Genomic DNA, 71,246 nt, shown 5'->3' with positions numbered 1-71,246 from the left:
GGCCGGAGTGTGAAATCACATTTTCCCCACCAGGCCAATGCTCGGTCGCAGCGTGCCCTGGCCTCACACCGCCTTGCTCTCGTCGGCTTTGTCTGGGAACAGACGCTGTCAGCCGGCAAGGGAACACCCCAAGGCTCGGCCACGCTTGTCGGGAGGCATTAGTGTGAGGCTTTGAAGTGGGGACCTCCGGGCCTTGCTCAGATGGTCTTTGCTGGGGTTTGCCCAGGACCCCTTTCTTCTGGCCCATGGGGGTGGAGGCTGGTCCAGGGCCTCTGTGGGCACTTGCGGGCAATGCTGGCTTCCTCAGATGCTCTTGGACGCCCCACCTCCCTTCAGTCCCCAGCAGGGTCTTTGAGGACTTGGTGTTGCATCAGCCAGGACAGGCTGCCAGGCAGTCTTCACTGGCTCCTTAGTCTCCGATGAAACCAAAAGTAATAGAGGCTGACTGTCAAGACTTGGACTCAACTGAGAAGAACAAAAAAGAAGAATATCTACCTGTCATCTCTTCACCTTGGGGTGACCACTGTTGAGAGGAACTTCCCTTCAGTCTTTTTTCTTTTTGTTCCTTTTCTTTTCTTCTCTCTGTCCCTTCCTTCCTTCCTATTTTCCTTTTTTGTTTCAATTAAAATAAAATCATTGTTACTCATGCACATAGTTTAGAATCAACGAGTTTTACAAGACTTGTTTGAAAAACAGCAATCCCACACTGTCCTTCCATTTCTTCTCTCCAAAAGATGTTTACTTCAACTATTTAAACTGATTGCTTTGCTACCTACCTCCCTATCTCTAAATGGCATATGTGTATTTCTTATGGTAATTAATTTTTCAGTTCATCCATCATCTATTAACTTCCACCATGCAAGAAGAAAGTTTAACTCTCTTTTCCTTGCCTGAGCACACACACACATGCACATTCATACAAACACATTCCAACTCATCCTCAAAGTATAGTTATTTCATTATTTTGCTTGTATTATTATTATTGTTAAATTACTATAACTGTGAACACTAGTTAGGCCTGAACTATGTAGAACATTACAGATACTTTTCCTTTATTGAAGAACTTTCTGTTTTCCCTGACGTTAATAACTCCCTTTCTCACTTCATCTCTGTCTTTTTTTTTGTCCCTGGCTCTCTCTGTTTCTGTCCCCAGCATGCTCTCTCTCTCTGTCTCTCTGTTTCTCTGTTTCTTTCTCTTTTGCTCTTAATGTTTGCTTAGTTTACTTTGAAATGCTTAGTTTACTTTGAAATGCTTAGTTTACTTTGAATTGTATCGGAACTCTGCTAACAGCACATCTAAATCTTGTATCAAGATGTTCATTTACATCAGGTATTCTGCCAATTTTTTCAAGGTGGAGAAGTCTCTTTCAGAGCCTTCTGACTTGCTCTAGGCTGGACTGGCTGCCTCCTCTGCTGGGTACATAGCCGCCATCTTGCTATCTCCCTTCTCTATCATCCTGGGGAATCGCTGGTCCCTGTCCTGGCTTGGATCTTTTGCTTCCTGAATCCCATCTCTTCCTTTTTCTTGACTGACTTCCTCTTTTTAGTGGAACACATCTTCCAGTCCTTTCTGAAGAAAGCATGCATGGTAGGTAAACCTGCCGAGACTCCATGTCGCTGAAAATGCACTAGCTCTTGACTGGCGCTTCGGTTGGGTATCAGATTCTAGGCTGGAAATCATTTCCCTTCAGAATTTTGAAGACATTTCTCCTTTGTTTTGTGGCTTCCAAACAGTTGAGAAGACTGAAGCCATTCATATTCCTAATCTTTTGTATGATTTTTTTTTTTTTCTCTTTAGAGGAGAAGATCTTTTATTTGTCTCAGCGTTTGGAACTTCCAACTAAATGCACCTTGGGGTGGGTATCTTTTCAGCTATTGGGCTGGGCATGTGGTGGGCCTTTGTTTTGTTGTTGTTATTGGTCTAGACACTCCTGTTCTTCAGTTCCAGGAAATTTTCTTGAATTATTATAATTAAGTGATAATTTCTTCCTCTCTGTTTCCCACGTTCTCTGTTCCAGGAATAGCTATTTTCTCACAGTCTTGTGGGATAGGCATCAACTTTCCAGATTTTTCTTTTCTACCTGCTCTCTTGTTGCTTTCTGCTCTGCTTCCTGAGGGAAGGTCATCAACCTGATTTTCTAAGTTCTGCCCTCAAGTTTTTAATTTCTAAGAGTTTGTTTTTGCTCTCGGAATGTTCCTGTTCATGACATCCTTTTCTTGCTCCCAGGATGTCATGGGATCTCTTCTTTCTCCGAGGACATTAATGAAAGTTCCTTGGTGTTTTGTGTTCCCTGTCAAGTTGCCCTTCTCCCCGTGTTTGGTTTGGTGACTTTTCCATGAGAGGTGAGTCTCAGGTTTCTGGAATCCACAGTTTCCTGCCCAAATTTAAGATGGAGGATTAACAAGCTGAGCAGAGTCATAGAGCTCATGGTGTGGTTGAATGATGCTGGGCCTTTTTTTTTTTTTTTTTTTTTTGACAGGGTCTCACTGTTGCACAGGCTGGAGTGCAGTGATGTGATCTCAGCTGACTGCAGCCTCGATCTCCCAAGTTCAAGGGATCGTCCTACCTCAGCCTCCTGAGTAGCTGGGACTACAGGTCCATCCTACCACACCTGGCTAATTTTTTAAAGTTCCTTGTAGAGACAGGGTCTCACCATGTTGCCCAGGCTGGTCTTAAACTCCTGGGCTCAAGTGGGCTCCCATCTTGGCCTCCCAAAGTCCTGGGATTACAGGCATGAGCCACTGTGTCCTGCTCTCTGTGTCTTTCTTCTTCAGATTCCACAGAGAAGATTCTTCTGATTTCCTTCCTAGAGGATAAAGGACTGGCTACCAGTGTTCGAGAAGAAAACTACGACACCAATGCATTGAGTAACTTGTGCAAGGTCACACAGCTGAGTAAATCACCCAGATAGACTGCTCGTGACCACCCTGGATGACCTCAGGGTTGCACGTGGGAAGGATCAATACTGTACTAAAGGAGATGATTTTTTGTTTTGTTTTGTTTTGCTTTGTTTTTGAGACAGAGTCTCACCCTGTCGCCCAGCCCGGAGTGCAATGGGGCGATCTCAGCTCACTGCAGGCTCTGCCTCCCGGGTTCAAGCAATTCTTGTGCTTCAGCCTCCCGAGTAGCTGGGACTACAGGTGCATGCTACCATGCCTGGCTAATTTTTTTTTTTTTTTTTCTGTATCTTTAGTAGAGACAGGGTTTCACCATGTTGGCCAGGCTGGTCTTCAACTCCTGACCTTGTGATCCGCCTGCCTCAGCCTCCCAAAGTGCTGGGATTACAGGCGTGAGCCACCACGCCCGGCCAGGAGATGGATGTTTTTAAGGCTCTTCAAACCGACCTTCAAGTTAATGTTGATAGGAGTTATGAAGTTTATACTCACATCTCTCTCTCCTTTTCTTCACTCTTGCCGCCATTGAGTATTAGTAGTAAAACAAACCAAACTTTGATAGCATACCTAAAACTATTAGAAAGACGGAGAACTTGCAAAGAAAAAAAATGCAGATGTTATATTGGATTTGTATTGCATCTGTGTATCATACTGAACCTCTTCAGAGAGGTTAATTCAGCTGCCCAGGGCCACAGAGTGTGTAATCGGTATGTGTAGCAGGACTGGGGTCTGGATCTCGTGCTCCCAGCCACTGCCTTATCCATTCGGAAAGTACTTTTTTCATATGGTTCTCATTTGCCTCAAACACTCTGTCTTTTTTCCTCCTGGGGTGCATCTCACTTATCTTTAAACTCACAGAACTCCACGTAGCAGCTGACACATAGTATGTGTTTAGGCCCTCAGTATATGTTTCTTGCCATAAACAGAGCCCATGTAGAGATGGAAAGAAGAGGCCCAGGGAGGCCAGTGGCCTATTGCAGGCAGTTATATCACAAGGACAGGGTCCCATCGCTCCAGGACGTGCCCAGGCACCATCCTGGAGGCCAGATCAACACACTGAAACCTGCGTAAAACCCAGCAAGGGTCAATGGTTTAGCCAGCGAAGGCCTTGAGTGCTCAGAGAACACCTGATTGGGCAGGGGCTCTGGTAAGGAGAGAGCCCAGAGAAGTTGCGCCAGCTCCCGGGAAGCCGTGGCTTAGCATAGGGCCCAGAAGGAAGGGCGGAAGAGAGGGAGCTGTTCTTTCTGTTTTCCTAAGTTGTCAGCTTGGCTCTGGTGCTAGGGTTGCCAAATAAAATACAGGACAGCCAGTGAAATATGAATTTCAAATAAACAACAAATTATTTTTAGTACGAGTATGTCCCAAATATTGCCTGGGATATACTTATACTAAAAAAAAAACAAAAACAAAAACAAACCTTGTTTAAATACAATTCAAATTTAGCAGGTGTTCTGTGTTTTATTTGCTAAACGTGGCAACCCTACCTGGTGCCAGCTGCCCTCAGGGTGGTGAATGGGGCACCCCTGGGGAGAGCAGGGGTCTAGGTTTGTGGTGTGATGCTGCTGTGACTTGGCTGCAGAGGCTTAGGCAGATTCATGGTCTGAGTCCTCACTGCACCTGAGGAGTTTGACAGGTGTTCTGTGGACTCTCTTCCAGGCCCAGGAGGTGAAGTGGACCCTGATCAGGACCCAGGTGTGAGCTTTGCTCCTTTCAGTAACCTCAGGCCTGGGAGGGGCCTTTCTTCTGTTTGAGAGACCTACCTTCCAATTGGGCCCCCACGCCAGTTGTTTCTCACTCCTCCAACACGGCCATCACTGTCCTCTGAGCCTCTCCCTCCTGCAGCCCTCCCTGGCCACCACCCACCCCCTACAGCCGACCCTAAGTGGCAGAAAAGACCTTCTAACCAGGGAAGTCAGACCTTGCCACTCCTCCAAGCAAACCCTGGAAGGGCTTCCACCTCACTCAGCAAAGAGCCCAGAAATCCTTCCAGGGGCCTCTGCCTTGTCTTGCCTCCCTCTGGGCCAGCAGTCTCTGCTCAGACCACCCAGGGCTCCTTGCTGTTCTTCAGTCAGCACGCCCCTGCACTCACTGTTCAAGGCCCCACTCGCGTGAGCCTCCCCGGAGCCTCCTCTGTCTGCCTCACTGCCTCCTGCCTCATCGCACTCTCTGTGATCACCTTGCTTGCCTGTTTTTCATGGCAAGCATCACCCCTTGCAGTATATTTGCATTTGTTTGCTGTGGTTTTCAGTCTCCCCCAAGAGGGAAAGCACCAGGAAGGCAGGGTTTTGTTTTATTTATCTGGGCATCTATCATTGATCTGTGCCCAGCTGTGCCCCCAGAACCTAGTACGCACAGCAGGACATAGAGCAGGGCTGATCATATATTGTCAAAGAAAGGAATCAGGAAGTTTTAGCTCCAAGAGGCATGCTTGTCTGTCCAAGGCCATGCAGTCAGTAAATGCCAGTTGGGTGCCCTTGGTCTGTCTGACTCCAGAATGAGCGCACATTGATGCATTTGAGCTGCCCTTGAGGACTTCCAAATCTGACACTGGAGGAGAGACTGTGCCCTTGTGGCCTTCAGTCTGCCTGTCTGTGGCAGGGGAGCTGGCACGATGCTCTCCAACCTCTCCCAGTTGCCTCCTCTGGGATTCCTCATAGCAGATTGGCCGATGGCTGACCCCAACCTCCCAGACAGCAAGAAGGCAGAGGGCAGCTGCAGGGCTTTGCAGGAGGCTGGCCTGGGCTGTCTAGACACCAGCCACTCCTGTGGACAGTGCAGCCGCAGCAATGGCAGAGCCGGGTGACTCTGATCAGAAGGGGTGACCGCCTCAGGGGCAGCACCCAGGACTAACAGAGGAAGACAGAGGATGCCCTGGGGCATCCCCTGAGGCCCAGCAACATGGGTCACAAACCCTGTCATGCAAAAGTTCCCACTCCTAGGGTGTTGGAGGAGAGGGCACCTGGCATGAGCTGTGGCCACGCTCACTTGCGATGGTGAAACACTTTCACGCAGGTGGGCACAGAGGCTGTTGAATATCCATCCCAGAGTCAGTGAATGGCATTGCCAGCGGCTGCTGCAGGGGAGGTAACGGACTGTAGCCACTGAAGGGTCCGAGGCTGGCTGTGAGGGGTGGGTAGCTGCTTTCACGGAGCAGGTGGGGGCCGGGCAGCGCCTGTGGTGGGATGTCAGTGGGGTCCAGACCAGGCTCTGGATCAAAGCCATGCGGGGAGCTCTGGCATCAGAGTGTGGCTTGAGGGCAGCACCCAGCCTACCCTTGGTAAAGCCTCGGCGCCACAGGGACGGTGGTGGGAGTGTTGGATGAGGATCCCTGTGTCAGACCACCACTCACACATTTGCACCATCTATCTGATAACACGAAAGGCCTCACCAACCACGGCTGGGAGCAAGTGAAGGGAAATGTAGACGGATTTGGCAAGCAATCTGTTATAACTTGCATCACTGGGTAAGCAGTTTGGTGATCGGTATAGTGTATTTGGCAAATAAAAGGGAAAATATTTTAAAACTTTACGTGGATATTTTAATCTACGCAGCAGTCCCAGGTGTTAAGCATTTTGAGTATTACACCTGCTGTGACTTAGCCTGTCTCTGTGGAGGCTGCATGGGCGGTGCCCAGGTCGCAGTGGTGCCCACAGAGTGCAGGTCAGCTGGGGCTGCAGGAACTGTCAGGGGCCCCTGCGCTATTGTAACCCAGGGGCTTGGCAGTAGCTCAGGAGGCCTCTGGGAGCCTGTGGGTGGAATTATAAACCCTAATTCCCAGCACTGGGGTCTGGCCCAGAAAAATCGGTGAGCTCAGGCATCCTTGGTCACAATCCCTTGGAGTACAAATGGTCAAACCAAGGCCCGGGCTCCTTGTCCCATCTCTGTGTGCAAGGTGTGGGTAGGGGCAGGGGACAGTCTAAACTTCTGAGGCAGAAAGCTCCCTCCCCGGACTGCTTCACATCGGGGGCAGCCCAGCCTGAAATCCCCACCCCGAACTTCCAGCCTGCGGAGACACAGCTTTGCGGTCCCAAAGTCTTGGGGGGAATCGCAAGATTTGTGAGCTTAGGAATGTGCCATCACCTTGTGGAGCCTCGGCTTCCTCATCCGTAAATGCGGTGACTCCCTGAATCATGGCGCCAACCGCTCAGAAGGGTTCTGAGAACCAGAGCCGAAAACTCAGCACAGGGCAGGAACCCCATCACGGCACGATTTTGTGTTTCAAACATCTGTTCACAGGTCTGCTGCCCTATCCTCACCCATGAGTGAGTGAGGTCCCTTCCAGTGGCTTCTTCCCTGTGTGTGATACAGTCTCAAGCTCTGACCTGGCCCCCAGGCCTCACCTCCTCTGCCCTGCACCCCTCTGAGCTCCCCTCCGCCCTGGCCCCTGTCTGTGCTCCACTCCTCCCCGGGACACCCCTGCCCCCACCAGCTTGCTCTGCTGCAGCCACATAGCCCACCTCCTCATGGCGTTCAAGCCCGCCAGGCCATGCCGCCCTACACCACCCCAGAGCCTTCACACCTGCTGTTCCCTCTGCCTGGAACGCCTGCTTTCTGGCTTTCCCTGAGGGCCATCAGCCCTCCTCGGGCCTCTGCTGTGTGCCCCTCCCAGCCAGAGGACCTCACCAATAGCAAGGGTGTCGGCGGCTTGCTTGTGCCCCCATGCCCAAATGTGTGCTCCGGCACAGGAGTGACCCTGCCTCACTCACTACCTTCCAGGGCCCAGAGGAGCAGAGCCAGCCCTCAGCAGGTGTCAAGGGAGTGAGAGGCTGACCCTCTGATTGAGGAAGGAGTGTCTGGCTGCATCCAAGGGGGCAGTCCCAGGCACCCTGGCATGGCTGGGCAGGCCTGCAGCCCAGTGCTAGGCCGGGCGAGGAAGCTGGCACTTTGGCTGCAGGATCTGGAAGGAATGGAGAGAGGCTGGGTCTGCATGTGGGGTGGTGGCGGCTGTGAAGCTAGAAGCCTCACGGTTGCCGCCAAATGCGGCAGACCCCAAATGAGCACACTGGGCTCATAAAGCTGGCGGCTGGCAGGGTCCCCTTCACAGCCACAACTCTTTAAGAGCACGCAGGGCTCTGGCCTGCCTGGCATGGCCACACAGCGCTTGCACCACAGCTCCAGGGCAGTGTCTGCCCTACCCACTGATGCAGCCAGCCTGGAAGGAGGGCGGCGTGTGGGACCTGCAGTCAGGGGGTGGGGAATGGTTGGGCCTGCAGTGGGGAGGGTGAGGCTTGGAGGACGTGGGGCTGGGACTTCCTATTGCTCTGCAGGTAGCCTTGCCCCTACCCCAGGAGATGCGCTGCCTTTCCAGGGGCATGCAGCCTGTGGCACCACCACATTCTGCACAGCTGTCCCTAGGACCAAAGGCCCTGGCACTTACAGCCGAGGGTACCACCTTCTGTGGTCACTGTGAACCGGACTCTGCAGCCTGACTTTGCCACAAGGCCGAGGGTCTAGGCACCTCTGGCTTTTGGCCTAACCACCTCTCCCTTTTCCACTCTCCTCTCCTGCCCCTGTTGCCAAGGACAATAAAATGGGCAGGTTGTAGATTTCAAGATTTCGTGGAGCCCTAAAGGACCCTCCAGAAACACGAGCAGAGGAGTAGGCCACGTGCTCACTGTCGTCCAGGACACGCAGGCCCTGAGAACAAAGGGGTCCGAGGTGGCACCCTGTCCCTGGGCCCCCAGTGAAGGCCAGGCATGTACCCCCAGGAGATGGGCCCACGCTCTGGGCCTGAGGCTGGGGAGAGGCTGCGTGGGTCTCCTTGTGGGACACCTAGTGGGTGGCACAGTGTCTCTTGGCCCCCCTGCCCCACAGTTCCCCTGCTTTGGGAGGGGGTTGGAAGAGGCTCCGGGGTCTAGACCCTGCCCCTGGACAGTGTCCTCTGGATACTGCCCCTGGATTCTGTGTTGGACACTTACCTTCTACGGTGACCGCCGGCACAATCAGCTGCCCCCAGTGGGCAGACAGAGGCTTGGACAAAGGAAAGCTCCTGGTCACAAGTGGTAGGGCTGAGATGGGGCTAGGTCTGCCCAAAGCCAGGACTCTCTGAGCCTCCTTCAAGGTGGCTGAGCCCATGCCCCTCATTCTATGAAGCTCAAAAAAGAGACCCAGAGGCTGGAATCACCTGCTCCAGGCCCTCTGCAAGAGAGAACTGAGCCAGTCTGGCCACTGAAGCCTCCCAACCCGTGGTGATATCGCTGGGAGAGAAACCTAGACACCACACTCTGCTTCTTCATCTTCCCCCACTCCTGCTGTTTCCTGGACCCACTACATCCCTTCAAGGCAGCCAGTGCAGGCTTGGTTCTCACCCCCATTTTGCAGGTGAGGAAACTGGGGGCCCGAAAGGTAAAGTGACTTGTTCAGGATCACACAGCAAGTCAACTACCTCTGTTCCCAGGACACTTTCTGTTTTGTGGCCATGGTTAAGAACAGGGCCTTTGGATAGAAACCTGAATCAGTAACCTTGACTCTGCAACCAACTAGCTGTGTAGACTTCGGCAAGTTGTTTGAAGTCAGTTTCTCCCTCTTTAAAATGGAAAAGGATGTTATAGGGTGATACTGGGGTCCTTAGCCTGGTACGTCTGCCTGGTACTTTGAAGCACCCCCAAGCGATGACCATTCCCATTCCCCAGGAGCCAGCCAGGGCCAGGATGGGCGCGGGGTCTGCCTGACCCAATTCCTTCTCGGAATCCAGGCCCCCACTGGACAGAGGCTGCCCTGGGTCTGGAGCTCCTGGCGGAGGTGCACTGCCTGTCTCTCCCGGGAATGGGAGTGCACTGAGCCTCTCCGGGGGCCATGCCATTGTTTTCTTCTGCCCCAATCTGTTTTGAATAAACCACGTTTTCATCATCTTGAGCAGTAATCCCCAGCATGAGAGGAATATTGTGAAATGTCAGCCCTTTCTGGAGGAATCTCAGCAACATGTTTTTTAATGTTCAGCATCACATATGGGGACAATAAATACTGAAAATATGTGGAACAGAACAGAATGGAAGCGTGCTTGGCACTCGGCTCTGCTTCCCGCCGCCCCGAGTCTGATTTTTGCATCACAATAAATTAACCGAGGGTAGGAGAGCCCCAGAGGCTCCCTCATGAGCCCCCTGACCCCAGGAACCAGGCTTTGAATTCCCGGGCTCTGGTCTCCAGGCCCATCCCCAGGTGTTCCCAGGAGAACTGCATGCTGGTCCCTCACAGGGCCACGCCCCACGGGTGTCACCTGCATCAGCGCTCCGCACACCTGCTAAACCCAAGCCATCTCCCCGTCCTGCAGATGCGGTGCTGGGACCCAGGAAAGGGGCGCTGGCTGCTGGTCACAGAGCTGGGGCCGAGCCTGGCTGTGAGGACACAGTGCTTAGTGCTCTTTTCCTGTGAGGGCCTAGGCTTCCAAACTGCCAGAGCTGGGAAGACCTCAATGATAAATTCACCTTGTCCACCCTCCTCATCCCAGAGGTGAGGAGGTGGAGGCCGGGGGAGGGAGGGACTCATGCAAGGTCACATGCATGCTAGAGAGCCCATGTTTTAATTGAGTCCAGACCCCACTGAGATGCTTGACCTTGGACAAGGCATCCAAGCTCTCTGAGCCTCAGTCTCCTTCTCTGTAAAATGGGGATGATACTCACCCTTCAGAGCTCCTGAGAGGACTAGGGGAACCATCCACAGGAGGCTCCCAGAACTAAGCCTGGTGGCAGGAGTGTCAGCTTCTCTTCCTTCCCCACCTGCATTCTTGTCTGCAGCACAGGAGGTGAATATTTGCCCTACCTGCCGTGTGGAAAAGCAGATGAGGGAAGGGGATGAGCCTCATCGGTGATAAAGCAGCAGCCACCTGCACGTTTGCATCGGCATCATGGCCGGCTCTCCGAGGTGTCTGGGCCCTGGGCAGCCCGTTCAGCCAGCTGAACGGGCTGACCAGAAAGACAAATGACCTGAGGGAGGGCCAGCAAGGAGGGCAGGCAAGCTTCCGCTGCTGACTGCATCCAGCCCAGTGGACAGAAGGTCATTCTGGGAGTGTGTGTTCTGCCTTTTAAAGATGCAGAAGCTCAGGTTCAGAGAGGGAAGCCGCTCACCTGTGACTGTCCAGAGAGGGCACCAACCCCACAAGCAAAACCCAGGCATCCCCAGAGGCCAGGCCTCCCGCATCGGGGTGTCTTGGTCACCCATTGGTTCTTCCCTGCTGGCTCACGCTCCGCAGGCATCGGGGAGGCTGCCCTGCTGCCCACCTCCCTCCACCATCTGTTCCGTGTTGGTCGCCATCTCCTTGGGTCTCTCCGAGAATGCATGTGCTCGCTGATGGAGGGGCAGATCCCAGCCAAAAGAGGACTCGGGTCAGTCTCGATTCTGGCCCTCGCCGCTGGGTGGCCGTGGATCAGTCACTTCACCACTCAGCTTCTCTTTTTTCTTTTCTGCAAAGTAAGGCTAACTCTCCTGCCCAGCACTGTTGGGGCTTGGAATTGATTTATGGGCCATCCCTGGCAGCTAGTAGGTGCTCAATAAATGAGTCACCGCTGCCTTCTGGGATGAGTCTCCAGGCTTTTCTTCCTAATCTGCACTGGCTTCCATCTGTGCAGAGCCTGTTTTGACCTTGTCTCAAGCTCCCCAGGGTGCCCCCACAGCACAATTTCGGTTCCAGCACCCCCCTCTGCCCTGCCCCTCCCCTGCAACAGCTGACTGTTCAAGGCCTTGCATATAAGTGAGTCATCTGTTTTGGTCTGGGTCCTGTTGGGGACACTGCCTCTGTCAACCCCAGGCCAAGTGACCTGGCTCTTCCCCAGCAAATCATGAGAAGCACTCACCTACCCACCCCTCCAGCCAGCCACCCACTCCTCTGCTGGTCCCCTCCTCTGCTCCTTTTCTCTAGCCATTCCTGGTTTTGGGCCTTCACATCCCCCTTTACTTCTCTTCTTCACTGATTCATTCACATCCTGGGCCAGCACAGGGTCTGGCACATAATAGGTGCCCAGTAAAAACATGTCCACCGATTAGCCCCTCAGCCATGTGTTTGCCCCTTTCCCAATCTTTCATTCAGCAAGCCTTCATTGACCTGCCTCCTGACTGCTCAGGGAATTTTTGGGACTGGATCTTGGCACGAGGAGTCCCATGAAAATGGACAGAAGAGGGGAGGAGGAGTCCCAGGACTGGGGTAAGGCAGCAGGGGAGCTGGTTTGAGGTGCTGGCCGGGAGTGGAGGAAATGCTGAGCCTCTCAGGGAAGCTCAGCTAGGCAGGGCTGGGATGAACCTGGGAGGGGCAGAGAGGCGCTTGTTTAGGATTAGGAACCCCTGACCCTAGGATGAGTGGGGTAGATAGGGCAACAAAGAGAGAGAGAGAGATGAAGGGCAGGAGAAGGGGCTGGGGGATATCCAGGGAGAGGAGGGGCCTGGAGAGAAGCCCAACATCCTCTCTTCTGGGACAGAATCCAAGGTTTGCTCAGTAGTTAAGGAGAGAGGGCCTTAAAGGGGAGCCACCTGGTGGCAGCATACCCAAATTACCGACTAAGCCCTCACATGAAATGGTATCTGGAGTGGGAGGCGTCATCCCTGCCACAGCTGGGCAGTGCTGAGCAGCTGGACTTCCTCTGAAAGCCTGAAGGGTCTGTGTCCACACAGCCCTCCCTGCTCTTACCTGTGTTACCCGGGAGGCCTGAGGCAGTGAGGGGTGATGGCTATGTTCACGGGGCTCCTGTAAAGCCCTGAAGTGTCTGTCTGGCCCTGCAATCTTCCCCATACTACAAAATGACTACCCTTCAATCCCCCCTACACAGAGCTCCTGGACACCAGGCCAAGGAGCCCCGGGGCGTGGGTGGGACACAGTGATGGGGAAATCACGCCAGGGAGGGTGTGCGGGGTTGTAAACGCTTCCACCCTAGACCCCCATTGGGTGGATCCCTTGGAAAGGGCTGTCCCCCAGCACATACTGAAGGAAAGCAGGAAGGCAGGTGGCCCCAGTGTGGGGCAGGGTCCCCTTGGCCAGGGTAGGAACCCTGGTGAGTCAGAACCCAAACCTCATCAAGCCTGCTGCTGTTCACACCCCACTAGAAACTGTGCCTGTGATTTCCTTCCCATTAGCATGGCTCCTGGGCTGGGTCTCTGGACAGGCCCTGAGGACATGGGATCCCATCCAGCCAGGCCACAGAGGAGGGCAAAACCCTGCAAAGCTGCACAGTCAGTCCAGGCCACAAAAACCCTCTTGGATCTCCCCTTTTTGGCTCAGGTGCCCTGAAGTCATCTTGGCTCTGTCTGCTCTCTAAGCCTCAGCAGTAATATTAATAAGGATAATGACGACGACGGCTCCCTGGGTTCTGGCCTCTATTCGAAACTCTTCCCCCATTCAGATTCATGTCATCTTCACAACCACCCCAGCAGGCAGGAGCTACTGTAAATCCCGTTTTACAGGTTGAGAAGTGGAGGTAATTTGTCTGGGTTATACACCGCTGCTGTGTGTCAGCGCTCCGCACCCAGCCCTCTTAAACATGGTGTGGCTGGCAGTGGGGAGTGGGAGCCAGCTGGGGCCCCCAGTAGCATTTTCAAATAGTGGCTTTATTTCACAGGGTCAAAGGCAGGGCACTGGGTAGTAAGACAGCCTGGAGGATGACGAAATGTCATTGGGAGGCTTGGGCCTCGGGGTCTCGTCCAGACTTTGGACTACTTTGGTCCAGTGGTCCAGGAGCAGTGTGGAGTGGGTCCTGCAGGCCGAGGATGGAGCCACTGAGGGTCTTTAAAGCAGGTGGCTCTATGCCCTGATGACCACCCAGTCCCTCTGCTCTACTCAGAGCCTTCCTCTCCTGGGAAATTTAACAGACAGCTGGGCTTCTCCCCCTCCACAATCCCTCCAGCCCGACAGTCTTCACCCCAGCTCGCCCACACCTCTCAGGAGGTCCCTTCTGACGTGATCTCACCAGTGCCCAGACCCAACCTGGAGACCTGCATCCCCTCTGCCTTGGTCCCCTTCCTGGGGGCCCCTCCAGTCTCCCTCATCTCCCAGCCCTAGGGCCCCTCTTCACCATCCTTCAGGCCTGTAGAATTATGTCCTGATTCCTTGCCATTCAAAGCCTGCTGTGATCAGGCCCCAGCCAACTGCATCTCTCCCTGTTTCCACCAAGCAGGTGGGAAGCCAACCCTGAGCCCCCTGCCCTATGGCCACGCCAGAGCGAATGCTCTTCCCACTACCCAGAAATTCTCCCCGCTCCATCCCACACCTTAACTCACTGACACCCTGCCCATCCCTTGAGATCCATTCCAAATGCCCCTCCTCCAGGAAGCCTTCCTTCACTGAAGATTCTCAACCTCTGCTACATCTTTTTAGCTTTCCCAAAGCCTCCCTCATCCTTCAGTAGCTTCTTGAGAAAGAGTCTATGGGAGGTACATTTTTGAAAAGTTTTATGACCCACATTTTTATTCTACCCTTATGCTTGATTAATTTACCTGCATACAAAATTTCAAAATTTTGCTCCACAGTCTTTAAGCAACCATTGTCCAGTGCTACTCTTTCGCCTGATCCTTCATATGCAAAGTATTTTTTTTTTAATCTCTGTACATGTCTCCAATTTAGGAGCTTTTTTGGGGTTCTGGTCGGCTTTTTGGACTTCCTGTTCTTCTATAAAGCTCGCTTTCAGCTTTCTCCACAGAGCTAAAGAAATGATCCTTCTTCTATCTGCATTCAAGCTTCTGAAATTTTGCTGATGCCTCCTCTATCATACTCTTTGTCTTAGCAGATTTTCACCTTTAAACATCTCTTCACTATCATGCCAGGGTGTCTCAAGAGCGGGCAGGGATAAATTCGCATGCCCCATTAGCCATATTTGAGACGTCCCTTGGGAGACAGCTTTGAAGTGCATCCTGGCTACAAAGGCTTGGTGCTCTGCTCCCAGGCACCCAAGCTGCCCTCTTGAGTCACTTACGTAGGGCCCTGGTCTACATGGTGAATGTCGCTAACCAGGACCAACTACCACAAATGAAGGAGGGCCTGTGTGTGGGTCTGCTGTGAAGTAAGCGACGTGCTTGTTTAACTGAGGCCCTGGAAGACCTGCATCATAGCCGTCCTTATGGTGAAATGTTGACTGAGGCTGGATCCAGTAGTCAGGGAAAGACAAAAGTCTCAGGCCTGGATGGGTAGGGAATCACTTTGCAATCGGGGAGGAAGGCCTTGTCCACACAAAAGGATGATTCCAATGGACCGTGGATGCAGAAACGTGGCCCTATCCTGTTGTTTCTCAGTAGTAGCCCACGGTCATAGGGGTGGCCAAGGCCTTACTTCTCTTCCTATGCCCTTCCCTGCTCTAAACCCAGCGTGCAGAGGGCAGTCCGCTTCACCCAGAGTCCCTGAGGCAGCTCTATTCCTGGGCAGCCGTCAAGTCACCGAGTGTCTGTTGCGCATTAACTACTACTACTGTTGTACATGGTGTGATGGACGTCAGGGAACTCCAGGAGTTCCAGGAGTTTCATTCCAGGAGTGCACAGAGGGATGGAGCAGTGGAGCAATGTGTCAATCAGACAATCAGAGAGGAAGGCAAGGAGGAAGGGGAGAGAAGACGAGTTATTGCGGCCCCACTTATATTTGGGGTAGACATATAATTTGTAATCCAAAGCGGGGCACTGTGAATAATAATGCAGGACCCCAGCCATAACCTGGGCGGTCCCAGGCAAGCTGGGCTGTAGTATGGACTCCCTCCCACTTCAGTACAGGGTCTCACTGAAGCCCTAAAATAGTCGTATAATTGGATGGCATTGTCTCCTTGTGAGGGGACAGTCTCTCTGAGCACAGGCTCCCTGGGTTCTGGGCTGTGTGTGTGTGTCAGGTTATGTGTGTGAGCTCATGAAGCTGGAGCTGGCGCTGGATCTCAGACTAGTATGATTCTGTCTTTTCAGCCTAAAACCTGCCTGTTCAGAGAAGAGGCTGTTTGGCAGGGGTTAGGCTAGAGGGTTGGGGGCCTAATGGAAATAGGGGACTGGAAAGATCGGGAAGATTTTTCAGGCAGCTCAGGTACCCAGCGAGCCTGGGGGCTAGTTCCAGGTCCAGGCTCCTTAGGGCCACAGGGAGCCTCGAGGCCATGGCCTGCCTGTGCTGGTGGGATCGAGTTAGCAAATCCACATCGTCCTGACCCAGCCATGCTCCCGGGGCTCCATCAGAGGGGCCCCATGGGATTTTCACACCTACATACATCTGCACACATGGTCACAGCACAGAGAGTTAGGCCAACACAAGCTATCACAGGTGCGACCCACTTGAAATGTGGATGTCCGCAACTTCACAGATATGACAAGAATACGCACGTGCAGACGTCCACATGCTCCATGCACACACCCGGTCACCCTTACTTCTGCTTCATGTACAATGTGTGCACAGGGGCTTCGGGCGAGACTTTCAACAGTTACCATGTGCCTCACCCCCATGACACTCCCAACCTCTCTCCTGGGAACCCCTGCCCCCCTCTCGAAGGGTGGCAGCCTTGGGCCCCAGCCTTTATGCAAATGCCAAGCCACAGCTCACTCCATCTTTTCTCTCCTCTCTAATTGACTGTTTTCCCTCCTTGCTGGGACTGCGGGAGCCCCGGGTCGGCATTCAGAAGGGCTCTCCCCCCACTGCCCGGCCCCTCCAACCCGAGCTCCCGGCGCTTTTAATCTAGTTACTTTTCCATCAACACACTGGGAGAAAGACACAAAGGGGCATAATCGTATCTGTGGCTGTTGATGTTCAATTAACCACATAACCTTTAGGCGCTCGCTCTCTCTCTTTCTTCCCCCCTCTCACCTCACCCCGCTTCTTCAGGCCAGCTGCCCCTCTGGGCCTGACAGTGGCTCAGAAGCCCACACCCCACACAAACGACCTGGCCTCCTGGCCCCTGGGAGATGCCCCGCCTTTTAGGGAAGGTAAGCCATCAACCCCAATTCCAGCTGCACTCCCCATCTGACCCCTGCCTGCCCTTGCCCTGCCGGCCCCTTCTGCCACCCCTCCGTTCTTCTCCAGGCCTGGAGTGAGGGGTGCCTCTGGGAGCGGGCACCCCGCAAAACTCCGCTTTCTGGACCTTGTCTGGGGCCAGCAGCTGTCATTTGCCGGGCGTTCCGCTTTCTCCACTGTACCATGCTAATTTTTCGAGGGACAATTTTTTGACAATGAGTCCTCCAGCCCGAACAGAAACCCTTTATGGGGCCGGCCCCAGGGAGGCCGCGGCGCTGCCAAGGCAAACAAAGGCTCATTGCTGCCGCGGAACATGCCTGCGCCTTTCAGGGCCGGGTTCGCAGAGCGCGCCGCCTCCAGCCCGCGCCGAGGTAACACCTGGTCCGCCAACTCCTGGCGCCTAATCAAGATATCAATCACGGCGCGGGGGCAGGGGGGCGCACGGGCGCCGAAGGCTCCAGAACCCGGCATGTGCAGGTAGCCGGCAGCCTGGCCGGCCAGGGCTGCTTGGCAGGGAGCGCCGAGATCTGGGGGGAAAGAAATCAAGCCCCGAAGCTGAAGGCTTAATTAGGCTGATATCATCCCGCACAAATGTTCTTCCGAGAGGAAGGCTTCTGGGCACCAAAATTATTTTGTGATTAAAAGCGAAAAGGAAGGAGAAATGATTCGGCCTTCGGAGGAGTTCGGAGGGCTGGGGGAGCCAGCAGGAGGCTGGGGCGCAGCGCAGGGCGCGGGACCCAGCCAAGCTCCCCACTTCCGCCCGCCCCCACCGGGACAGAGAGGCGCAAGGGTCCACCGACCCCTGCCATCGTGGCCTTTCCTGACTGCCCAGAGCTTCCAACGATGTAGAAGAGTGACAGTAAATGTCCGGGTCCCTGCATATAGGTGTTTCTTTAATCTGCACACCAGGCCAGAAAGGCCATGCATGTCGTCGTCATCCCATTTCGTAGATGGGGAAAATTAGCTCCGAGCGGTGACATCTTGCCCGAAGTCCCACGGCTGGTCAGTGGCAAGTGGAGAGTCTTAAGTCTTTCCAAAGGCTCCTGCGCCTGGAAAACGCCGTCCGTGGCGCGGTCGCGGCGCCAGGGGAATGCCTGACAGCCACAGTCTCTCCCGTGACCGCCGGGCTGAGCATCCGGGAAAGTCACTCGGCTTCAGAGAGCAGGAAACTGGGGAGGGCCGAGCCTCCGGCCACGCCTTGTCAGCCCCGGAACCTCCACCAATCCCGGGCCCGGAACGACCAGGCCCGTTGCCGGCCCCGCCCAGCACCTGGGCAGGTAGCGCGCGCAGGCGAACCGCGGGCCCGGGTTTCTGGGGCCTCACGCTGCGCGGAGAGGTTGCCCAGCAGTAGCTAGGCAGGCCTGGGCCAGGTCGTGGTTCTGCCACTTACTCGCTGTGCGACCTCTTGTGCCTCACTGTAACTTGGGACAACGGTAGTCCCAGCCTCATGGTGCTTTTTGAGGATGGAATGAGCTCCTGCAAGTCAAGCTCAGCCCAGCGCTGGCTGTGGCTGTGCTCAGAAAACTCCACATGCAGGTCGGCATCCGCCAGCAGGCCCCGGTGCGCCACACTGATATGCTTACGCAAGGTTGATAAGGGGCTGTGCGCGAGCTTTTCAAGTGCCGCCTGTGCCCTTGGCCATGTTAGTTTTCTCCTGGGACACGCCCCCAGCCTCCCAGGATCTGGCACTGAAGGGGCCCAAAGGGAGACCCTCCGCCTGACCCAGCATATGGGGGCGTCCATCCTGAGCGGTTGGTGCCCATGGAGTACCGTTTGTTAAATATTTTGAATATTATTCCTGATCATCTACGTAATAAAGTATTTTGCTGTTGGCAAAGACACATATACAGTCTCAGGACCCTAAATCTAGGCAATGTCCTATTCAATCAACCCATCATTCATTCATGACATAAGCTACATATTGAGAGAGCTTTTCGTTATTGATTGATTGGATCACTGATTTCTGAGCATATTCACTTATAGACTCAGTTATTAATTATGCCACAGTCACTCCACCCACATACATAAATCCCTTCTCAGCGGTCTGGGTGCACCAGGTGGGCCTTGGGTGGTCTCTCCTTTGAGAACCCCACTGTCTCCTGTGGGGGATGGAGTGTGTGCACCACCATCTCTAAACCAAGAGCAAATGGGTCATTACCAGGAGAGAAAATGGTGTTCAACGAGAGGTGTCAGGCACAACGAGCAGCAACTGACCTGAGCTTGAAGGATGGACAGGACAGGGGCACTGGGGTGGGGGACTCTTGTTGGCTTTTGAGCAGGGCAGGACAAATGGTTGGATCTGCATTTTAGCCAGAGCTGAGCTGCCTTGCCTCAGTGCCCACTGGTGAAATCACATGGGCTTTGGGGCAAAACGGGGTTCTAGTTTGATTCCCTGATTAACTTGCTGGGGAGGGGTTGGGCACTCAGGCAAGTTACTGAGCATCTCAGAGTCTCAGGTGTCTCAGCTCTAGAAAGGAACAACAAACCTATTTCTTCCAGTTGTGACTTTCTGTGAGCAAACTCAGCACCAAAAACAGGGCATGAAGCAGGTGCTTTGTCACACGATGAGTGCCCAGTAAAAGGCTGTTATTGCTCCAAGAGTTACGGGACCAGAGAACAGAGGTTGACATCAAGAGACCCCTTGGGGTCCAATCAGCAGATTGGATGCAGCAAAGAAATGAGACTGCAGTGTGTGAGCTTTCAGGGTGAGGAGGAAGGGAATGGCATTCCCTGGAACAAGGGCGTGTTAGGACAGACAGGTTTACATAGTGTGTTAGTTTGCTGTGGCAAATTACTTCAACATGTAGTGGCTGAAAGCAACAATCAACATTTTATATGACTCCCAGTTTCTGTGGGTTAGAAATTTTGAAGCAGCTTAGCTGTGTAGTCCTGGCTTAGGGTCTCTCGTGGGGTTAAATCAAGATGTTGGCCAGGGCTGCGGTCACCTGAAAGCCTGACCGAGGCTGGGAGATCTGCTTCTGAGGTGGTGCACTCATACAGCTCCCAAGGCAGTGCTGGGTGTTGGCAGGAGGCCTCAGGTTCTCCCCACTGGGCCTCTCCACGGGGCTGCTTGAGTGTCCTCATGAGATGGCGGCTGGTTCCCCTTTCGAGATCCAGGAGACTCCCTCACACTCACTTGGTCCAGTAGACCAGCTCTGATTCACCGTGAGAGGAGAGTACTCAGCACTGGAGTACAGGAGGCCGGCCACCTTGGAGGCTGGCTACCAGAGATGGCGAGGTAATGGGGTCACTTTCTGACATACAGGCTTGGAAGTGTTGCTCAGGGACCCAGACAGGGAAGATAAACAGGCTGTTGGCTATGCCAAAAAGTAATAACATTATTATGACGAGTGCAACTACTATTATTGCTGCTGCTGCCACAGAAATAATAATGATGGTAGCCACAGAAAGAGGAGCTGCATGTTTCATCAAACGCTACTCCCAGTTTTAGCACCTAACAGGTGCCAGTGGCCATGTTGGGCACTTTATGTACATCCTCCCATTTCATCCTCACAGTGACCCCTTGAGCTCAGTTTAGTCTCCTCTTGTGCTAGATAAGAAAACTGAGGCTCACTCTGGCCTCAGGCTCAAGTTCATGTAGTAAGAAGGGCGGAGCTGGGGTTAGAACATCAGGAAGGGTTGGAATCAGGGCAGCTCTGGAGACCTGGGAAAGAGGAGCTGTGATCTTTCCCATCCAGCAAGGCCATCAAGTACCTGATGCTTGGTTTCACATTTCTGTGACAAAGAATCTGATTGGTCCAGTCTGAGTCAAGTGCATTCTCCAAGACCAATGAACGACGGCCAGAATACTAAATGCAGCACGGGAGTGACGCTGTGTGCTGGGCATGTGCGTGCCTGTGTGTGGTCTGTGTGTGTGTGTGTGTGTTTGTGTGGTGTGAACTCCCAAAGGAATCATCATGAGCTAGGCTTCCATCCCCAAAGGAGTCAACTAGAGCAGGGGTCAGCACACTTTGTAAAGGGCCAGTTTGTGGCTGTTTTTGTCTCTGTGGGCCATGTGGTCTCTCTCAAAACAGCTCACCTCTACCTTTGCAGCACCAGAGCAGCCAAAGCCCACAGACATCCACTAGAGAAAAAGAGCGTGACTGTGTCCCAATAAAACTTTATTTTTAAAAACAGGCAGGGGGCTGGATTTGGCTTGGGAGCCATAGTTTGGCAATCCCTGAACTGAGTGCTAAAATTGTTCTCTGGTTGTTTTAATTTTAATTTTTATTTTTGAGATGGAGTCTTGCCTCTTCCCCAGGCTAGAGTGCAGTGGTGCGATCTCAGCTCACAGCAACCTCCTCCTCCCGGGTTCCACCTCAGCCTACAGAGTGGCTGGGATTGTAGGTGTGCGCCACAACACCCGGCTAATTTTGTACTTTTAGTAGAGATACGGTTTCACCATGTTGGCCAGGCTGGTCTTGAACTCCTGATCTTAAGTGATCTGCTCTCCTCGGTCTCCCAAAATGCTGGGATTACAGGCATGAGCCACTGCACCCGGTCCCTGGTTGTTTTAAAATCTTCCTTTCCTGTCTGTGGTGGACATGACATGTGCCACCAAGAGCCTTGCCTCTGCCATAGAAGGCCTTGCTGCCCAGCTACAGGGAGTAAGGCCAGCATACAGCTCCAGCTGTCAATTTCCCAGGAGGCCTCCACTGTGGAGGGCCACCTCATCCAAGGCCACAGCCTTACTGGGCTTGCCAGCAACAGGTTGCAGTACTGTGTCTGGAGGCTCAGCTATTTTGGTCTGGAGCTCCCCACTGGTCATCCTGGTACATCGTCCACCTCTGTCCAACCCCGTTTTTACCATCAAACATGCATTTCTTAGACAAAATGGGGAAAATAACCCTAATCTTGTAATATGGTACATTAATTGATAAATATCACACAAGCGTCGTGTAAAGACTAGCTGCTCTCAGGGGCTGGGGGAGGAAGAGGTCTCTAAGGGCCAAAGTAGTCAGGATGGCTTCCTAGAAGAAGGGCACGGGAGCTGCCTGTCAAGGATTCCTTCCTGAGTTAATTTGCTGTGCCAGGTGGGCTGGCACTGGGTGGGCAGAGTGGCTGGGGCAGTCAGTCTTAACGAGAGGGGGTGGCCATGTGGGCAGATACTGCTGCAGAGATGAGAAGGCCAAGCTGGCCTGAAAGAAGGGCCTGTTTCAAGAGGGAAACAGGGAGAGTGTGCAGAGGGAAAGTGAGGGGCTTGTCTCAGCTCAGGGCATAGTGCTGGGAGGGGCCTGGCAATGGCTTTGCCCACATCTCAAAATTCTGCACATTTCCACCACGAGTGAGGTCTTGGTGGCTGAGAACCTTCTACCCTTGAGTCTTCAGTTCTGTGTGCGTTTCTGGGCTTCTGGCTTTGTGGTGTCAGTGGGACCGTTTTGGGAAAACAACAGACAAAAACAAACCCCGGCACACTGCCCTCCCCCATCATTCTTGGTCATTCAGTCCCTGCCAGGGAACACAGCCATGGCTACTGCTTTCAAAGAGAGGTGACACACCTGCACACTCACCAGGGATACTGTCACAGGGGCCATGGCATAAAATGCAAACCACGTACCCTGAAAGGGGTGCCTTCAGAAAGGCTCCGCCGAGCAAGGGGTGATGTGGAAGGATGGGCAGGATTTCCACAGGCAGGCAGGTGGGGGCACCTTGGACAGAAGAGTGGCCATCCTCGGACCTGCCAGGCAATGGGGGCAGCTGTGTGACCAGCCTGCTTTTGACCTTCGGGAAGGGCGCTACAGAAGATGAGGCTTGAAGATCAGGTTAGCACCAGGTCACACCGGCCTGGCCACCATGTGGAGGGCCCCAGATGTGTTTCCTGCTGGAGCCTGAGCCCCTGAACTGTCAAAGAGGCAGCTGGGGTCACACCCAGGGGCAGTAGTAGCCACAGAAAGAGGAGCTGCATGTTTCATTGTGCACATTTTATAAATGTGGAAAATGAGTCCGGAGGGGAGAGGAAGCTGCTTCAGGCCATGCAGCCAGGAGGTGGCCAGGCCACTTCTGCCTCAGGTTGTGTGGGCCCCAATTCCTTGGCTCTGCAGTGTTGGGACTCCCAGGTCTGCAGCTTGGGACTTTCAGAGCGGCACCCTCCAATCACACAGGAACAGGGACAGTCTGCCCTTGCCCCAAATTCTCTGGGTTCAGGCACACCTGAGGGCCTAAGACATCTGTCCCCAAGATCGTCATACCCCTGATTCATGTATTGTCCAATTGCATACCATTTCAATTGTACAGTCAAGTGGGGGCGGGGGGAGGGACATTTGGCAATACTCCATTATTCAACAGAGGGTTACTAAGTGCAGGTGTGTGACAGGTGATGGATTCTGTGGTGAGCGGGACAGATGCAGTGGACCACAAAGCCCTACACTTGTGGAGAACCCTTGACCCTGATATTTCTTCTCCTTAAAATTACCCAGAGGTAATAGTCATAGCTATGAAGTGACATCAGAAAGAACCAGCCTACACTGGAAGTTGCCAGCAGAGCAGGGCTATCCCCCAAAAGCAAGAAATACGTTTGAAAATTAATGTAATACCTCAAGCAAAGCAGAAAAACCCTTGTATTTAATAGTGCACCTTGTTGCGAGACTGCACCAAATAATTGCAGTGCTTGGAGGCCCCTTGGTTCTTAATCTGGCTCTGAGGAGGACCACAAGGATGCAGCTACAACCGTGGCTGGGGAGTATTGTGTAAAATAATGAAAATTAGAAACGACTCCAATGCCCAGCAAGGGGGGAACTGATTAGCTACCTCAGGGGATGCCGTATGATTTCACTCTGGGTAATTGCTAGAAAACATGAGGAATACTTAAAGGCTTAGGGGAATAGTATCACACAGAGCTGCCTCGGCTTAGCAGGTATCAAAACAGTGCTTAATATAATCCGCTTTGGTGTTCGTTTATTTGTTTGTTTTTAAAGTATAGAGGCATAGAAAAGCTTGAAAGAAAAGATCCCGGAATGTAAGAAGCAGACATCTAGAGCTGGTGGAATTACAGGTGATGCTTATTATACGATATTATATTATATTTTTGCTCTTACGCATTTTCCAAATTTTCTTTAATGAGACTATATTACTTTGGAAATGAATTATAAACTTCAAATGTGTCACGTAGAGCACCAGCCCAGCATTTGCTGAGCTCTCTGGAGCGGATCAGGTGGGGTCCTGACCTGCAGGAACTCCCAGCCTGGTGCCATGGGCCAGGTAGGGCCCAGCCATAAAAATAGAACTGCTCAGAGCCCTTCCTTGCGTGAGAGCCCCTGGCGAAGGGGTTGGCATTCCCAGTATGAGGTGCCCCTCAAGGGAAAATGAAGGAAAACATGAAACCAAAAACTGCCTGAGTTGGTTATGAACACAAACGCATGAGGCTGCAGCCCCAGCCGGCAGGTTTGCACACCTGATTGCTGCCCACTCACCTGCCCAGGGGAGCTCTGGGCACCACGCCAGGCCCCCTGCAGCCAGACTGCAGTCATGGTTGGTAGTTCCACCCCCGCATCCCTGATGGAGCAGGCCCAAGGGAGGTTCCTAGGAAAGCCGTGGCACACCCAGGCTGGGATCTGGGCGATGTGGAATCCAGCGGGAGGAAGCGAAGGCAGGGAGGCGAGGGGCCAGTCCAAGGCCTCATCGCTGGGCTAGCACAGCTCAGAGCACCAGCTACCCATTCTCCACTGCTCACCAACCTTCATTTATCCTTGGAGTCTCAGATAGTGCCTTTGAGACGTGAGGTTTATGTCGTCATCATAGTTAGTGTTCACTGAGGGCCTCCCCGACTTCAGATCCCTGGCATGCAGCCTTCCCTCCTGGGGCCTCCTGGCCAGGAGCAAAGAGCCCTGGCCGGTCTCTTCATGTGGAGCTGTCAGGTAAAGGCACTTAGACTGCAGCCCCAGATTGGCTCCTCTTCATGCCTGCCTTGGTTTCAGGCTGAAGTCCTTGATGCAAGAAGGTGGCAGAAGAAAGGGGCTGAATTTTAGATCAAGTCCAGATAATTGTGACGGACTACGTGCTGTATGCCCACTGTTATTACAGATACCTGGTAGAATTCAGGGGAGTGATTTAATAAGAGAAACTTTTGGAAAATAATGCAGGATGTGTATAATCTGGGGGTGGACGGTGTGTGTGTGTGTGTGTGTGTGTGTGTGTGTGTGTATGTAGGAGTATCAATATCTAATACCTGTTATGATCAGCTGGAAGGGCTTCCTGAAGGAATTGGGCTTAAAGTGTGAGATGAGTGGAAAAGGCAGGGGAGGCCTGGTCAAGCAGGCAGATTGGTGAATGCCATGTGGAAGGCCAAGGAGGTTGACGCAGGCCGGGAAAGGCAGGGCCCGTGTGAGGCCATGGATGCTCTGGGAAGGGCGTGGGTTTTTGGGGTCAGGCAGATCCTGTTCCTATCCCTGCTCTGCCCATTGTCAGCTCTGTGATCTTGGCCAAGTTTCTGGGCATCTCTGAGCCATATTTCACTCATCTGCCAAATGAAGCTGGTGACCTGGAGAAAGCCCCTGTCCCTGTGTGGTTCAGAGCAGGACCCTTCTCCCAGAGAATGCCAGGTCCAGGAGTCTAGAATTGGTGCCCAAGACCTGCAAGGAAGTAGCAAGTGGAGCCGGGAAACGAGTGCTCAGAGTGAGATGAATGAGTCCACGGGAGTGAGTCTGCATGACCTGGATCACTTTCCAGTTGTGAATTCAGGGAGGCAGACGGCAGGGTGTCCCCTGCCCAGCTGATGCTGTCATGTAGGCAAGTGTTCAGCACTCCAAGTTCATGCTCACGGGCCCCAGGGCCTCCCTCGCCTTCGTTCCTGTCTTCCTTCCCTCCCACCTGGTTCACAGCAAGCCTGTGCAGGGGTGGGTTTGGATCCCCCCAGACCCTCTGGGGCTTGCTGTCTGGTCAGGATGCTGCTCTCAGCCAGCAGAGGCCTCCGAGGTGCCTCGTTCCTGTGGAAGTTGCTCCATCCAGCCCACCAATGGGGTCAGGATAATCTCTTCTCTTGCCATTCCTCTTGCGTAGTGTATATTCCACAGCTGGCGCCCTGTTATTTGAGTTCCAGGTTTTAAAATATTGCTTCCAGCCGGGCACAGTGGTTCATACCTGTGATCCCAGCACTTTGGGAAGCTGAGGTGGGAGGATTACTTGAGCCCAGGAGTTTGAGACCAGCAAGGTGAGACCCCATCTCTACAAAAAATTAAAGCAATTAGCTGGGCATGGTGGTGCGCGCCTGTGGTCTCAACTACATGGGAGGCTGAGGCAGAAGGATTGCTTGAGCCCAGGAGTTTGAGGCTGAGTGAGACCCTGTCTCAAAAAAAATTGTTTCAGTTTCTTTATCTGTAAAATAATATTCAACTCAGTTATCAGGGAGCCCAACGGGGATTTGTAGAAGTTCACCACCTGGTGAGTCCCCTGGGACATTTGGGGCCTGAAGGGATGTGGGGAGGATTCCGGTTTAGAGGCCAGGTGGATACAGAGGTAGAGTCAGGGTGTGGGGGGGCTTGGCGGGACATAGGGTACTACGGGAGCATGTGGGGACAGCACTGTGGTGTGGACATTGCAACACTCACGGCATGAGGGGTGGACACAGACCCTTGATGAGGAGTCTGAGTGGAGGAACAGGGCACTGTGCTGCTGAGGGCTGGGGACTCCCTGAGTTACTGGGACAGCGGCAGCAGGCTGAGGTCTTTGGGCACACAGAGGCAGCTCAGAACCATTCTGTCTTGGCCCTCAGTGCCAGCAGGGTGTCACCAACGAGGCTGGAGGCTGTTCAGCTGGCGTGGGTCGGAGAGCCGTGAGATGATGCACCAGCCAATGGCAGCTCCCATTTCGGAAAATCTGCCTGGTGCTGGAATGTGTGACGTCTCTGTGGCCTGTGTGGAAATTACTCCAGGCTACGAGAGCGTCTTCCGACTGTGTTGGGCCCAAACCTGGGATCCTCAGGGGAGTGACCCATCTGACTCTTGGCAGCAAGGACCTGAATAGTATGAGGCTCAGGCCTCCAGAAGGAGGGGCCTGGAAGAAAATAGGGAGAAAACGGCAAAGAATAGAATGTGGGGAGACTTGGAGTTTCTGGGAAAGCAGGCCTGCTCAGCAGGGCTAGCGTGGTCCTGGAAGATGCGGAAGAAGGGAAGGTTCTATTGTATTGTTACTGTTTGGAACTAACTTGAACGTTCATATCATTAGTCCAATCCTGCAAAAAACACATTGTCCAAGGCCATAGAAGGGGATTTGGGCAATGGGGTTCAGGGCACCATGGCTGGAATTCCAGCAGAGAATGGTCCTCTGTCCCCCAGTGGCCTCCTGGCAGGGCAGCACCGAAGGCCTGTGGACCTCAGTGTGGGTCAGAAATGAGACTCTGGGTAGAAAGGGGCCTGGGAGCCCCGCACCAGGACAAGAAGAGCTTCTGCCCACTTTCCCTCCATCCCCACTGCCCAGGCAGACGCAAGGGCCCTCTCTGAAGCAGGGAGTGCTCTTCAGCGCACAGAGCCAAGCCCAGCTCCACAGGTGCCAGGTCAGGGCGCGTTCTCCACCAGCAGCTGAGCTGTAGCACACAGGGGTGCCCTCCAGGACTGGCGGTCGGCTGGCAGTGCCACAAAGCTGAGCTCCCCCCGCCACCTCCTGCATAGGAAGGAGGCAGTACCTCCCAAACACTGCAGGCACAGATGTCAGGGCCACAGCCAGCATGAGAGGGACAGTGCTGCAATCGCACCCTGCCTCGAAGAGTGAGGGTAGCACTTCACTTGGATGAGATCTGCTTTTGACCGCAGATGTGTGTAGCTGGGCTCTTGCCCCTGTATGTAAATTTTGTAATTTTCTCATTAACTTCTTGCCCCTTCCGATGTGGGGCTGCCTCTTCAGGCCCTGCAGGTCTAAAGAAAAGAGGAAGAGAGGATATGTTCACTGCTGTATTTCTAATACAAAACAGTGCTTGGTGGGTGATTTGAATGAATGAAGTCACAGCCCAAGCTGGCCGTGGAGGATTCGGTTTACAGGTTGGCTCCCAGCTCCCCTGGGTTAAGCATTGTTCTTGCATTCATTAGAGGGAGGGAAAAGGAGTCTCTGAAAAGACAGCCTCTCTTCCCCCGCCTTACCAGATCATTACACTTTACTGTGACTTTGTTTAGCATGGAGCTCTAAACTCAGGAATATTCAATCCCGCCCTCCTTTTTCTAGAAGGTCCAGAGACAAAGGTGACACAATCACGATTGTGCAGCAAGTGAGTGAAGCCCTGGGCTTTCTAGTGGGCGTTTGGAGGGTCCGAGGGCAGCATGGGCCCCAGCTGCCTGCCAGGACAGGGGCTGGGAAGCTGTGAGCCGGGCGGCCCTGGCCTCACTTGGCTGTAAGGATTGAGAGGGGGAGGCAGCAAGTTGCCATGAGGAAGGTGAAGTGGGGCCCTCCTGTGGAGATCCCTTCACCTTCCACTCCCACCCCCACCCCTAGCCAATGCCTCCTTCTCTACATGAGCGTTCGGGGCAGTCACAGTGATCTTTGAGTGCGTCCTGCTGGGTGGACAGGGTCTGCACTGGATGTTGAACTTCCTGTGAGCGATCCTGGATCTTACCTCCTCTGAGTCCCCCACCCTCATCCCACATGCCTGGCCCCAGGCAGGGGCCGTGGCATCAATGAATCAATGAATGAATGCACGCATGGATTGTCGTTGGTGGAGAATGGGGACAATTCACAGACCGGCATTTACAGATGACTGAGCAGGTGGTCACCGTGGCCCTAGGCACATAACCATGTCCCGTTAATGACAAAGCTTCCACCTCACATCACAACATGTGCGGCAATTCAGAAGATCATGTGGCAGCCCATGTTCTTTCAACACAAGAGTCTGTCCCACTGCTTACTGGAAAGATTTCAGACGTGGCTTGTCCATAACTATGTGAATTAGGCCATGAGGCCACAGCAACTGTACCAGGGTATCAGTCAAGCTTAGAGTGTGTTGGGGCCCACAGTACAGAGGGTGGCCTGAATGTGGCTCTGATAAGGCATGGCATCTTCACTGCAGGTGTCGAGTCACCTTGGGGCCGTGGTCAAGAGGAAATTCCTCAACCCCACCAAGTCATAGTAGGAGACCTGAAAATAGCCAACATGATCAGCTGTAAGGAATTCCACTTGGCCAGGGTGGAGAAGACAGCCAGAGGATAGCGGGAAAAGCAGGGTTTCTGCCGAGAAGCTTCTACCCTCCCTGTACCCCATCCCCCCAACGTCAGCTCCACTGCTGCCCTTGGGCCACAAGGATGGTTGTCAGAGGAGACACAGCCAGGGTCAAATCTAGTCTCTCTGGTTTGAGACGAGCCTGGGTAACATGGTGAAACCACGTCTCCACAAAAATACAAAAATGAGCCAGGTGTGGTGGTGCACCTGTAGTCCTGGTTACTCAGGAGGCTGAGAAGAGAGGATTGCTTGAGCTCAGGGGTTGGAGATCGTGCCACTGCACTCCAGCCTGGGTGATGGACAGAGGCCCTGTCTCAAAAACAAACAAAAAACAACAGACAGGTGGGCAAAGAAGATAAGCAGTTGGCAAATAAGCACACAGAAAGATGATCAACATAATGAGTTGTCAGAGATATGCAAATTACAATCACAATGAGATACCACTACACCCCTGTGAGGACACCTGAAATACACAAGCAAACCTCACCATACTGAGGACTGACGAGAATGTGAAACAATTGGCTCTCTCGTACCTTACCAGGAGGACCGCAGAAAGGTACAACCACTTTGGAAGATAGCTTGAAAGCTTCTTAAAAAACTAAACAAAACATACCATAGGATCCAGCCATTTCACTTCTAGATATTTGCCCAAGTAAAATGACTTATGTCCACACAAAAACCTGCATGTGAGTATTTACCGCAGCTGTATTCATAATCAACAAAAACTAGGAACCACCCAGAGGCCCTTCAAACGGAGACAGAGAAGCAAACCCTGGCACATCCATAGGATGGCATGCTACTCAGCAACAGGAAGAAACTGATGATTCACAAAACAACAAGGATGAATCTTAAATGCATTTTGGTAAGTGAATGAAGCCAGAAAGAAAAGACAACATATTGTATGACTCCATTTATATGACATCCTGCAAAAGATAAAACCAGTGGACTAAAAAGAAAATCAGTGGTTGCCAGAGTTGGGAGAAGGGGCTGACTACAAAGGAGCCTGGCGAGGGAAGTTTGAAGGTGATGGAGCTGTTCTGTTTGATGCGGTGGGGGTTGGATGCATGACTCTAAGTACGTGCTAAAACCTACAGAACTATATGCCACTAAGAGTGAATTTTACACTATGCAAACTAAAAAAAAAAAACTACAGTGTGGGGGTGGGGGAGCCAAAATGGAATGCAGATGTGACTGGTGAATCACGCTTTATCACAAGTGAGTAACACCGAAGGAGTTGAGGAAAGAGGAGGCAACCTCAGTAACGTTGGAAAAGAGTGTTTTGTTTGGCAACTGTAAGGCTAAGTAAAAAGTGCTAGGGTTGAACAAATAAGTACAACTACTGTAGATATTAGAAGCCAGGTGTCTCATTTCAGAGAAAGAACCTACAAATAAAAGGAGAATGCTATAATGAACCCTGTGATGTTGGATTGGAGAATGAATTCTGTACACACACACACACACACACACACACACACAGAGAGACAGAAATAAATGTAAACACATGTGTATATGTGAGTTAGTGTACAAACATGTGTTTCCTAACTCTGTCCGCTATGAGGTCCTAGAAGCAATTGCAATGAGTACATGTAGCACACAGTCCTTGGTTTCTAAATTTAATTCTCCAGTAAAAGGAACCAGGGCTCCTTGAAGAAGTGGTTGACTTCAGGGTTGTGGCAGAAAAAATATAATGCTGAAAAAAAAAATAAGAGTGCATACAAAAATAACACAGGAGACAGGAGGGGCTTGAGACCCTCCTGCAGAGGAAAATGGGGTAGAGGTACTCACCCAATTCCTCCTGCTAAGTATAACAAAAAACCCCGGACATGGTACGTAAACCTCCCAGAGTGCTGGGATTAGAGGCGTGAGCCACCGCGCCTGGCCTCTTTCATGAGTATTGAAAGGACTATTGTTTTAAAATATAGGTGATATTATTACCCAGGTATGGTGAGGCCAGGAAATCAGGAGATGACAGCCACTAAAAAGATTATGACTCACGGTTCTCAAGAGGACGGCGTGCGATACAGGGCCACACAGGGAAGCACCAGGGCCAGGCAGAAGGTAGAGGAAGTGAGGGGGAAGCATGGCAGGAATCTTTATCTATATATTTATTTAGAGACAGGGTCTCACTTGGTTGCCCAGGCTGGAGTGTGGTGGTAGAATCACAGCTCCCTGCAGCCTCAAACTCCTGGGCTCAAGTGATCCTCCCACCTCTGCCTCCTGGGTAACATAAGAGGATTCTGAAATGTGGAGAGAAGGTGGCAGACTGGCCAGGGACCTCTGGATGACATGGTGGTAAGTCCCATGGTTTTCTTATTGCTTCATACATCTCAGACTTGGAGATAAAGAGCCCTCCAACCCAGAAACCCTAACTGGCACAGTCACAAAACAAAACAAAACAAAACAAAACAAAGCAAACAAACAAACAAAAAAACCCTTGCCAAAGGATCAGGAAAGGGGCAGACTAACAAGACAAACTTGTTTTCTTTTTTCTTCTTTCTTTCTTTCTCTCTTTCCCTCCCTCCCTCCCTCCCTCCCTCCTCCCTCCTCCCTCCCTCCCTCCCTCCTTTCTTTCTTTCTTTCTTTCTTTCTTTCTTTCTTTCTTTCTTTCTTTCTTTCTTTCTTTCTTTCTTTCTTTCTTTCTTTCTTTTTTCTTCTTTTTTTTTTTGATGGAGTCTCACTCTGTCACCCAGGCTGGAGTGCAATGGCACAGTCTTAGCTCCCTGTAACCTCTGCCTCCCGGGTTCAAGCAATTCTCCTGCCTTAGCCTCCCGAGTAGCTGGGACTACAGGTGTCCACCACCACACCCAGCTAACTTTTGTATTTTTAGTAGAGATAGGGTTTCACTACGTTGGCCAGGCTGGTCTTGAGCTCCTGACCTCGTGATCTGCCCTGCCTTGGCCTCCCAAAGTCCTGGGATTACGGCCATGAGCCACCATGCCAGGCCTGTTTTCTATTTTTCTTATTTATTTATTTTACTTGTATTTTAAGTTCAGTGGTACATGCAAAGAATGTGCAGGTTTATTACATAGGTAAATGTTTGTCATGGGGGTTTGTTGTACCTATTATTTCATCACCCAGGTATTAAGTCTAGTGTCCATTGGTTATTTTTCCTGATCCTCTCCCTCCTCCCACCCTCCACCCTCCAAACACACACACCCAGTGTGTGTTGTTCCCCTCTGTGTATCCATGTGTTCTCATCATTTAACTCTCATGTATAAGTGAGAACATGCAATATCTGGTTTAAGATGGAAAAATTTTCGACAGTAACCCCCTACTCCAGCCAAACATCACAGAAGAAAAGTGTGGTTCCATCTCTAGCCCTGTAGCAAAGGCCAAGGGGCCTTTAGACTAGCACTCTTGCAAGGCTGTAATAAGGCACCCCAACATTCTCTCTGAGTGGTGTTAGAGAAGGTCTAGTGAGGGCTGGGACTTTCATTCCCACTCATCCATAAAGAGATGCCTCACTTTCTTCCCCTTCCCCACACTGGGGTGATGCCAGAGGATGCCTACTGGAAAATCATGACTTTCACATTCTCTGTGACAATGATGCCACCATCACCTCAGTCGCAGTGAAGACTACATGGGAGACACAACTCCCACCCCACCACTGGAGGCCAAGTGAGGAACCCGGACTTCTATCTCCACCTGGTGGTAACAAGGTATTGCCCCCCACTGCCGCTGATAGAGTGGTATCAGAGAAAGCCAACTAAAACAAATGATTTAAAAAACGTTCAGGTTTCAATAAAAAATTTCTCATTATACTAAGAACCATGAAGATCTCGGATGAATGAAAAAAGACATTCAATAGATGCCAACACCAAGATGAAAGAGATGTTAGAATAATCTGACAAAGATTTTAAAGCAGCCATGGTAAAAATGCTTCAATAAGCAATTACAAACACAGTTGAAACAAATTTAAAAATGGCAAGCCTCAGCAAAGAAATAAAGCTACAAAAAAGAGCCAAATGGAAAATTTTCAAACTGAAAAAGAGAATAACTGAAATTTTAAAAACTCAGTGGATGAGCTCAACAGTAGAATGGAAGTGGCAGTGGAAAGAATCAGTGAACTCAGTGGTAGAACCTATCTGAATAATGGAGACAAAATGAACTAAAGAAACAAAACATGCAGAGCCTTGAGGACCTGTGGGACTATATGGAAGTTCTAACACTTTTGTCGTTGGAATTCCAGAAAAAAAAGAGTAAGAGGATGGGGTTGAAAAAATTCCTCAAAGAAATAATGGCTAAAAACTGCTCAGGTTTAGCAAAAGACAAGTCTACAGAATCAAGAAGATGACAAAATCCTTATCATAGACAGAATGTGTGTTCCCCAAACTTCATGTGTTGAAACCCTGCCTCCTAACGTGATGGTGTTAGGTGGTAGGGCTTTGGGGAGCTAATTAAGATTAGATGAGGTCATGAGGGCAGCACCACTATGAATGGGATTAGTGTCCTTACAAGTGTTCCACCATAGCTTGCTTTCTCTCTCTGAGAAACATGTGAAGACATAGTGAGGAGACTGCTGTCTATGAGCCAGGAAGCAGGCCCTCAGTAGACACTGAATCTGCTGGTGCCTTGGTCTTGGACTTCTCAGCTTCTGTTACTGTGAGAAACAAATTGTTGTTTAAGCCACCCAGTTGTGGTATCTTGCTATAACATCCTGAGCTACTAAGACAATCTCAGATTGAAAAAAAAAAATCAATGCCAATTATAATTAAATTTCTGAAAACTAAAGACAAAAAAAACCTTGAAAGCAGTCAGGGAAAAATGAGACCTTAACTATAGAGGAGAAACAATTTGAATGACAGTAGAATTACCATCAGAAACTATAGCAGCCAGAAGTGGCACAATATATTTTAAGTGCTACATGAAAAGAACTGTCAACCCATAATTCTATACCCAGTGAAAATATCCTTCAGGAATAAAGGGGAAATCAAGACATTTCCAGATGAAGAAAAACTAAGAGAATTTGTCATCAACACATCTACCCTGAAAGAATGGCTAAAGGAATTTCTCTAAACAGAAAGAAAATGATAAAGTAAGGAATCTTGAAACATCAGGAAGGAAGAACATAGTAAACAAAAACATGAGTAAATATAATGAGCTTTCTTTCTCCTCTTGTGTTTTCTAAATTATGCTTGATGATGGAAGCAAAACTATAACATTGTCTGGTATGGTTCTAAATGTATTTACAGGAAAAGTTTAAGACATTTACAAACAGGATGTAAAGGTAAGTAAGGTCTCTATACTTCACTCAAACTGATAAAATGATGATACAAATAGATGGTGATAAGTTATGTATATAAAATATAATACCTACAGGAACTACTAAAATTGCTATACAAAAAGATATATACTCAAAAACACTACAAATAATCAAAATGGAATTCTAAAAAATGTTCCAGTGACCCAGGAACATTTTTTTCATTCCAGGAATGATGGTAATAGAAAACAGACATCTGAGAAACAGAGTATTAACAGAGAACAAAAATAAAATGATAGAATTAAGTCCAAAATATTATTACATTAAACATGAAAGGTCTAAATACAGCCATTAAAAAGACAGAGATTGGTAGAGTGCATTATAAAACACAACTCAGTTGTGTGTTATAAGCAAGAAATAGGTAAGTTAAAAGTAAAAGAACACAAAAGGATAAATCATGAAAGCATTTATCATAGGAAAGTAGGAGTGGCTGTATTAGTATCAGATAAAGTATTTCAGAGCAAAGAATATTTCCAGACACAGAGAGGGATATTACATAATGATAAAAAGTTCAATCCACCAAAACTGCATAGCAATCTTAAACATGCATAGCACCTGTAATCCCAGCACTTTGGGAGGCTGAGGCGGGCGAATCATGAGGTCAGGAGCTCGAGACCATCCTGGCCAACACAGTGAAACCCCATCTCTACTAAGAAAAAAATACAAAAAATTAGCCAGGCATGGTGGCGGGCACCTATAGTCCCAGCTACTTGGGAGGCTGAGGCAGGAGAATGGCATGAACCCAGGAGGCAGAGCTTGCAGTGAGCAGAGATTGTGGCACTGCACTCCAGCCTGGGCAACAGAGCAAGACTCTTATCTTAAAAAAAAAAAAAATGCATAGCAATGGAGCTGCAAAATAAGTAAAACAAAAACAACTGAAAGAAGAAAAAGACAAATCTACAATTATAGTTGGAGATTTCAACACTCCCTCATGAAACAATGGATAGAACAACTAAACAGAAAATCAGCAAGAATAACTCAACAACACTATCAACCAATAGGATCCAATTGACATTTATAAAACACACCACCTAAAGGCAGCAAAATACATATTATTTTTTAATGCTCAAGGAATATATGTCAAGATAGATTATACCCTAGACCATAAACCTCAACAAATTTAAAATAATTCAAATCCTACAGAATGTCTCCTCCAGTGGCAATGGAATCAAACTAGAAAGCAATAAAGAATTCATGAGAACATCTCAAAGGGGAGGAAAAGTGCTGGCTCCCCGCTGGGCCTTCTCTGACACTACCCAGTGGGGTATTGAGGCTCCTGCATACAGCTTGGGTAGAAATCTAGGCTCCCACTCAGCTATTGATGATGGGTTTAGGGTGGGGCCCCATTTTTTCTTTGTTGTTTGACTAGAGTGGAGTGGTTATTGACTAAAAATTTTCTGTCTTGCTAGGCTTCTCCTTTGTTTTTCCTTTGGGGCATATGTTAGGGCGTTCTTGCGTTGCTCTAAAGGAATACCTGCAGCTGGATAATTTATAAAGAAAAGAGGTTTAATCAGCTCACAGTTCCGAAGGCTGTGTAGGAAGCATGGCACCGACATCTGCTCACTCCTGAGGAGGCCTCAGGAAGCTTCCAATGATGGCGGAAGGCAAACAGGGAGCCAGCATCTCACATGGTGGGAGTGGCAGCAACAGAGAGTGAGGTGACACACACCTTTAAACAACCAGATCTCATGAGAATTCACTCACTATTGTGAAGACAGCACCAAGGGGATGGTGTTACAGCATTCATGAGATAGATTCGGCCTCCATGACCCAGTCACCCTTTTCCATCAGGCTCCACATCCAACATTGGAGATTGCAATTCCACATGAGATTTGGCACGGACACAGATCCAAACCATATCAGGACTTTTTTCTTTTTTCCATCTTTGGTGTTTCTGGGTTGCTGACTTGTTTAGCTCCAAGTCTGGAATTTATGAGGCAAAATAAAACCCAGGCAACTCACCACCATCTTGTTTCTCGGGTTCTGTGGTCCCAAGGCCAGGGCACCTTCTTCTTTTCACCTTTCAGAAGTGAAAGTCTTGGTCTGCTGTATTTTTGGCAGTTCTCTAAGCAACATTGAGTTCACTGAAATTCGAGGACTATTGAATTTGCATCTGAGTCCCATGTTCCCTGGGTCACGGCCTGAGTCTCCCGTGTTTACCACACATGCCCTGAGCAGAGCACAGGCGGTCCTGGTCAGTCCTCACAAAGGTCTCCCAAGCAGCCTCACCCACGCTCAGTGCTGCACGCATTCAGCAGCTGACTTGCCCACTCCTCGGTCCCCTCCTGATGAGCTTCCCCTTGTTTCCTCAAGCAAAAGCTCAGACTCTCCCCTGAGGCCTCCAGAAGGTGCGTGAAAGCTCTGCATCAAATGCACTGCAGAGAAACCCCTTTCTACTTCTCCCCAAAAAGCCAGCCCCCATCCCTCAGCCAGGGCTAACTCTTGGGCTCCAGCCTTCAGCCCAGCACCACTCCTGTCTTCTGTGTCCTTTTGGTGCCCGTCCACCACCCACCTTTCCTGATAGAGGGAGGATGGGCCAACCAGGGGAAGGCACAGCACTGCCCAGGCTCAGCCATTCAGCAAGCTCTGCGGAGGAAAGTGACTGCTCCTCGGGTCTTCTCTGTCCCAGGCTTTTAGTGAGTACAGCCTCACTGAATCCTCCCAACTCTTCAAAGATAGGACTCTATAGTGCTGATTAACAGAGGAGGAAATGGGGACTCAGGAAGGTTCAGTCACCTGCAAAGGTCACATTGCTGGTGAGTGGCAGGGCTGGGACCAGGAGCCAAGTGGCCTGACTTGAGCCCAGGCTCTTCCACATACGAAACGTCGCAGATGTGCTCTTCCCTTAGAGACCCCAAGCCTCAGCGAGGGTCTGAGTGTCCGTCTAGAGACCATTATCAGACCCCGAGGCACAGCAGGCACAGGCCCCCATCTGACCTAAGCCCTCTTGGTGGTAACCCTCATTCTGGCCCATTTGGGCAGCAGATGCGTACCCAGCAACTTGAAACAGAGAAGCAAGAAGCAGGCTGACATCAGATTTTCTGAGGGGCTTATGGGTTTCTATTTTCCCCTCATTTGAAAAGCCAAGGTGGGTTTACAGTTAGAACCACCCTTTCCTCTACAATGCGGTTAAGCTGCTTCAGGGAAAAATGGCTCTACTGGCCCTTGGATACCATTTCTGAGAAACAATGGGAGGAGATAATGTAGGTTCAGCAGACCTCCTGTCTCTGGTGCCTGGCTGGCTTTGGATGTGGGCCGAGAACTGGTGTGTCGTTGGTTTCCAGACCAAGCTGGTCCCCGCCGCTCTGGGTGAAGGCTTTAGCTAGGTGGGATTCTTGGGACTTGATTCAGTACATACCGAGTTGTTTGGGTCTTCAGAAAAAATAAATAAATAAAAAAGAGAGAGAAAAAGAAATATTTCCAGGATTTCAGTTACAGTCCTCATGTTAATGATACTAATGATAATGACAAACCAACTTTCACTGAGGCCCACAGTGTGACAAGTCACTCTGGTGTCTGTCTGCCGGTCCTGTGAAGCAGGCACTGTTATTGCCCCACCCATTTTACAGAGGTAACAGTGAAGGTCAAGAGCAACTTCAAAGTAGCCCTGTTTTCATTAAATGCTTCCAAAATCCAGATTCTTGTTTTAGTGTGAACTGTGTGCTCAGGAGAGTAAATGGCATAGACATAGGTGTAGCTAGGAATGCAACAATGAATATGTGTTGAATGAGGGAAGGAGTAAACTTGTTCCTTCTTTGTGATGAGCTTACATCTTTGATGTCATTTAGTTCAACTTTCCACACTCAGTGTGAAAATCCTTTCTGTAACGCCCCTGGTGGGTGATCATTCACCTTGAATGCCTCCAGAGACGGGGAGCTCATTACCTCCCGAGGCAGCGCTTTCTACCCTTGGGCAGCTTTAATCCTCAGAAAGGACAAAGGTTTATTATTCTGAGCTGAGCTCTGCCTCTCCACGCTGGATGATGACTGGTTCTCATTCTGCTCTTTGCTGTGGTCAAGCTTCTCTCACTGCTGTAGGTTTGTCCTAAAAATCAAAAGAGGCCTGCTCCTTCTCCTCCAGATTTTTCCTTTTGGGGACTTGAGTGAAGGCTGGCCAGAGAGGTGAGAGTCTGAGACCTGGACACAGAGTGGGTATTTGAAGGAAGGGGCTGTGTATGTTCAGCCTAAAGAAGCTAAACTGTCACAGAGGTGAGGGCGTATGATGGAGCCCTCAGCTATTTTTAAGGCATTGCAGATGCTAACGAACAAATAGCAACAGCAATAATAATAAAAAGTTACTTACTGTGGTGCTGGGTGCTGGGCTGAAAGTTTTCCTCGTATCATCTCATTTGAACCCCTCGGCAACCCTCTGGGGTGACTGTCAAACTCCCCACCTTACAGACAAAGGAACTGAACCTCCGGAAGCTCGATGCCCCCGGCTGGGATGCAGACCCCAGGCCGTCTGACTGGAGCCGCCCCGTGCCCCCCACACTCCTGCTCTATGGCTGACAGTAGAAGCTGCAGGAAGACCGGCAAGTGTCTGCTTAACTGAAGCTCTTTCTAGAATGATAAACGGTGGGCAGGGAGAACCAGCTGCCTGGCAAGGAGGCGAGTGCCCAGGAGGCAGCGCAGTTGGGAAGGACCCGTGGTGTGGACGGCCTTTGGGGCACATGAATCCAGTTGAATCTGATGAAAATTGAATTGCTGAGGTAGCCTTCACGAGAAGAAAAGGAGGCTGAGGAGTGGTGTGTGTGGCTGTGGGGTGGGGTGGGGGTGGTGTTTGCCACAAGTCTCTGGGCCAGGTGTGTTTTAGCTGCAGCTGGAAACTCCTTCTCCTTTGGTGCCTGCATCTTTAGGTGTCCCCTAGATGCCGGGATTCCCCAAAATGGCAGTCCTCAGTGGGCAGTCTTGGCCTTGTTTCCAGGAGCCAGTTGTCAGAAGCCAGGAACGGGAGAAGGGTCTATGGGCATTTGGGGTAACGAGCCATTTGCTTGGGGACGTCCAGGCCTCCCATCTGTGTCTGCTCATACCCCAGTCCCCTGCCTGGAAGGACTCTTCACCCCTCTTTCCAACCAGGGTGCCCCTTGGAGCCCCCTGTCCGTCCTTACTGCAGGAAACCCCCTGGGAGGCAGCTTGTGTGGGCGCCTGGAGAAAGGAAGTGTCAGGGTGCATCGTCGGTGAGGCCTTCCCCGGCTCACAGGGAGCGGCCAGCCTGGTCCTGCCATTGGCAGGGCCCTGACAGCTCCCCCGGGAGCGACGTGCCTGTGGTGGCAGTAGCGAGCAGGGAGGGAATCCCAGAGCATGCAGGACGGAGTCCCTTCCCTGCCAGCTGCCTAGGTCGGCCACCACCCAGACCTCCCGTGCATCCACGCACACTCAGACACTGGATCTTTCTGGGCTGAAGTGTTTCCCCTCTGTGGCAGGGACCGCAGCGCCCAGCTTGTAGAATTCAGGAGGTGATGCATCTGGCACACAGTTTTGCTCTGTAAATCAGAGTTGATTACCGCCCTAGAGAGCGTGGCTAAGGGCATCTATACTGGGTTCATTCAAATCCTGACTCTATCCCTTCCTAGCCAGGGGCATCTAAGTGCTCTGTGCCTCAGTTGCCTTCTCTGTATGATGGAGATAAAACACTTATTAGCACATGGCCTGGCTCATAGTATGTTTGCAATAAATAGTTACTATGGTCATTGTGATTCCCATGATGTTGGCCCCCAACAACACTGCAGCTTCAGTTGGAGGCTTGGGAAGCTTAATGGGAAAAGGGAAAGAGCAGGAAAAGGGGACATGAAAGCAGTGTGGGGGACTCAAACACCGCAAATATTCATGGAGCCACTGATGTTTGCCAGGCTCTTTTATAAACATGTGATTTAATCTTTCCCAAAACCTGTGCAATGGGCATCCTTCTGTTTCCATTTTCTATTATGTATGGTGAGATGAGCCTCAGGGAAGGCAAGTAACTCACCCAGGGTCACACAGCCCATCACAGCTCAGTCAGGGCCCCAGGAAGGACAGTCCCGTGGCTTGGAGTGTTGGGAAGTTTGCCTTCATTCAGTCCTGCGAAGCCTCAGAGGAAAGGCTGAGCTTGGTGCTGTCACCCTGTGTCCCTCCAGGTCATAGTGTGGCTGGGGCTTTCGGGCCTTCAGTTTTCTTCCTGCCGAGTTCAGGAAGAGCAGGCTCTGAGTCACTGGGGCCCCGGCTGGTGATGGGGGCTTAGACACGTGGATGGTCCATTGCTGCCCTCCAGGGATGAGGCTCGTCTCAGGACAGTGCCCTGGCTCCTGTCAAGGTGGCTCTGTGGTTGGTCGGGGCCTACTACTGTGTCTGGCCACAGCTCTGGGCCTTTTTCCACGCAGCCTGCTTTGAGCTCTCCCTGGACTTTGGGAGCAGCATGAGATTTTTCCACGCTTCCGGCTCTGTCGCCAACAAGCTGAACAGTGACTTGGCGTCAGGGTGGCAAAGAGAATAGGTGCCTTCCTGGGAATGGGCAGTGGCGGGGGGGCAGGGAGAGGGAAGCTAGAGGGTGGACAGGACCTCCTGGCAGGGGTAAGAACAGCCCCAACTCCCGCCTTCCTGGAACCCTTCCGCCGTGGAGCCCCCCAGGCTGAGGAGGCCTCATGGGGGCCATTTCACAGACCAAGAGGCTGAGTCACTTGCCCAAGGTTGGGCCTCTGGTGAGTGAGAGGCTGCAATTGGACTGGTCAGGGTGACCCGGGGCACACGTTCTCACCACCTCACCACAGTGCTCTCTTCCCATGACAGCACCCTGCCCAGAGGATGGTGGCTGGACCAGGCGCTGCCCCTACTGCCTCACAGGCCTCTCGGAAGTCAGAGATGGACAGGGGTTTAGGTAGTCCCTCCTCCATCCTGTCCTCATGGATGGATGCCTGTGCCCTCCCTAGATTTTCTCACGGTCCAAAGGGGAAGGGTTAGCCCCTGGAGAGTATCTTTTATCTCTTGTTTGATGGATGGTCCAGAGAGGGTGAGTGGCTTGTCTGGGGTCACAGAGCAAACTGGAGTCAGGGCCACCCAAATACAGGAGTCCTGACTCCCAGGCACTCATGCACTTGCGGGGCGAGGCTTGCACTGTCTTCCCTGCTTCCCAGGAAGATACCTTATGGGTAGATGTGGGAGGAAACCAGGCTGGCCTTGACCAGTCCCATCCACTCAGCTGTTAAATATTCTGGGAATCCATAAAACTGACAGCCCACTGGTGGGGATGGTCGTCGCTCCCAAGTGTTCCCCGCTACCCAGCAGGGATACATGGGGAAGCCTCCAGTGCAGAAATCGTGCTCTGCCAATTCCTGTGTCTCCAGCTATTCCCCATCTGAAGAGTGAGGTGGTTAGACCAGGTCCCTGGTTTTCCTCCAGCCACCCCCTGCTGGAATGCCAGGAGCTCTCTTCTGTGCGGCGGGGGGAAGCTGCCGCTGGCCTCAGCTTCCCCATCTGTGAGATCGGGCTCCGTGCCCGTCTTGTTGGACTCATCAAGAGACCCATGGGGAGGAAGGGGCTTGCAAGGAGAGCAGCTAAGGAAAAGCCGGAATTGTCCAAGCCCTCTGTCCCTCCCTGTATCAGCAGCAGGCGACCTGCCCACCAGCTGGGGCCTCCCATTCCGTTCCATTCCCTTTAAGTAAGCTCTCTCCCTGTGCAAGGGAGCAACCGATCTCAAAGGCCCGGCCCACAAAGGGGCCCCCCGACATGGCTGGGAACAATGCGGCCTGTTTACCTGACAGATTGTCCGCTTTCTTTTCATCTCGTAGGAAAAGAACTCCCGCGGGGAGCCGCTAATCCCAGAGTAAACAGATGACCTCGTGGTGCCTTTCTCCCGGAGGTGGGGTTCCTAGTGCAGCACCCCAACTGTGCAAACAGACCCTGGAGGGCTTGATGCGCCTGCGGGGGCGTGGCTGGGGACCTGGGCCTGGGCCAGGAGGGGCCTTTCCCTCTTGCCAGCCCTCTTTTCTTCCTTTGTGATTTCAATTGAATGGGGAGAAGCTCAAAGGCAGGGGCATGAAAGGTCAAAGCCAATTTGCAGGGCCAAGTGTGGGGGAGGAGAGAAGGGCCCAGACCAAGCATTTGTTTTGGAGGCCTGACCTTGACCTGGAAGCAACCCCTCCCTCTCTCGGTTCTTCTGAGGACATTGCCCCGGCAGAGCTGGCTTTGCCTTCTGGTCGCCCCCCTTACTAGCTGTGTGACAGAGGCCAGCAAACGCTCCTTTCTGAGCCTCATTTTCCTCATCTGGAAAGCAGGGGACACAGGGACCTGTCGGGTAGGACTGTTGTAAAATATTGTGGTGTGCTTTCCGTAAGTGGTGGCTATTTATGATTAGGGAGAGAGTGAGGCTGAGTCTTGAAGCTGGAACAAAATGCCAGTGGAGGACAGAGGGTATTCCAGGCTGGAGGGACAGGCAGAGCTGGGACAAAGGCTCTCAGATGGCAATGAACAGTGCCTGTCTGGGAGACTGAATAAAATAGCCTCTGAAGCAACATATTATTGTGGGGTGGTTATCTCTGGGAGGGAAACAGAACTCCCCCGCTTCCAAGCAGTGTGACCTTGGGCCAACCATTTGACCTCTCGATCCTTCAGTTTTCTCATTTATGAATGAGGATGTGAAATCTTGTATCAAATGACTTTCATGAAGATGAAAAGAACCTGATGTATAGCAGACACTCAAACATTAGCTTTTAGGGCTTTAGAAAGGGCAAGTTCTCCCAGTACTTTGGGAGGCCGAGGCGGGTGGATCGCCTGAGGTCAGGAGATCGAGACCATCCTGGCCAACATGGTGAAACTCCATCTCTACTAAAAACACAAAACATTAGCTGGGCATGGTGGCCCATGCCTGTAATCCCAGCTACTTGGGAGGCGGAGGTTGCAGTCAGCTGGGATCGTGCCATTGCACTCCCGCTTGGGCAACAGAGTGAGACTCTGTCTCAGAAAAAAGAAAGAAAGAAAGAAAGAAAGGGTAGATTGCAGGTTCTTTATTCCCTGAACGAAGCTGTGCGAGTCTGGTGGAGTCAAAGACACAGGAGACCCATCATGCCCACTTGGTCACTAGCAGATAGCCCTTTCCCTTGGGCTGCAGGGAGCCGGGGTGGGGGCCTCACAAAGGGTGTAGCCCTAAGCACCCAGCTGGCCCAAGGGCCTGAGCCTGTGACCCTGGGGTCTCCTGGGCTGTATCTTCTGGTCTGTTCCTTGGCTTTCCTGGGCATGCTCCTCTCATGTTAGCGCTCTGGATGTCCTTGATCCCCAGCCCCTATTTGGGGTAGAGAAGGTGAGAAATTCTTAGGGTAAGTTATGCTCCTGCTGGCTTCTTCAGCATCAGACCCCTGATTCAAACACGTGGTGAGTTCCTGGGCCCCTTGGCTTTCCCAAAGGACCAGCAAAGGGGCTTTTAAAGAGAAAGAAGAAAAGGTAAGTAGGGAGTGTAATATTTGATGAGCACCTTAAAGCAAGTTCATGGGTATCAGATAGAAATGTTTGGCTTCACTTAACAGGAATCTCAACTCACTGTGGCTTAAACAAAATTAGGTTTATTTTCCTAACATCATAATTCTGAAAATGAGTGGTTGCTGGTCTTGGTCAGCTGCTGGTGATGCCAAGTACTGGGCTCTTTCCAGCTTGCTGTTCATCGTCCTTAGCATGTGGGCCTCCTCGTTGCCTTGTGGTGGCAAGATGGCAGCCTTGGCTCCATGGGAAAGTAGAGGGTCTCCCAGGAGCCCCTTGTTGGTGTCTCATTGGCCAAAAGTGGGTCACATGGCCACTCCTGGCAGCAAAGGATGCTGGGAATGCAAATACCTGGATGTTCTTCTCCAGTGTCATTGGCAGGGCCAGGCAAGCATGGGTGGGAGGTGTGGGAACTGGAGTGGAGTCATCCAAGCAGCCACCTGCCAGAGAAGATAGTACTGTAGTACTCACAGCCCAGTCTTACATATGGAAAGCTGGTGCCAAGGGCAGAGAAATGCTTACTCAATATGCAGTTTGATTGATCTATTTAGATATTCTGGGCCAACAACCAGAGATCCAGAGATAAAAGTAATTTCCTTGCTTTCCAGAGAGAGAAGGAGAATAATAATAGTAATAATAACAATATACTAGCTAAAGTTCACTGAGTGTGTGCCAAGTGCTGGGCGCTTACTGAACACTTTTCAGATTTTATCTTGCCTCACGCCCACCCAACCCCAAGCGACAGGCACCATTCTAACTGCTGTGGAGGAAACTGAGGCTCCTTGAGGTTCAGTGAGGCCCGAGGCACACAAGCCTGCCCCCGCCTCCCACAGCATGAGGTGGTGGATTTAATAATCCAGGAATGAATCAGGCCATTGGGCAGCCTCCTTGCTAGGGACTGCACTGAGGATTTCTGAAAGTGGGGAGACACGGAAGCACCAATTAGAATTGCCCAGTCAAAGTGGGAAAGGTGCCTTGGGTGAGAAAAGACACTTGGAAGGACATGTTATTAGTGACCTAGTAAAATCTGAGGCATCCCGAGGGTCTATCTACTCACACTGTAACAGGACATTTTGTATTTAAAGGGATTGTTGGAAATAAAGTACTTGTAAAATCAGCGAGTGACATGAATGCAAATAGTTTGAAAATAAATTTCTTCAGTTTACAAAATGCTCAAAGACAGAAAAAGTAAAATATCCTCACATTTGATGCCGGTGATAGTGTGGTGAACTAGACAACATTTGCACACTGCTGGCGGGAGGGTAAATTGGTATAAACCTTTAGAAAAGCAACTTGAAAAGCATTCTTCAAAATGTGCTGATGTCTTGGTTTTACTCCTGGAAATATATCCTAAAGAAATGACAAATAAAATTAGTTAGTTATTTCTGTGCAAGGCAGATAATTTGTTGAAATATGAATTTATGTATTTTTCCTTTCAATGTCCCATATACGTAGCCAGACTTCTTTCTGTTTCCTAGTCTCAGGGGCATTTGCAGATATTTGCCTGAATCTACTTGCAGGCAACATCCTTTCCTGTCCTTTGTGAAAGAAGAAGGCCAAGAAAGAAAACACCAAAAAAAAAAAAAAAGGTGAGTGGGAAGGAAAAGGGAAAAAGAAGGTTTCTAGTATCTGGGAAGAGAGCCCAAGTCCCGGAGGCCTGACCTAAGCCCTTTCCATAGCAGTGCCTTGTGATGTGGCATGGTTTTCCAAAAGTTGCTGTCTGTCCAGGGAAGCTGGAGTCAAAACACAGCCACGCTCCAGCATTCTGAGCCCTCAACCTGGCCCCAGTCATGGGGAGTCAAGGAGGGAGCTAGCTGGGAGAACCGGGACCTCTGAGGAACCTTCCCTGGTGCCTAGCAAATTGTGCAAACCCCAGACCCTTTGCTTGACCTCAGAACCAGGGAGTCCTAAAAGTAACTAAGGTTGTTTTTTTCTGGCCAGGCTTCAAGTGTGGGATTTTAAAACTTTGAAAGTGACATTTTCACATATCCACATTCATGAGAAAACATATTTCCAAAGACAATGGAGTGTAGAGTTATTGTCTTCTTTGATTTTTCAACTAGTAGTGAAGTATTTTCCATAGGAAGATACTGAAGTCTCCTGCCCTGTGTTCCCTGAACTCCAAGCACGTAACTCAGTCCAACAACCTGGCCGGGAGATTCATTCTCTATATTTAGTGCCTCACTGTGCTTCGAGGTTTTTGGGTCTTGGAGACTTCTCAGAGCATTATCTTGTTTACCTCTGAGTCCCCAGTGCCTTGCACAATGCCTGGCAAACCCTATGGGAATGAATGAGGAAATGAACAAGTATGTGAATGAATGAATGAATGAATGAACAAATGGGTGTCTGGTGTCTGAGATAAAGGGTCTGGTGTGAGATCCGTTCCTGTTGTCTCCACATAGACGCTGCTGGCAGCCCTGAGGGCTGTGCACACGGGCCAGGCGGATGGAGTTAACTGCAAACACACTTGGGAAGTGTAAACAGCCCTCCTCCGGGCCAGGCCGACTGGCAGCCTCACGGGCAGCTTGCACAATCCTGTGGGCTGCTATGATACTCATTTTTAGGGCATGGAGTCATCTCTGCCGTGGGCCTCTCCCTCCTTGCCCTGGATTGTCTTGGCAACACAGATGGAACTGTGTGTCTGTTGTCAGTGGGAGGAAGTTCAGACCCCCCAGCCCCTCCAGGAAGCCCATTCTGATTTAGAGCTGCCCAAGGACCTAAGGAGGCTGGAGCTGAGAGGCAGCTTGGAGATCACCTAGCCCAACCTCTTCATTTTCCAGATGAAGGATCTGAGGCCTAAAGAGGTGGGGACAGTAAGGCCACTGTAAGTGTGTCGATGCTTGCCACAGAGCTGGGTGTCCTGGGATGGCAGCTGGTTTCAGAACCAGCCAAGCAAGGCCTGTAAATCCTGGCACAACAGACTGTCCAGCCATGTGAACTTGGATCAGGGACTTCTTCCTGAGTCTCAGTCCCTTCATCTGCAGGACACTGAGTGCCAGCGTGTTGTGCAGACCTTAGGGAGCGCTGGTGGTAAGATGCCTAGCACAGTGCCTGGCTCAGACTAAGGGCTTCCTTCTTCTGCCTCCCTCTCTCCTTTCTTTCCAAACTTCTTGTGCTCACCATTCCTCCATGTCTGGGCATGAAACACCACTGGTCCCCTCAGAACCTCCACTTCGGGGCCATCCCCTTCCCCTGTTGGCTCTGTGTCATGTGGTTGCCTCTGTGTTCATTAGAATCCACTTTCTTTCATGCTATTTCTATCTTCACACAACCGTTGATCTTGCCAAAATCATTCATTCATATTTTTCTTCTTTTCTCCCTTCTTATAGGCCTTCTCAGGCCCCTGCTATCTGACAGGCATCTGCTGGGCAGAGATGCTCATGGCTGGCACCTGCCCCTACAGAGGGTGACTGCTTCTCTGGAGAGGCTGCGTGGGCAGTGACAGCACAGGGGAGGAGAGCCGGATGGCAGGGGCAGTGCTGTGTATCCTCAAAACACTGTGCCGTCTCTCTCCCTTCTGTATGCTGTGCTAAGCAGAATGATGTGCCCCCCAAAGGTGTCTTAGTTCAGGCTGCTAGAACAGAACTTTATAGACTGGGTGGCTTTAACAGCAGATATTTAAGTCTCACGATTCTGGAGGCTGGAAGTCTGAGGTCAGTGTGCCAGGATGGTTGGGTTCTGGGGAGGGTCTCTTCTGGGCTCACAGATGGCTGTCTTCTTGCTGTGCACACCCGTGGAAGAGAGCAGAGTGAGCCATGGCAAACTCTCCTGCCTCTTCTTCTAAGACTGCTCATCCCATCGTGGGGGCTCCAGCTTCTTGACCTCATCACCTCCCAACGGCCCCATCTCCTAACACCATCACAGTGTGGGGTAGGATGTCAACACTGGAATTTTGGGGTGACACAAACATTCAGTCCATAACAGATAGCCACGTCCTATTCCCCCAAAACTGTGGATGTGACCTCACATGCCAAAAGGGCCTTTGCAGATGTGATGAAGACACGGACCTTGAGAGGGGTGGTTATCCTGGATTACCAGGGTGGGCACGAGGGTCCTTGTGAGAGGAAAGCAAGAGGTCACAGGGAACAGAAGATGCTATTCTGTGGTTTTGAAAATGGGGGAAAGGGGTGAGCCACAAGCCAAGGAATATGAGCACCCTTGGAGACTTCCAAAGGAACAAGTCCTACTGATGCCTTGATTTTAGCCCCGGGAAACTCATTTCTGACTTCCAGATACAGAATGCAAACATAGAAGACTATACTTCCCAGTGCCCCTGCAGTTTGGTGGGGTCATGTGACTAATTCTGGCCAATGAAACATGGCACAGGTGACACTTCCCTTTAGCCCGAGGCTTCACCCTCTGCCTTTTCTCTTCCCCTGCCACAGCCACTGAGGACATTCTAGCTGCTCGGGGTGCAAAATGATGGAGCTGCCGGCAGCCTGAATCCCCAAGTGACTGTGTGGAGCAGAGCCTCCACCTGACTGCCAAAAACTACCAGGATCTGGGGTTACTTGTTACAGCAACATAACCCAGGCTCTCCTGACTATGAGTTCTCTGATGAGGCTCTTGCTTCACAGAGGAGGTGACAATTAAGCCTTGAGACACACATGTGCATGTGTGGTTGAGACCTCTGTGGGCACAGGTCTGTGTGCACACATATCTTTGTGCAACTCAGAGTGTGTGTCCGTTTGTGTGTGTATCTATGGGTTATCTCTGGGTCTACCTCTAGTTCTGCGGGGTCTGGCACAAACTAAGGTGTCAGGATGTGAGTGGGTGTCTGGTGTTGAGGGGTTGGATAGAGTGAGTAGGCTACAAGTGAATATAAGGGGAGGGTGTGATGACAGTGAATAGATGCTTTCGAAATCATGAGGAAGAAAAAGACGTGGGACACACTGGTAGCTCTAAAGGTGAATCCTGAGTCCTGTGCCACTGGGGGCCAGCTTTAGAGCCACGACGTGATTTATTAATCTGTAATTGCTGTGGGAGAGTGGCTCTTTCTGGAGGGGCAAGCGTGAACCATGTCAGTCCCACCACGGGTCGGGTTGGCATGCTGTGTTTATTGCCCACATTACTCACTGTTTTGTTACCTGAAATACATCTAATTCCTATTAATAACGAGCACTGTAGGGCATAAATTTCATCATTAGCATTAAATGACTTTATTGCAGGATACAAAGGAGCTGCCTGTGATGTGTGACGCAACTGCTGGCGCGAGGGCCTCTGGAGAGCGGGCGTGTGTGCACACGAGCACGCACACACATGAGCACTCTTATGTCCCGGTCATTGTGCAATGAGGGTGTGTGTCACAGGCAGACAACTTTTCTTGCACACTTACAGCACCTCCTGAAGCGAATGTTTTGTTTGCTCGGCTTACCGATGGGGTGTTGGAAAGGCCACTGTGCCCCTAGTTGGTGTGGTACCCTAGGCCCAAGACAGAAACTTGTTTTCCTGAGAGTCTGCACAGGCCGAGTGCAGGGCTAAAGGCCTTCAAAAGTCTTACCCGAAAGAAACCCAGGACCTATCTGTGGGTAGCAGTTGCAAGCCTCATTTTACATGGGAGGAAACTGAGACTCCCAGAGCCCAGAGGACCTGCCTAAGGTGTGCAGTGGAGCAACTGCTTAAATCCAGCCAGGCCTGGCCTTCTCTGCTCTTCCACGTGAACCTGAACCTTTCTTAGGTGCTCTGTCCCTCATTTTCCCAGTCAGTGGGGCTGGCTTATCCTCCCCTCCCTGCCAACCTCACAGGGCACTTTAAGATCAAGCCAGATGAGGTATTGGCAACACGGGAGACTGCAGGAAGCATGATGCACAGATTACCTGAGCGGGTTTGAACTGCGGTTTGGGAGCTTTATGACTGAGATTACTCATTCTCCTTCCTTTTTTGTTTTGTAACAACTTTGTATCTTTCACTAATGGCCGTGAGAGTCTCCCCTCTGGCCCCTGAGGTTATTACTAAGAACTGATGTCAGAGCCCAGTTGGGGCAAGTGGTCAAGGGGCTTGGCGGAACTGCTCTTCTCCTGCTCCCCAGGTACACACTTGCCTTTGCAAAAACAACTCCCTATTTGGCAAAAGGCAGTGTTTGCCCTGGGACAGGGCCTTGCAACCCCACGCCAGGCCCTGTTTATTCTGGCATAAGCCACGGTGGTGGCCAAGCGCTCCAAGTTTATTGAACTTCCTGGATTTCTTATCACACAGCCTACTCTGCCAGGGAGCAGGTGAAATGCTGATATGTGCCCAAGGGAAGATATTAAGGGGGCTGCAAACACCACCCCTGTCCCCCAAGGAGCAGGCAGCACTGGGCAGGGCTGCTGGGGCCAGTGGGGGCAAGGTTGAAGGGGTAGGTCAGACATGGGGATAAACTTTCCTTCTCCTTAACCTTGCCTGAACCTAGGCTCCCCGCGGCTGAATTCCCACCCCTGAATTCCTGGTGGTCTCTCCCTGTCCAGCCTCCACACCTTTGCCTGGGTCTTGCCTCCCATTTGGATTTCCTTTCCCAGTCTCTCCAGTTGCAATCCTACCTGCTTGGTAAAATAAAAGAATGATGGAATGAGCTTCGAGGCTGGGACTGGTAGGTGACGGACTGTGTCTCTCCTACCGCATTTTCCTGTGCATTCCCTGCCTGTAGGCACTGATGCTTAGGGGCTCCTCGGGATGCCAAAGGGAGTCCCCAGGGAGCCTCACCGAGCTTGGGAGAACTTCGCACAACACTGTGGCTGCAGAAGGCTGGGTGGTGGTTGCAGGAGTGAGTGGGTGTAGGGGGAGGGCCTTCTAGGGTCATGGATGGGAAAGCCCCTGCTCACACCCTAACTCCCCATCTTCCGGCTCTGTGGCCTTAGGGAGTGGCCCCAGGCTGCTTTTGCCTAAGTATAATGAGTTTCATGGCAGCCCTTTCTTTCTTTTCTTTTCATTTATTTATTTATTTATTTATTTATTTATTTATTTTTATTTTTTTTTTGAGCTAGAGTCTTGCTCTGTCACCCAGGCTGGAGTGCAGCGGTGTGATCTCGGCTCGCTGCAACCTCCATCTCCCAGGTTCAAGCAATTCTCCTGCCTCAGCCTCCCAAGTAGCTGGGTTTATAGGCACGCGCCATCATGCCTAGCTAATTTTTGTATTTTTAGTAGAAACAGGATTTTACCATGTCGGCCAGGATGGTCTCCATCTCTTGACCCCGCGATTTGCCCGCCTTGGCATCCCAAAGTGCTGGGATCACAGGCGTGAGCTACCGCGCCCGGCCGGCAGCCCTTTCTTTGGAAGGCTTACTGTCTACGAAGCACCACCGTGAGTGTGGCAGGTATCTTATCAGAGCTTATGTAGGCCTAAAGGGACTTCAGAAAAGTGGTTGGCCTTCAATAGCCTTTGCACTGTAATTGCACCGTAATTGCACCATTCCTAGTAGAATAGAATTCCTGAGTCTCCTTCATGTGCCTATCACACAACAAATCCACCAGTTGCTATTGTTTATCCTCTTTGCAGGTGAGGAGATTCATCGAGATGATGCCAAGGACCCCAGGTCACACAGCTGATGGTGGCAGAGCGAGGGTTCAGCCCAGGCTGGGTCTTTCGTCTCTGCAGGCCGAAGGAAGTTCCTCCTTCTCCACACCACGGGTCCCTCTTGCTGGCCAGCAGTTCCCCAGCCTGCCTGCCCTCCTGTGTCTGGGGACTGTGGCAAGCGGGGCCTCTGCTAATGTGGAGTGAGCTGAGGCATACCTTAGGGTCCCTGATCATTGTCTATACTCTCTTGATTCCTGTCATGTTTGGGAAGACCCTGTGATGGTGTAGTCCACTGTTTTCCTCCAGTTGCTGGGCACAGCCATTGACAGACACATCAGCACCTATATCTGAGGGAATGAGTCTCAAGCCAAGAACTTTGATGGGGGAGAGCAGCAGGTCCAGGTTGGGTCCTAGAGTGGCCACACTGGGAATTCAGGCTTATCGTCAGAATAAGGAAAGGACGTGCCTTGGGGAACAGAGAGAGGGAGGGAGCAGTGATTAATTAGTTCACACTGTACACTGGGACTGCGAGGATTCACTATGGTGCCGTCTCATTCCATTCTCTCAACAACCTTGTAAGAAAGGTCTTGGCCGGGCGCGGTGGCTCAAGCCTGTAATCCCAGCACTTTGGGAGGCCGAGACGGGCGGATCACAAGGTCAGGAGATCGAGACCATCCTGGTTAACACGGTGAAACCCCGTCTCTACTAAAAAAGACAAAAAACTAGCCGGGCGAGGTGGCGGTGCCTGTAGTCCCAGCTACTCGGGAGGCTGAGCCAGGAGAATGGCGTAAACCCGGGAGGCGGAGCTTGCAGTGAGCTGAGATCCGGCCACTGCACTCCAGCCTGGGCGACAGAGCTAGACTCCGTCTCAAAAAAAAAAAAAAAAGGTCTTGATTTGATCCCCATTTTGCAGAAGAGGAAACAAGGCGCAGAGGAAGTGATTTTCCCGAGGCCACACAGCGAACATGGCAGAGGTCGGGGTCGACCCAGGCCTGTGACAGCTTTCTGATTTTGATAGTGATAGTTCCCTACACTGGGAACACGGTTACCAAAGGGACTTATCTTCAGGCAGAGCCAGAAGAGAGGTCTGGGGAGACAAGAGTCATTGTTCCCATGAGTCAGGGGCCCTCAGCTCCAGGCCAGCAGCCGATCTGGCCCTGGCAGCTCCTGCCGCCCACCTGGTATGGCCAGAGGCCTGAAGGTGCTTCAGCGAGGTTAGTCAGCCCGGGTGAGTGGCAAGCAGGCACCCACCAGGAGGTCCGCCTCCACCCCCCGCACTTCTGATGAGAAAACAACATAAGTACTGCACCTGCCTCCGTCTTGAGCCTCTGCCCGGGGTGCATTCCTCACTGCCCCACTGGACCCATCACCCCCCTGGAGAAGCCGCCAGTTCGGCTGGCCCTGTGGGCCATGTGTCTACAGGGGTGTGTGGAGGAGGGGCTGGGCAGCACCCAACCATTCATATCCCCTCCCTAAACCTTATGGGGATCCAGGCAATCAGGGACATCAGGCTGGACCTGGGCACCTCCAGCCTTGTATATTAAACAGGAATAAAGTTATTTGGCTTCACTTTAAAATTAAAATTATGTTCTTTAGAGAAAATTTGGATAAAACAGTGAAATAAAATAAAGAAATAAAGAAAAAATGAAATATAAAGAAAAAATAAAATATAAAGAAAAAATAAATAAAATAAAATACATAAAAATAATTTACACAGAGAGAAGAACTGGGTTCACTTCCTCCCGGCCCTCCATATGTGTGTATTGGATGGTTTTGCACAGTTGATGCGACCGTCCCCTTTACTGCCTTTACTGTGGATGGAGTGCCTCCAGCTTCCCTGGGCCTCATTCATTTACCTGCACCTCAGCCTGAGACCTGTCTGACTGCAGAGCCCGGGTTCTGCACATACTCTTATAATTCCAAGTTTTGTACCTAACATCTCATCAGAGGGATTTCCTCTATGACAAGAAATTCTGTGTAAACATCAGGTTTAACATCCGTATGTTACTCCCTTGAGTGGCAATTCCACACATACAAGATCCCGCCCCCGAGGCTGGACACTTTAGTTATTTCTAATCTGTTACCATTGTAAGCACGCTGAGATCAATGACTCTGGCTACAAATATGTATTTCGGGTCCTTTCCCTCAGGCAGCTGCTTAGAGGTGGGATTGTGAGATCAGAGGATGGGGGTACCCCATTTGAGTGCCTGATTTCACCTGGCTGGGCAGACCAGCCACAGTCCAGCCCCCTCTCCACCACACCTAGGGTGGGTGAGAAAGTGGCTTCAGAGGCTCCCCCTGGCCCAGCGTGGAGCCCCTGTTTTGATGCTGAGCACACAGTTGAGTTTTTCCTGGGGAGCAGGTGTGATGCCATCTGCCATGCCTCTGGCCTATTTGAAGACGCTTCTCAGAGAAGCAAAACCACTTACCCAAGGTCACACAGCCGGAGCCAGAACCCACGAAACGTGGCATCTCACACAGGATTTGCAAAGCACCTGCCACTAACTCTTTGGACATTGCAGTGGACTTTCCTCTGGGGCTCAGGATCCACGTGCACTGATGTCCTTCCTGCAGCATCTTGGGAGGTGTCCACCAAGGCTGAGTTTTGGTCCACCCCCTCCTCTGGCCAGTCTCCCTCTGAACATACTTCCCGCCTCTGCCTATCACCTCCTGCTGGGCTGCTGCAGTAGCCTCTGCCAGCTCCACCCATACCCAGTCTTGTTCTATTTCCCACTGAGCAATCAGAGTGACCGTCAAAAAACCCAAATCCCACGGTGCCACTCCCCTCTTCACTCTGAAGGCTCCTCTGGCTGGGTGTGAACAACAAACTCACCTGAAAATGTGCAGAGGAGGTTCCAATCCGGCAGCATTGGATTCAGCTCCCAACCTGTGCTAGGCATGGGGCTGGCATTGTAGTGAACCGGACACAGACATTGAGGGAAGACTGGATTCCTTAGCCTGACGTACCGGCACCTGCATCCTCCGTCCCCCGCCTCCTCCTCTGTAGCCTGCTGGGCTCCAGCTCTTGGCCTCTCTCGGGCCACTCAGGCAGCCAAGCCCTCTCCGGCTCACAGGCTTTGCAGTGCCTTCAGCTTAGAACGCTCTTTCCCTCTTTCCCACTGGCTGCCTCCCTGCCTCCCCGGAGGCCTCTGCACACCCAGGCATCCTCTGCACTATCTTCATCAGCATCCCACAAACACCCGCCCCACAGCTTCCCCAGGAGGATTCTCAGTCAGGAGCATCGGAGGTTTTGGGAGAGAAGGAGTTGGGGGAGTAAACTTACTGATAACTTTTCTGCGTTTGGTAAATATTTTCACATCTGGCTGGGCGTGGTGGCTCACGCCTGTAATCCCAGCACTTTGGGAGGCTGAGGTGGGTGGATCATGAGGTCAGGAGTTCAAGACCAGCCTGGCCAAGATGGTGAAACCCTGTCTCTACCAAAACTATAAAAATTAGCAGGGCACAGTAGCAGGCCCCTGTAATCCCAGCTACTCAGGAGGCTGAGGCAGAAGAATCGCTTGAACCTGGGAGGCAGAGGTTGCAGTGAGCCAAGATTGCACCACTGCAGTCCAGCCTGGGCGACAGAATGAGGCTCCAAGTAAAAAAAAACCAAACAAACAAACAAACAAAAAAACCACATTTGCTTTAAAAATCCAACAAAGGCATCACACCCAGTGAGGACAGTTATGGGACATGGACACATCTAAGTCGGTAACAGCTTTTAATTTCCACGGATTATCCCTAGATGGTTGGAAATCCTTCCAGTTCTCCTTCCCTACGGTTTCAACAAGATCTTTTTAAATTAGTTACTTGGCCGGGGGCAGTGGCTCACACCCGTAATCCCAGCACTTTGGGAGGCTGAGACTGGTGGATCATCTGAGGCCAGGAGTTTGAGACCAGCCTGGCCAAGATGGTGAGACTCCATCTCTACTAAAAAAAAAAAAAAAAAATGCAAAAATTAGCAGGGCATGGTGTTGCATGCCTGTAGTCCCATCTACTCCGGAGGCTGAGGCAGGAGAATCGCTTGAACCTGGGTGGCAGAGATTGCAGTGAGTGGAGATCCTACCACTGCACTCCAGCCTGGGCAACAGAGTGAGACTCTGTCTCAAAAAAACAAACAAAAAAATCACATTTGCTTTATAAATCCAACAAAGGCATCACACCCAGTGAGGAGAGATATGGGACATGGACACATCTAAGTCAGTAACAGTTGTTAATTTCCACGGATTATCCCTAGATAGCTGGAAATCCTTCCAGATCTCCTGGCCTAGTTTCAACAAGACCTTTATACATTAATTACTTGACCGGGGGCGGTGGCTCACACCTGTAATCCCAGCACTTTGGGAGGCTGAGGCAGGTGAATCATGTGAGGCCAGGAGTTTGAGACCAGCCTGGCCAAGATGGTAAGACTCTGTCTCTACTAAAAAAAAAAAAAGCAAAAATTAGCAGGGCGCGGTGGTGCACACCTGTAGTCCCAGCTACTCGGGAGGCTGAGGCAGGAGAATCACTTGAACCAGGAGGCAGAGGCTGCAGTGAGCTGAGAGCAAGCCACTGCACTCCAGCCTTGGTGACAGAGCAAGATTCTGTCTCAAAAAAAAGTATAAAAAAGGGGGGCCGGGCACGGTGGCTCACACCTGTAATACCAGCACTTTGGAAGGCTGAGGCAGATGGATCCCCAGAGGTGAGAAGTTCAAGACCAGCCTGGTCAACATGGTGAAACCCCCTCTCTACTAAATATACAAAAAAATTAGCCAGGCATGGTGGCGGGTGTCTGTAATCCCAGCTACTTGGGAGGCTGAGGCAGGAGAATCACTTGAACCCAGGAGATGGAGGTTGCAGTGAGCCGAGATTGCGCCATTGTGCTCCAGCCTGGGCAACAAGAGCGAGACTTCATCTCAAAAAAAAAAATTATATTAAAAAAAATTAGTGAGCTAAGAGGCCTTTTTCCTCCTGTGTTTGGTCTTCTGTGAACTGAACACACTAACCCCTGCCCCAAGTCCCTCTGGGGTTCCAGTGACACCGCTTGGAAAAGCTCTTGGCAGAAATCTGACCTAAAGCTGTCTTGCTGTGGACAAGGCCTGGACCTCCAGCGCAAGGTGACCGTGCCACTGACCCAGTCCCTTCTTAACTGGCTCTTTCACTGGCTACCAGCTTTTCAATAGCTGCCCTGCTCGCACCTCTGCCCCCTCCCAGTTCACATGCAAAGGAGTTAGGAAGCCAAACTCCTTTTTCTGTCCCTATGGGGCTTCTTGAGGCTTCAGTGCAAAGAGCTCTTCAGCTGGGCCGTCCCCTTTTCCTCTCTGCTGAAATCCTCGCTCTCCGCTTTCCTCTCTTCATTATCATCGGCAGAACAGAAAGGTGAGTTAAGCCACACGTGCTGAAATGTGGTCTAAGGGGAACATCAGGGCAGAGAGGGATGACGGCTAATACCTGCCCCCTGAAAACTGACCGGCCGCCAGGCTCCAGGGCGGGAGTCTTTCTTCATCGGCCCAATGACAGAAAAACATTTTTTAAGGAAAGGAGGGATCACGGTGGACAAGTCAGATCTGCTGCTGTGACCCTGACCAAGGCCAGGCCTCAGAGAAGGACAGAGTAGGGGCTGGAACAGCTCATTTGCAGAGTAACAGGTATGGGTCATGTGCAAATCTCATGAATAGGAAGGGCTCATCACCAGCAGGGATAAGAAACACTTGCAGAATGGTGGCCCATGCATGAGGAAAGATATGTGGTGTGTGTGGGGTGTGTGTGAGTGTGTGTGGTGAATGTGTGGACCCAGTGATGTGTGAATGTGTGAATATGTGTGATTATGGAGTGTGTGGGAGATGTGATTGTCAAGTGTGCTGTGAATGTATGGTGTATAGGATGAGAGGGTGTGTGAGGGAGCCAGTGTATGAGAATGCAATGGTATGTGATGTGAAGGTGTGGTGGCAGATGTCAAGTGTATTGTGGTGTGAGAATGTGGGGTCATCAAGGTGTGTGTATGAATGTGTGGTTATGGTATGTGTGAATGTGGTGTAGTGTGTGAGGCAGTGAGTGTAGAATGGCATGGAGTGTGTGTGATTGTCAGTGTGTGTATGTGAATGTGTGTGATTGTCAGTGTGTGTGTGAATGTGTGTGATTGTCAGTGTGTGTGCAAGTGAATGTGTGATTGTCAGTGTGTGTGTGTGTGTGAGTGTGAGGAGTGTGTGTGTGAGTGTGAGTGTGTGAGATTGTCAGTGTGTGTGTGAGTGTGATTGTCAGTGTGAGTGTGTGTGATTGTCAGTGTGTGTGAGAGTGAGAGATTGTCAGTGTGTGAGTGTGTGTGATTGTCAGTGTGTGTGTGACTGTCAGTGAGTGTGAATGTGTGTGATTGTCTGTGTGTGTGTCAGTGTGTGAGTGTGTGTGGGGGAGTGTGTGATTGTCAGTGTGTGAATGTGAATGTGTGTGATTATCAGTGTGTGTGTCAGTGTGTGAGAGTGTGTGTGAGAGAGATTGTCAGTGTGAGTGTGTGTGAGAGTGTGTGTGTGTATGTGAGTGTGAGTGTGTGCTGGTGTACCATTGTGCAGCCCCAACTGCACTGAGCCTCAACGACACGCAGCTCAGCTGTTTGGCTCTGGAGCCCCACTGCTAGCTGTGGCACCAGCTCTTGGTGCCTGTGACAGAGCAGGCACACAATCAATATTTGTACACTGACAGCCTGGTCAGGTTTCTGTCTCCCGCATAGGGCAGGGGCAGCACGGCTAGTGGTGGTGTTCCCCTTATACAGTTAGCAGTGGCCCCCAAACCCAGGGCCAAGGGTGCATGGGTGTCTGTGCCCTGCTCCCCAGGACTGGTGGTGGGGAACTGCTCCTGCTAAGGGCAGGTGGACAGCAAGCAGTGCTTAGGTGGAGTTCTGGACACAGGTAGGCACCCCTGGGAGCTCTGATAGACATGCGGGAGAAGACCCATAAGAAGCCTGTGCCATCTATAAATCAAGCAGAGGCTTGGAGCAGTTGGGGTCTTCATGGGAATGTGGCCTCGTTTGGCTGTCCCAGCTGATCAGGGCATGCAGTTCTGTTCATTCGGCAAATATTTGTTAAGCTCTAGCCAGATGCCCTAGAGGGTTATGGTGAGGCTTAGAGGAGGTGACACGGTGGCAGCCCCCAGCCAGGGCCAGGAACATGGGAGGACCTCCGTGCATGTTTGCGTGGGAAGACATGCTGCCCACCAGAGCCATGAGTCCATGGGCCAGATGCTCAAGAAAGGGTTGGAGACAGGGTCTCACTGCATCTCCAAAGGAGCTCTCCACAGCTCCCTTCTCTCCTCGGACCCCTCCTGGCTGTAGAACCGGCAGACGTGATCCTTGCCCAGGTGGGAGCTCTAATGGAAGAGCCCAGAGCCTGACCTCTCACAGGGTCAGAGTCCCCCTGTGGCCTTGCTACTGTAGACTTCTGATTCCATCTCTCTCCTTCAACTGCAGCCAGCTTTCTGGACAAAGGGCCCTTCTCGGGGAATGTCCACATTGCAAAACACTTTCACTGTCTCCAGTCCTGCGTTGCCTTTGGCCCTGTCCCACCAGACACTGGAGAGCTTTCTCCCCCATGTCTACTACAGAACAGCCTGTGTTCGAAGACCTCCAAAGACAAGGAGCTCACTACCCTCTAAGCACCAGGGGACACTAGGCGTTTCTTCCTCTTTGAGTGTAGTCATCCAGGTTGGCATTCTCATGAGAGTGGCTGTCTCAAAGGCCAAGCATGCAGCGAGAAGACTGGGGTGGATGGGAAGCTGGTGGTGCCCTGGGAGAGGCCACAGAAGACAAGGACAGAGGCTCCAAGTCAAACCCCAGGGAAAGCCACTCATCTGACCAGCTGGGAGGGTCTGTATGCCTAGGACACTCCGCCACAGTCTGCCTGGTATCTGAATCACCAGGGTGGGACTTCCTTGGGATGTGGTGCGGGAGTGGCTTGGTCTGACTCTTCTCAGCCACCAGCACAGCACAGGCCTGTGCACACACCCAGAACACACTTGGCCATGCACTGGCCATGCAGGAGGCCAAAGGACAAATGGCAGTAGGGTCCACTGTCCTGAGAAGGCCTGAGGCGTCGACAGAGCCAGAGCTATCCTGCTCCAGCAGACTTCGCAGCATCCACATGTGTAGACTGAGCAGTGGAGAGTGTTATCAGCTTCTGACAGTCTCTAACGAGTAAGGGAGGCGAGCGAATTTAGTTTCAACAAACAAGTGATTGAGCTTAAGAGGATTAAGGTAAACAGGACCCTGGATGAGGAATTCCCCCATTCTCTTGCTGGAGGTGATGGGCAGAACCTGCGGCCGGGAGGAGCAACTGAGCACTTCCGGCGGCCTGTCTACTTGGTCTTCCCTTCACAAATCTGACAGGCAGTTTTGTGAGGAGTCCAGATTCGTTCAGTGGCTGCTGGAACCTGGCTCTGCTAATGTTTTCAAGGGCTTTGTTGAAGTCAGGGCTGCTATACTGTGCTTGTGAACTGCTTCTGGCCCCATATGTACCAGGCAGATGCAAAAGTCATGCCTGCCATTCGGGGATGGGAATTTAGATTCCAAAGTCAACTTTAAAAAAATCCTTTGTGCCACACCCCTCACCTTGGCTCTGCTTCCATCTCAGGCTGTCTGTAGGCAATGTGGTAGTGCAGGCTGTACTCACGGAAGCATGAACTTTGGGGTTTGGGGAACTGCATTCAAACGGAGGCTGCCTCACTTATTAGTTGCTTGCTGAGCAAGATTTCTCATAATCCCTCAAAGCCCCATGTCTGTGATTGCAAACGGGAATCATAAAAATGCCCAGCCTGTGAGCTGTAAAGGGAAGCAAGTGGGGTCACACATATGAGAGCCCCACCCAGCTCGCGTCTCCACTCGTGCTCCGGCAGTGCTGGTGCCAGCCCCTGACCCAGGGGGTCCTGCAGATGCTCCTTCACTGGCATCCCTGGATTGTGGCAGGAGGTTAAGCCCCAACCTGTCAGGCCAGGCCACCTACCTGGCCACATGATTCTGTACCCACACCCGAAGGGAAGGGCCCTCTTTCAGCTCGCTGGACAGCTTGAACCCAGCGTGGTCTTCACGCCCACCACATGGCTTTCTCTGAGAAGAAGCTGGTGCTCCAGAAGCTGGAGGCTCCTGGGGTCATCTGAGCATGTCCACCCCACATACTCTCTCTCCCTGCGTGAGGAGGCCATCATTATGGGGAAATTAATATATATTGGGATACACTCTCCCAATATTGGGATACACGTCTCCCTCTCCTTGGGAGACACTGGCCCACGCACTCTGATTCGACTCAGGTCAGCATCACTGAGAATACTTTCAATTGTGTACCCAGGGCTCACAGGAGCCCAGAGGAGGAGAGAACACAGAGACCACCTTGAATTTGCAGTCTCCGGAGCAAGATCAGTTCAGCACACACAAAACAGAGGGCAGGATAATGTTCCATGACCAACTTCATGGGCACTGGTGGGTACAAGTCACAGGCTCACATTTTCTCAGCATTGAAAAGTGGAGTAGCTCAGTGGTTTTAACATCTCATTCCCCAAGGGTGGGCCTCAGGGGAGACAGAAGGGTCAGTGGGCAGGGATAAGATCCTTCACGGCATAATTCTTCAACCAGAATGGACCGACAGCCATGATTCCTTTATTGGCATATGATGTTTAATTTTCTTGGGAAACGACTGTGGAAATCACTGGATTAGTTGAGCTCTGAGTTCTCCGAGTCTAGAGTTTCTATCAGAGAAGTAGCATCAAATGTGATTTGAACATAAGAAAATTTCACTATCCAAGAGTAAAAGTGAGAGCAGTGCATGTGGTGCAGGGCAGCCAGCCTGCCCCAGGACAGGCAGCACCCTTCCCACCCTCTGTGTGTCTGACCCCTGTGCTCCTCTGGGTAGGAGGCTCGAGGCTGCCCGTGTCTGTGCATCCGGGGCGCAGCTCTCCACGCACCCTGGCCCCTCACCGGAAGTGGCCTCTTCACTGGCTGCTCCATGGAAGGCACAGCAATGGGCTCTTCTGCTGCAGAGAACGCTGGAAGGAAAGTGCCTCTGGGGCCATTTGCCCAAGTTTTGAGGCCCATTCTGGCTAAGAATAATCTTTATTTCTTCTACTTCGCTGTATCAAAAGACAACAAAAGATAGTGCAGTGATAATGCTGTATCTTAGTTAATAGGGCATGTTGAAGCTTGCATACTGTGAGCACTTGATAAACACAGCATGCGCCCTCTCTTTGTCCCCACAGGGGCCAGGGTGACATTGCTGAGAAAACAAGGGCACTGTTTACCAAATGAACACCTTGGCAGCCTTGGGTTCCTCAATGCCTCGTATCATTTCAACCATCTTCACACAACCCCGTGAAGCAGGAACCTTTTAGATGAGGGAACTGAGGCTCAGGGAGAGTGAGGACTTGCTGAGGTCATCAGAGCCTGCATCTGCAGGGAGTGACCCCAAACCCTTGCTCTTTCTGTGACGCCCCCCTGGCTCTCTCAATATGGCAGGGTTGCCCATCTGAGGATGGGATTAGGAGAAAGCTGGGCTGCGGAGAGGTGAGGGTCGGATCCCCCATTTGCATTCTGGAGTTGAAAATTCCAGAAGGTTGAGGTGGGGTCAGGGTCAGGGTAGAGTCAAGCTCTGGAATCCAGGAAGTGGCAATGCAGCTTAGAAAATCCCGGGCAGTGGGCCACGGCTGGCAGCAGAGACTTGGCCCAGGAGAGGCAGGCCAGGGGCAGACTAGCTGGCCCAAGAGGTCTTGGCAGCCAAAGGTCAGGCAGGGCAGGGCACAGCACCACCTGAATGTTGGCCCACAGTGAGGACAACTTTGATCAACTGGCACCTGCAATTCTGCAGTTGAATCATCAAATGGGGAATTGACAAAACAATGAGATGCCCAAGGGCGCTCAGCAAGTTAGGGGCAGAGCCCATCTCCTGGCCTTTCCTGAGCTCTTCCTGCAGCCCCCACGGTCCCCAAGGCTTCTTGTGCCATGCTTTGAGTTCTTGTGTTTCTTGGTGAACCCTCCTGTCGCTCTCGCTCCTCCGGCACATGGTGTGACTCATTTCTCCGCTGTCAGCATGGGCAAAGCAGCCCTGCTCATTCTTTTCCTGGTGTCCATCCTGCAGTTCCCAGCCCCAGCATTTACAGAGAAGCTGTTCGATAAACACTGCACTGGGTCCATGTGTGTTCTTACAGTTGTCCCCTGCCCTGCTGATATCAGGTCCCTGGAGCCAGGTACAGATTCTCAAGTCAAAGGAGGGTGAGGAAGATGAGGTCCCAAAGGCAGATTCCAGGGGTTCGAATCCCAGTATAGCTATCTACTACCACATGAGCCTGGTCGAGCTACGGGACTCCAGGGAAATGTGCTTTCCTTCTGCTGAGTGGCATGTGTGGCGCGAGTGAATGAGTTAATAAACAGAGAGCCTCCCAGGAGGTGCCATTCACTCTGGCTTGACAGTGATTTTCAGGGAGCTGAGCCTTCACACAATCCAGCCACTTATGATCGTGATGTGCTGATGTCCCTGGCTCTCAGGGGTTCCTTAGGAAGTGTGAATTACCAGCGTCCCTCCCTATCGCCTCAGCACGTGGTCAGCTCCGTCTCCCTCTCCTGCTTTATTGCTGGCTTTGAGCTCTGGGGCCCCAAATTTCTTGTGGCCCCAACAGATACCTGCTCACACCATTCCCTGGACCTAGAGCATCCTCCCCTTCCTCTGTACCTGCCTCTGCCTCATGCATCCTTCCAGCCGAGCCTGGTGACCCATCTCCAAGGAGGCCTCCTGACATCAACATCACCTACCTGACCCTTATCCTGCCAGAGCCAGAGAAATGGCAGCGTGTAGGTGGGTATGGAGAACGTGTGTTGTGCATGTTCATACATATGTGCATGGTCATGTATGTGTGTGTGCCCTGTGTGTGTGTGTGTGCATGTGAATGCACATGTGTACCCTGGTGCAGGATTTGGCCCGATTCTCCTCAGCCTGGCTCCCTCCTGGCCGGATTATTTTGGCCTTCAGCTTGAGTCCTCAGTGACTTCCCGGTTTTGTGGGCTTCCTTCCTCCTTCAGGCCCTCTCACCTGGCAGGACTGGTTTTCTTCCTGGCCAGGTGGCTTTAGCAAGACCAGGAATCCAGCCAGCCCAGCAGGGGCCCAGGATGAGGCCCTGGCCGACTACTCCCTTCTGGAGCCCCCACCCTCCCTGTCTCTTGCTCTCCTGTGCCTGGCTTGGGCAAGGGGAACCATCCCCTTCCATTCCCTGGGCTTGGCCTGGGCCTGCCCACCCTTGTTCCAAACCAATGACTGACTGTGGGTTGAGAAAGCTGTCTTGAGGGGCATGGATGGCCCCAGAGACTGTGTCAGGTAGGGAGGGTCTCTTCTCCAAGACCACTCTTCCGGAGCTCAGGGAACAGGCCAGAGAAGACACTAATGTTTCTCTGCATGGGCCGTGTGCCAGGCATCATGCTAAACACTTCTCTGCAACTGTGACATCTGGTTCTCACCGTGGGAAGGGGGCCCATCCATAGTCCCATGCTGAGGACAAGAAAGCACCTGACGCCTGAGCCTGTGCTCATGCTCCCAAAGCCATGAGCTCACGTGAAAACGGGCCATTTGGAAATTGCACACCAGTGCCGGGGAAGTGACAGTCGGAGGCCACACTGAGTCATCAGGAACTCCCACGTGGCCCTCAGGAGCCAGACAATGGCTGATGGCAGTTGTGAAGGTGTAACTCTCCTGGAGTTGCCCCCTGTGGAAGCCCCCAGGGGAGACGTGAGGTGGTACTAAAAAGGTCACTTTTCCTCACCCCTACAGCTTCTGCTCCCAGATGTTCTGTCCTGCTCCTTAAGATCAGCAGAGTCACAAGTCAGTCCCCCAAGTGTGATGAGCCCTTCCTAGGACTCGGGGGCTGATGGTCTTTTAAACCCTGAGTGTGATGCTATGACCAGAGACGAGGAGTTGAGTGTCTGGCTTCCAGCTGTGGTCTGGCAATGTTGAAGCCTGAGTGGGCCGTCTCCTCAACCACCTGGACCCCTATTTTCTCACAGATAAAGGAGTTACCACAAGAGTTGCTGTTCCACCTGCAGGCAGGGATAGTTGTAAATGGCAGATAAGAGATGATGATATGCCACATGAACGCCTTAAAAGGGTTTTTAAAAGCACAGTGAGAGACTCGGTGTCATCGTCAGTTCTCAGCATTATATGCAGCGGCCCTGCTCAGAGCCTAAGGAACAGAGCAAAATGGATGAAGACGTAAGTAAAGCTCCTGGTGCACAGCAGGTTCACGGCTGGCCCTCAGTAAATATTGGTTCCCTGCTCTTCTTATCTCTTCAGAACCTCCTCCAACTAGGGGTAAACAAATGCCTGCCCGGTGGCTCCCAAAAGAGGAGTTGATACATACTGTTCCTGCGCTGGCCGGCACCTCAGGGTCCCAGAAGCATCCCTTCCTGGCAGCTGGGTTTGGACCATGTCGTGATCCACTGGGGCGTGTGCTACCCGGGGCCATTTCCGTGCTTCTTTCCAGCCCAGGCAGCCACGAGCATGAGCTCAGGTCACCGTACTGGCCACTAGGTCCACCCTCCCTCTGAGGTCTGTGGTGTGACGATGTCTGCAGATGTACAGTGTCATCCCTGAGGATGCCGTGTGGGTCCTCAAATCCTTAGTTCCCAAAGCACATAGGTATGCCTAGCAAGCCCCTGTTTCTGCTCCATGTCTTTCCGAAGAGGTAACGTCTTTCTTTTTCTCTTTCTTTGCATCCTCAGCGCAGGTACCAATGGTAACCATGGGCTACATTGAACCAGGCTCCTGTTGTCTGTGTGTGTATGTGGGGATGCAGGCATTTCCCACACAGGCACTGTGGACTGTTTGTTGTTTGGTTTGACTGTGTGTGTGCTGTGTCCAGCATGGCTCTTCCTATTCTTGGAACCTAGTGTGTTTGCAGAAGTCCCAGAAGACTGGTTTTGGAATTGTTCCTGACTTTCGGGCCTCGCGTGTAGGCGCCACCGTGAGAGAAGTGATCCTTCCCTCTGCTCAAGTCCCTGGTGCACCACTGCTCTCTCCTCAATGCCATGTGCTCCCCTAAACCCGTGGGCTGGACTGGGTACCTGGAAGAGGCAAGGGCAGGCTCTCTCTCCAGGGAGCATCTCAGGGTCTGCCTCCTGGGCATGTGCAGATGGACACACCTTCATCCGGAGGCAAACAGTGCCAACAGCAGGTGCCAAGGGCACTGGAGTTCTTGGTCTATAAGCAGGGAGTGGGAACTGTGACCTGTGAAGAGCCTAAGGCACTTGGAGAATGGCAGTGGGGGGGCCTCCTACGTGTATCAGGTAGGAAACAGAGGATACCTTGGCTGGGATTTTTGAAGAAACTTGTCAGTGAAGGGACAATTAGCAGAGATACCATTGGGTTAACGGAACTAATAGGATGTAAGGCACCCAGGGACTCGCCACCGTGGGAGCTATTAGCACCCTACAGCCCAAAGGGACAGAGGAGGAAACAGAGTTACAGGAGCTGGCTTCAAAGCGTGAGATGTGGGAGGAGGTTGCCCTGCAGAAGCCGTGGCTCCCTGGGGCACAGCCAGTCCCAGAGCAAGACAAAAATGGGAGGGCAGGAACTCTGACCTCTCTCCCCTCCGCCATCCAATATCCTGCCAGCGCTCCCCATTGGCTGGAGCCAGCTGGGGCCAGCGGGCAATGAGCCCGGAGATGTGCTCCGTGGAGAGTATCTTCCTGGGACCCAGAGCAGGGCAAGAAAGGCACACAGGGGTGCAAGGGACCTATGGAACCATGGACTCAGAGCACTCTCAGAGTTAGCCGGGGTGTAGCCCTGGCTGTGCTGCTTATCTCACATACAGTTTTCAGCAGCTGGCTCTGCCATGCTCAGTCTCAGCTTCCTCCTTTAGGAGGGAAAATGTGGCACCAGGTCATTGTGTCTCAGAGCATGCTGCAAGCATTGCTCGCGTACACAGGAAAATCCTGGGAGCCACACAGCTTCTGCCTAATAGCAAGCGCTCGTGTCAGCATAAACCCACTGCCATCTGGGGTGGGAGGTACTTCTGGGCCCTATCACGCCATCATGTGGCCCACCCCGAGGCACACTCAAAATTGTACCTGGACAGCTGCGAACGGCGGGCTCACCTGTGGGGCCATCCCATAGGGCTAGGGACTGTGGGGAGGTGACTCCAACCAGCGCCCCTCCACTGGCAGAGCTGGAGGGGCAATGCCACTGCTTCCATGTACGATGGGAATAGAAAGTTTCCTTACAACACACCTCTACTGAGATTGTTAAAAAGTTAGACAGTTAAAAAAAACACATGGTTATGGGTAGAGGACGGGGATATGGCAAAAGTCATAATGGTGGTGGTAATTAGGTGATTAGTGACTGAAATTTAAGGAAGAAATAATACCAGTTATGCACCAACTTCCAGGAAGCTAAAGAAAAAGGGATATTTTCCAGTTCACTTTATGAGGTCAGCACTCATAAAATTACTTTGATACCAAAACCAGAGAGACACATCACAAAAAAGAATACAGACGTATCCCTCATGAACATAAATGCAAACGTTATTAAAATTTTTTAGCAAGTTGAATCCAAATATGTATGAAACAGATAATATACCATGACTGAACGGGATTTACCACAGGAAAGTAAATCGGTTTAACATTTGAAAAGCCAGTCAATGAAATGCACCATATTAACTGAGTAAGCAAGAAAAATCACATGATTATCTCAATAGATGCAGAAAATAGCACGTGACAATAATCCAACATCCATTTATGATAATGACTCTTAGCAAACTAGGAATAGAAGGGGGCATCCTCAGTCGGATACAAAGGCAGGTATAGAAAATCCACAGCTAACATCACACTCAGTGGTGAAATGCTGAATGATTTCCTCCAAGATTAGAAATAAGAAAACAAATCGGCAAAAGATTTGAACAGACATTTCACCAAAGAAGATACATAGACCGCAAGTCAGCACAGGAAAAGACGTGGCAGTTAGGAAAATGCACATTTAAACCATGAGATACCACTACACACCTCAGAAAGCCCCTTTCTTCAGGTTTGTTGTTCCGGGCCAAGGCAGGCGGATCACTAGGTCAGGAGTTCGAGACCAGCCTGGCCATTATGGTGAAACCTCGTCTCTACTAAAAATGTGAAAAATTATCCAGGTGTGGTGGCACGTGCCTGTAGTCCCCAACTACTCAGGAGGCCCAGGCAGGAGAATTGCTTGAACTGGAGAGGCGGAGATTGCAGTGAGCCGAGATCGCACCACTACACTCCAGCCTGGGCAACAGAGTGTGACTGTGTCTCCAAAAAAAAAAAAAATCCTTATTTTTTAATATCTGCCCTGGCTGGGGGATACTTGGCTGCTCTACTTTAACCTGGAGACAACATACTATCTCCCTAACCCTCCTGGTGAACCCTTTCAGTTTCCCTCTAAACCTCTATATCATCCTTCATAGGTTTTTTGGCATGTCTTTAGGAGAACGGGAAGTTTATGGCAGTGGGATAAGTGCAGGAGAAGTTGTGGGGAGACTGGGTTCAAGCCCTACCACTCTGTGCTAACTTCCTGGGCTACCTATTCTGACCCCTGACTTGTTCCCCAGCGACAAGCTCCATCCCAACTACGAGCACCTCCAGCACCCACCTGCCTCTCCAACACCCCAGGGGCCTCCCTGACTCCTGCTCTCCCACATCCAGTCCTTCCCCAAGCCACAGACGCCACTCTTCCGGTATGTGTACAGCATGTCCTCATTTCTATCTCACTGTCAGTCACAGCCCAAGCATCTCCTGTGTGTCCTTTTGCCAGTGTCTCTGGTGGGGTTTGTTCTGGGTCCCCTGCCTGAGGACCCAAACTTCCCATCTCCTCGCACTGGGGGACACTCGCTTTAGGGCTCAGGTCAGGCACCACCTCTTCCAGGAAGGCTTTCTGGCTGCTCCACCACCCCCTATCGCTGATACCTGCCTATGCTAGGGATGCAGCGACCCAGGCAGTCTTATGGGAGCCACCAAGACATTAGCGAAAGTATCTGAGATCCCTGGCGGGATTGGAGCCCAGTTGGACTTTTGGTCCTTGGCAAAAACAATTCATCACAAAAACTTTTAAACATACACAGTAGTAAAGAGAGCAGTATCTATCACATAGCAACTGTCACGCAGCTGCCACAAAGATCTGTTATGGCCAGCCCCCAGTCCCTGGCTCCTAGCCCGCAGCCCTCCTCATCTTAATTCCCCATTAGGTACTTCAACATACACCTCTAAAAGGTAAAGGCTCTCTTTAAAACTCTACAATGACATTATTATTAAGCCTAAACATATTAACAAGAAGTCCTTAATGTTAATTGAAATCCATCAGTTGAAATTTCCTCAGTTGTCCCATAAATGCCTTCTTATAATCATTCATGCAAATCAGGACCCAGACAGGGTACACACATTGCTTTTGGTTGATAGGTCTCTCAAGTCTCTTTAATTTGTAACAGTTTTCCCCTCGCTCCCCTTTTTGTTTTTTAAAAAACGTCTTTTGTATATTAGAAAAAAGCCCGGTCATTTGTCCTCTGAGCTTTTTATATTCTCAATTTCACTGATTGCTGTTGCATCTCCATGTTCTTATTCATCACGCCCCCGATTCAGTGCACTGCTTGTGAACTTATGGTTACATTCAGAAGCTTGATTAGGTTTGGGTTCAGTTTTTTTGAAAATAATTTTCAGAAGTGGTGTCAGGTGCTTCCTGTTGCATTTTATTGGGAGGTGCACAATTTCTGATTCTTTCTGTGAAGTGACAACTCATCAGTAGATTGAGGTGGTGTTGATTTCATCCACCCATTGTAAATTTCCCACAGCCTTTCACTTTATGGTTCTAGCAGCCATTATTATAATATAATTTAATATATGATATATGTATGTAAAATACGTAATTTAATAGCTCATTACTTTATTAGTTCTGCAAAGTGGTGATGGCCTATTATTTCTGCGCTTCCTAGGTGAAATTCTTCTGCAACATTTTTTACTTCATTGATTATTTCCCTAGACTCAGGTTTATACGGGAAAGGCAGGGTAAGTGCTGATTCTTTCTCTTTTAAATTTTTTCGAAATAACATATTGGTTTCCTAGCATCCTCCAGAAGTAACACAAAAGTTTTTATTGATTGATTGATTGATTGATTGATTGATTGATTTTTGAGATGAAGTCTCGCTCTGTCACCCAGGCTGGAATGCAGTGGCACAATCTCCACTCACTACAATCTCCGCCTCCTGGGTTCAAGCGATTCTCCTGCCTCAGCCTCCCAAGTAGCTGTGATTACAAGCGCGCACTGCCACACTTGGCTAATTTTGTGTTTTTAGTAGAGACAGGGTTTCACCATGTTGACCAGGCTGGTCTCAAACTCCCGACTTCAAGTGATCCACCCGTCTTAGCCTCCCAAAGTGCTGGAATTATAGGCGTGAGCCACCGTGGCTGGCCGAGATTTTAAAAATATTATGAACTCAATACTTGGTTTGCTTCGAGCCATTTTAGTCTTTTTTTTTTTTTTTTTTTTTGACAAGGTCTGACTTTGTTGCCCAGGCTGGAGTGCAGTGGTGCAATTCTAGCTCCCTGCTACCTTGACCTCCTAGGCTCAAACAATCCTCCCACCTCAGCCTTCTGAGTAGCTGGGACTACAGGCAAGTGCCACCACGCCTGGCTAGTTTTGTTTACTTTTTGTAGAGATGAGGTCTCCCTGTGTTCCCCAGGCTGATCTTGAGTTCCTGGACTCAAGCAATCCTCCTGTCTCAGCCTCCCAAAGTTCTGGGATTACAGGCATGAGCCACTGCTCATTGTAGCCATTTTTAAATGGTGAAATTGTCCCATCATTGGCCAGTATGAGGCATTTTGAGTTGGCTCCTTCTAACCTCCTTGCTTTTGTGTATAACAAGAAACCTCATCTTGCATTTTTCCTTCCCTAGCCCTGGAATCACCCGTTTCTCCAAGGTGCCCTGGGTCCTTGGAGAGCCCAGTCTGGAATCATAATGCTCATTGCCTCTGAGATGGTGTGACTTACAGGACTTTTTAGTGGCTGGATCTTTTGAAAGAGAAAATCCATCACGAGCTCATATTGATATTTCCAATTCAAGTTTATGATGACAGGGCTTTTAAACTTAATTTATCTTACAGTTGTATTTCTTTTATATTATGCTGAAAATCTTGGTTCCTTACTACGTTAACATCATTCCCTCTCTTTAAAGCAGCAAGGGTTCTTAACCTCAGGTACATGGAAGGCCTTTGGGATGCTATGCACCCCGGAGTGAGATGGTTAGATGTAAAATGGCATGTGAGCATGGGTGAAAAATGTGAGTGTGAGCATATGTGTGTGCCAGTTGAGTGCCTATATGAGTGTATTAGCACATGATCACACACATGTTTGACAGCCCTCCCCACCCACACGCACAAAGAATTATTTGGCGACCCAAAACATCAAGAGTGCCAAGAATAGGCCTGGCGTGGTGACTCAACGCCTGTACTCCCAGTACTTTGAGAGGCCGAGGCAGGCAAGACCACGAGGTCAAGAGATCGAGACCATCCTGGCCAACATGGTGAAACCCCATCTCTACTAAAAATACAAAAATTAACTGGGCATGGTGGTGAGCATCTGTATTCCCAGCTACTCAGGAGGCTGAGGCAGGAGAATTGCTTGAACCTGGGAGGCAGAGGTTGCAGTGAGCTGAGCTCGCACCACTGCACTCCGGCCTGAGGTGACAGAGCGAGACTCTGTCTCAAAAAAAAAAAAAAAAAAAAAAAAAGTGCCAACATTAGAAACCCTTTTGATAATGTAATGAATATATGGATCCTTTCCTTAAAAAATAATGGGGAGTTACGTGCAGGAAATGCATTAGAAGACAATTGATTGTATTAATTGTATTAATTTCCTAGGGCTGCTGTAACACCACCACAAACTGGGTGGCAAAAGAGCAGAGGTGAGGGTGAATCTGTCCTGTGCCTCTCTCCTAGCTTCTGGTGGTTTGCTGGCATTTTGGGCATGGCTGGGCTCCTGGAAGCATCACCGTGATCTCTGCCTTCTTCTTCATATGTGTCTATTTCTCTGTGTCCAAATTTCCTGCTTATATAAGGGCGCCGGTGATATTGGATTGGGCTAATCCTAATGACCTTATCTTGATTACATCTGCAAAAACTCCATTTCCAAATAAACC

The 71,246-nt window shown here is 51.1% G+C and overlaps 1 pseudogene; it reads right to left on the bottom strand.

Annotated features, from left to right (window-relative positions):
• Window positions 1-39,908: 39,908 nt before the first annotated feature.
• Window positions 39,909-42,963, bottom strand: LOC116269132 (annotated as a pseudogene).
• Between the last annotated feature and the right edge of the window lie 28,283 nt (window positions 42,964-71,246).

Source organism: Papio anubis, chromosome 10, assembly GCF_008728515.1.
Source record: "Papio anubis isolate 15944 chromosome 10, Panubis1.0, whole genome shotgun sequence".
Classification (NCBI taxonomy): Eukaryota; Metazoa; Chordata; class Mammalia; order Primates; family Cercopithecidae; genus Papio; species Papio anubis.
Note: the sequence above shows the minus strand (reverse complement) of the source record. Positions and strands in the feature narration are given on the sequence as shown.